This window comes from Coregonus lavaretus, assembly GCF_964263955.1.
Source record: "Coregonus lavaretus genome assembly, chromosome: 6".
Lineage (NCBI taxonomy): Eukaryota > Metazoa > Chordata > Actinopteri > Salmoniformes > Salmonidae > Coregonus > Coregonus lavaretus.
In genome coordinates, this window is record NC_139993.1 from 65,235,471 (window position 1) to 65,307,559 (window position 72,089).

Consider the following 72,089-nt stretch of genomic DNA (forward strand, 5'->3'; position numbering starts at 1 on the left):
GAGAGAGACAGAGAGAGACAGAGAGAGACAGAGAGAGAGAGAGACAGAGTGACAGAGACAGAGACAGAGAGACAGAGACAGAGAGAGAGAGAGAGAGAGAGAGAGAGAGAGAGAGAGAGAGAGAGAGAGAGAGAGAGAGAGCGAGAGAGAGAGAGAGAGACAGAGATAGAGAGAGAGAGAGAGACAGAGACAGAGAGAGAGAGAGAGAATGTCAGGACAGCACAACAGCCCTGTATCCTGTATCCTGTAACCTGCAGTCATCACAAAGCCTGGTGAAACGTCTCTGTTTTTTGGATTGTTGTTATAGAGAAACACTCTGGACCAGAACCACTAACATAGAGAAACACTCTGGACCAGAACCACTAACATAGAGACACACTCTGGACCAGAACCACTAACATAGAGAAACACTCTGGACCAGAACCACTAACATAGAGACACACTCTGGACCAGAACCACTAACATAGAGACACACTCTGGACCAGAACCACTAACATAGAGACATACTCTGGACCAGAACCACTAACATAGAGACACACTCTGGACCAGAACCACTAACATAGAGACACACTCTGGACCAGAACCACTAACATAGAGACACACTCTGGACCAGAACCACTAACATAGAGACACACTCTGGACCAGAACCACTAACATAGAGACACACTCTGGACCAGAACCACTAATATAGAGAAACACTCTGGACCAGAACCACTAACATAGAGACACACTCTGGACCAGAACCACTAACATAGAGACACACTCTGGACCAGAACCACTAACATAGAGACACACTCTGGACCAGAACCACTAACATAGAGACACACTCTGGACCAGAACCACTAACATAGAGACACACTCTGGACCAGAACCACTAACATAGAGACACACTCTGGACCAGAACCACTAACATAGAGACACACTCTGGACCAGAACCACTAACATAGAGACACACTCTGGACCAGAACCACTAACATAGAGACACACTCTGGACCAGAACCACTAACATAGAGACACACTCTGGACCAGAACCACTAACATAGAGAAACACTCTGGACCAGAACCACTAACATAGAGACACACTCTGGACCAGAACCACTAACATAGAGACACACTCTGGACCAGAACCACTAACATAGAGACACACTCTGGACCAGGAGGCATTGGAAACGTCCCTGGTCTTTGTGGTTGAATCTGTGTTTGAAATTCACTGCTTGACTGAGGGATCTTACAGATAATTGTATGTGTGGATTACAGAGATGAGGTAGTAATTCACAAATAATGTTAAATGGGCCTCCCGAGTGGCGCAGCGGTCTAAGGAACTGCATCGCTGTGCTAGAGGCGTCACTACAGACCCAGGTTCGATCCCAGGCTGTATCTCCACATCACATGTTCTCCACATCTCATGTTCTCCACATCACACGTTCTCCACATCACACATTCTCCACATCTCCACATCACATGTTCTCCACATCTCCACATCTCATGTTTTTCCAGAACTCCACATCCGATTTTCTCCACATTTCCACATTTCATGTTCTCCACATTTCCACATCTCATGTTCTCCACATCTCATGTTCTCCACATCTCCACATCATATATTCTCCACATCTCCAAATCACATTCTCCACATCACATGTTCTCCACATCACATATTCTCCACATCACACGTTCTCCACATCACACATTCTCCACATCTCCACATCACATGTTCTCCACATCTCCACATCTCATGTTCTCCACATCTCCACATCTCATGTTTTTCCAGAACTCCACATCTCATTTTCTCCACATTTAATGTTCTCCACATTTCCACATCTCATGTTCTCCACATCTCCACATCTCATGTTCTCCACATCTCCACATCTCATGTTCTCCACATTTCCACATTTCATGTTCTCCACATTTCCACATCTCATGTTCTCCACATCTCCACATCTCATGTTCTCCACATCTCCACATCACATGTTCTCCACATCACATGTTCTCCAGATCTCCACATCTCCACATCACACGTATGACAATGTCTCTGAGTTTTCTGTTATTGAAAGAGACCTTTTCCTTTTATTGACAAAACTGTTGTCTGTGTGTGTTTCAGAACACCCTGGAGTCCTGTAACATCTGCAGTAAACCCATCATGGAGCGGATCCTGCGGGCCACAGGGAAGGCCTACCACCCACACTGCTTCACCTGTGTGGTGTGCCAACGCAGCCTGGACGGCATACCCTTCACTGTGGACGCTGCCAACCACATACACTGCATCGAGGACTTCCACAAGTAAGGGGGGGCGCTGCCGCAAACACAAACTCACACAGAGGGACACACACACACACACCCAAGGATGTTGATTTTATTGGCTAATAAATAGCCTGTACATTAACCCCCAGTTATGAAGAGAAACAGAAGTAAAAACGGCTAACCTCACGTTCAGAAAGTGAATGAGTCTTGTGTTGTGACTGTAAAAAAAAACCTGATGGTTAACTCCTCATGACAAACGCTTCGGTTTTTTCAGGGGAAACGGAAGTTAGGTTGAAAATACTGTATCCCTGAAAACCGGAAATATTCACTTTCTACCAACTCCGCTTAAGGGGGTGACAAGCCTGAATTCAACAAAGCAGTCTTTGTTCGCGTTTCCCTGCTCAGACGTTGCACGCATCAACCAATGGTTATGTGCCACGTCATGGTCTGTGTCATCGACTGACAGATTGCTATAACATATGATGTGGTTAGCTGATAGGTTAAATACCTTTCCAGGTGTTGTAATATTTGGCATACGTCAGCAACGCCTGGGCAGAGGATTGCACCCTTTGTGTTGACGAACAGATGAGGCTGTTTTCACCAACCCACCACCCACCTCACTTCCTGCTTCTGACCAATCACAAAGCCACCACCCGCCTCACTTCCTGGTTCTGAGCCAATCACCAAGCCACCACCCACCTCACTTCCTCCTTCATTTCTTGCTTCTGAGCCATTCATTGGGCCTCACCTCCAATCACCTGATAGGAGCTGTCTTCACTTCCTCATGGGTCTTCTTTTTAGAGAGACCTATTCGTCCTGTAGGTGTTCACTATATTACTTTATTTCAGTGACCTGAAGTTAGAATATCAGTAGTTGAATACACAGTTTTTTTGTATTAAAATGTACATTAAAATGTTGTCTCTCTCTCTCTCTCTCTCTCTCTCTCTCTCTCTCTCTCTCTCTCTCTCTCTCTCTCTCTCACACACTCTCTCTCTCTCTCTCTCACACTCTCTCTCTCCCTCCCCTCTGTCTCTCTCCCCCTCTCCTCTGTCTCTCTTCCCCTCATCTCTCTCTCTCCACCTCCCCCCGTCTCTCTCTCCTCTCTCTCCCCCTCCCCTCTCTCTCTCCACCTCCCCCCGTCTCTCTCTCCTCTCTCTCCCCCTCCCCTGTCTCTCCACCTCCCCCATCTCTCTCTCCTCTCTCTCCCCCTCCCCTCTCTCTCTCCACCTCCCCCGTCTCTCTCTCCTCTCTCTCCCCTTCCCCTCTCTCGCTCCACCTCCCCCCATCTCTCTCTCCTCTCTCTCCCCCTCCCCTCTCTCTCTCCACCTCCCCCCGTCTCTCTCTCCTCTCTCTCTCTCCCCCTCCCCTCTCTCTCTCCCCCTCCCCTCTGTCTCTCCCCTCCTCCCCATTAGGAAGTTTGCCCCTCGTTGCTGTGTGTGTTCTGAGCCCATCATGCCAGCTCCAGGCCAGGAGGAGACTGTTCGTATCGTGGCCTTGGACCGAGACTTCCACGTGCAGTGTTACCGCTGTGAGGTATGTATCTACTTTACAGTGTTACCACTGTGAGGTGTGTATCTACTTTACAGTGTTACCACTGTGAGGTGTGTATCTACTTTACAGTGTTACCGCTGTGAGGTATGTATCTACTTTACAGTGTTACCACTGTGAGGTGTGTCTCTACTTTACACTGTTACCACTGTGAGGTGTGTATCTACTTTACAGTGTTACCACTGTGAGGTGTGTCTCTACTTTACAGTGTTACCACTGTGAGGTGTGTCTCTACTTTACAGTGTTACCACTGTGAGGTATGTATCTACTTTACAGTGTTACCACTGTGAGGTGTGTCTCTACTTTACAGTGTTACCACTGTGAGGTGTGTCTACTTTACAGTGTTACCACTGTGAGGTATGTATCTACTTTACAGTGTTACCACTGTGAGGTGTGTATCTACTTTACAGTGTTACCACTGTGAGGTATGTATCTACTTTACAGTGTTACCACTGTGAGGTGTGTATCTACTTTACAGTGTTACCGCTGTGAGGTATGTATCTACTTTACAGTGTTACCACTGTGAGGTGTGTCTCTACTTTACACTGTTACCACTGTGAGGTGTGTATCTACTTTACAGTGTTACCACTGTGAGGTGTGTCTCTACTTTACAGTGTTACCACTGTGAGGTGTGTCTCTACTTTACAGTGTTACCACTGTGAGGTATGTATCTACTTTACAGTGTTACCACTGTGAGGTGTGTCTCTACTTTACAGTGTTACCACTGTGAGGTGTGTCTACTTTACAGTGTTACCACTGTGAGGTATGTATCTACTTTACAGTGTTACCACTGTGAGGTGTGTATCTACTTTACAGTGTTACCACTGTGAGGTATGTATCTACTTTACAGTGTTACCACTGTGAGGTGTGTATCTACTTTACAGTGTTACCACTGTGAGGTATGTATCTACTTTACAGTGTTACCACTGTGAGGTATGTATCTACTTTACAGTGTTACCACTGTGAGGTGTGTATCTACTTTACAGTGTTACCACTGTGAGGTGTGTCTACTTTACAGTGTTACCACTGTGAGGTATGTATCTACTTTACAGTGTTACCACTGTGAGGTGTGTATCTACTTTACAGTGTTACCACTGTGAGGTGTGTATCTACTTTACAGTGTTACCACTGTGAGGTGTGTATCTACTTTACAGTGTTACCGCTGTGAGGTATGTATCTACTTTACAGTGTTACCACTGTGAGGTGTGTCTCTACTTTACACTGTTACCACTGTGAGGTGTGTATCTACTTTACAGTGTTACCACTGTGAGGTGTGTCTCTACTTTACAGTGTTACCACTGTGAGGTGTGTCTCTACTTTACAGTGTTACCACTGTGAGGTATGTATCTACTTTACAGTGTTACCACTGTGAGGTGTGTCTCTACTTTACAGTGTTACCACTGTGAGGTGTGTCTACTTTACAGTGTTACCACTGTGAGGTATGTATCTACTTTACAGTGTTACCACTGTGAGGTGTGTATCTACTTTACAGTGTTACCACTGTGAGGTATGTATCTACTTTACAGTGTTACCACTGTGAGGTGTGTATCTACTTTACAGTGTTACCGCTGTGAGGTATGTATCTACTTTACAGTGTTACCACTGTGAGGTGTGTATCTACTTTACAGTGTTACCACTGTGAGGTGTGTCTCTACTTTACAGTGTTACCACTGTGAGGTGTGTCTCTACTTTACAGTGTTACCACTGTGAGGTATGTATCTACTTTACAGTGTTACCACTGTGAGGTGTGTCTCTACTTTACAGTGTTACCACTGTGAGGTGTGTCTACTTTACAGTGTTACCACTGTGAGGTATGTATCTACTTTACAGTGTTACCACTGTGAGGTGTGTATCTACTTTACAGTGTTACCACTGTGAGGTATGTATCTACTTTACAGTGTTACCACTGTGAGGTGTGTATCTACTTTACAGTGTTACCACTGTGAGGTATGTATCTACTTTACAGTGTTACCACTGTGAGGTATGTATCTACTTTACAGTGTTACCACTGTGAGGTGTGTATCTACTTTACAGTGTTACCACTGTGAGGTGTGTCTACTTTACAGTGTTACCACTGTGAGGTATGTATCTACTTTACAGTGTTACCACTGTGAGGTGTGTATCTACTTTACAGTGTTACCACTGTGAGGTATGTATCTACTTTACAGTGTTACCACTGTGAGGTGTGTATCTACTTTACAGTGTTACCACTGTGAGGTATGTATCTACTTTACAGTGTTACCACTGTGAGGTATGTATCTACTTTACAGTGTTACCACTGTGAGGTGTGTATCTACTTTACAGTGTTACCACTGTGAGGTGTGTATCTACTTTACATTGTTACCGCTGTGAGGTATGTATCTACTTTACAGTGTTACCACTGTGAGGTATGTATCTACTTTACAGTGTTACCGCTGTGAGGTGTGTATCTACTTTACAGTGTTACCACTGTGAGGTGTGTATCTACTTTACAGTGTTACCGCTGTGAGGTATGTATCTACTTTACAGTGTTACCACTGTGAGGTATGTATCTACTTTACAGTGTTACCGCTGTGAGGTGTGTATCTACTTTACAGTGTTACCACTGTGAGGTGTGTATCTACTTTACAGTGTTACCACTGTGAGGTGTGTATCTACTTTACAGTGTTACCACTGTGAGGTGTGTATCTACTTTACAGTGTTACCGCTGTGAGGTATGTATCTACTTTACAGTGTTACCACTGTGAGGTATGTATCTACTTTACAGTGTTACCACTGTGAGGTGTGTATCTACTTTACAGTGTTACCACTGTGAGGTGTGTCTCTACTTTACAGTGTTACCACTGTGAGGTGTGTATCTACTTTACAGTGTTACCACTGTGAGGTGTGTCTCTACTTTACAGTGTTACCACTGTGAGGTATGTATCTACTTTACAGTGTTACCACTGTGAGGTGTGTATCTACTTTACAGTGTTACCACTGTGAGGTGTGTATCTACTTTACATTGTTACCGCTGTGAGGTATGTATCTACTTTACAGTGTTACCACTGTGAGGTATGTATCTACTTTACAGTGTTACCGCTGTGAGGTGTGTATCTACTTTACAGTGTTACCACTGTGAGGTGTGTATCTACTTTACAGTGTTACCACTGTGAGGTGTGTATCTACTTTACAGTGTTACCACTGTGAGGTATGTATCTACTTTACAGTGTTACCACTGTGAGGTGTGTATCTACTTTACAGTGTTACCACTGTGAGGTGTGTCTCTACTTTACAGTGTTACCACTGTGAGGTGTGTATCTACTTTACAGTGTTACCACTGTGAGGTGTGTCTCTACTTTACAGTGTTACCACTGTGAGGTGTGTCTCTACTTTACAGTGTTACCACTGTGAGGTATGTATCTACTTTACAGTGTTACCACTGTGAGGTGTGTCTCTACTTTACAGTGTTACCACTGTGAGGTGTGTCTACTTTACAGTGTTACCACTGTGAGGTATGTATCTACTTTACAGTGTTACCACTGTGAGGTGTGTATCTACTTTACAGTGTTACCACTGTGAGGTATGTATCTAATTTACAGTGTTACCACTGTGAGGTATGTATCTACTTTACAGTGTTACCACTGTGAGGTGTGTATCTACTTTACAGTGTTACCACTGTGAGGTATGTATCTACTTTACAGTGTTACCACTGTGAGGTATGTATCTACTTTACAGTGTTACCACTGTGAGGTATGTATCTACTTTACAGTGTTACCACTGTGAGGTATGTATCTACTTTACAGTGTTACCACTGTGAGGTGTGTATCTACTTTACAGTGTTACCACTGTGAGGTGTGTATCTACTTTACAGTGTTACCACTGTGAGGTGTGTATCTACTTTACAGTGTTACCACTGTGAGGTGTGTATCTACTTTACAGTGTTACCACTGTGAGGTATGTATCTACTTTACAGTGTTACCACTGTGAGGTGTGTCTCTACTTTACAGTGTTACCACTGTGAGGTGTGTCTACTTTACAGTGTTACCACTGTGAGGTATGTATCTACTTTACAGTGTTACCACTGTGAGGTGTGTATCTACTTTACAGTGTTACCACTGTGAGGTATGTATCTACTTTACAGTGTTACCACTGTGAGGTATGTATCTACTTTACAGTGTTACCACTGTGAGGTGTGTATCTACTTTACAGTGTTACCACTGTAATGTATGATAATGTCCTAACCTCTGTATAATGTATGATAATGTCCTAACCTCTGTATAATGTATGATAATGTCCTAACCTCTGTATAATGTATGATAATGTCCTAACCTCTGTATAATGTATGATAATGTCCTAAGCTCTGTATAATGTATGATAATGTCCTAAGCTCCATGTATAATGTATGATAATGTCTTAACCTCTGTATAATGTATGATAATGTCCTAAGCTCTGTATAATGTATGATAATGTCCTAAGCTCCATGTATAATTTATGATAATGTCCTAAGCTCCATGTATAATGTATGATAATGTCCTAACCTCTGTATAATGTATGATAATGTCCTAAGCTCTGTATAGTGTATGATCATGTCCTAAGCTCCATGTATAATGTATGATAATGTCCTAAGCTCCATGTATAATGTATGATAATGTCCTAACCTCTGTATAATGTATGATAATGTCCTAAGCTCTGTATAGTGTATGATCATGTCCTAAGCTCCATGTATAATGTATGATAATTTCCTAAGCTCCATGTATAATGTATGATAATGTCCTAACCTCCATGTATAATGTATGATCATGTCCTAACCTCTGTATAATGTATGATAATGTCCTAACCTCTGTATAATGTATGATCATGTCCTAAGCTCCATGTATAATGTATGATAATGTCCTAAGCTCCATGTATAATGTATAATAATCTCTTAACCTCTGTATAATGTATGATAATGTCCTAACCTCTGTATAATGTATGATAATGTCCTAACCTCTGTATAATGTGTGATAATGTCCTAACCTCCATGTGTAATGTATGATAATGTCCTAACCTCCATGTATAATGTGTGATAATGTCCTAGCCTCCATATACAGTTCCTTCGGAAAGATCCCTTGACTTTTTCCACATTTTGTTACGTTACAGCCTTATTATAAAATGGATGAAATAAAACTAAATCCTCATCAATCTACACACAATACCCCATAATGACAAAGCGAAAACAGGTTTAAAGAAAACATAAATACCTTATTTACATAAGTATTCAGACCCTTTGCAATGAGACTCGAAATTGAGCTAATGGGGAATCCTGTTTCCATTGGTCATCCTTGAGATGTTTCTACAACTTGATTGGAGTCCACCTGTGGTAAATTCAATTGATTGGACATGATTTGGAAAGTCACACACCTGTCTATATAAGGTCCCACAGTTGACAGAGCATGTCAGAGCAAATACCAAGCCATTAGGTCAAATCGATTTGTCCGTAGAGCTCAGAGACAGGATTGTGTCGAGGTACAGATCTGGGGAAGGGTACCAAAACATTTCTGCAGCATTGAAGGTCCCCAAGAACACAGTGGCCTTCATCTTAAATGGAAGAAGTTTGGAACCACCAAGACTCTTCCTAGAGCTGGCCGCCCGGCCAAACTGAGCAATCGGGGGAGAAGGGTCTTGGTCAGGGAGGTGACCAAGAACCCAATGGTCATTCTGACAGAGCTCCAGAGTTCCTCTGTGGAGATGGGAGAACCTTCCAGAAGGACAACCATCTCTGCAGCACTCCACCAATCAGGCCTTTATGGTAGAGTGGCCAGACAGAAGCCACTCCTCAGTAAAACGCACATTACAGCCGACTTGAAGTTTGCCAAAAGGCACCTAAAGACTCTCAGACCATGAGAAACAAGATTCTCTGGTCTGATGAAACAAAGATTGAACTCTTTGTCCTGAATGCCAAGCGTCACGTCTGGAGGAAACCTGGCACCATCCCTACGATGAAGCTTGGTGGTGGCAGCATCATGCTGTGGGGATGTTTTTCAGCGGCAGGGACTGGGAGACTAGTCAAGATCGAGGGAAAGATGAACGGAGTGAAGTACAGAGAGATCCTTGATGAAAACCTGCTCCAGAGCACTCAGCACCTCAGACTGGGGTGAAGGTTCACCTTCCAACAGGACAACGACCCTAAGCACACAGCCAATACTATGCAGGAGTGGCTTCGGGACAAGTCTCTGAATGTCCTTGAGTGGCCCGGACTTGAACCCGATCGAACATCTCTGGAGAGACCTGAAAATAGCTGTGCAGCGACGCTCCCCATCCAACCTGACAGAGCTTGAAAGGATCTGCAGAGAAGAATGGGAGAAACTCCCTAAATACAGGTGTGCCAAGCTTGTAGGGTCATACAGTGAGGGAAAAAAGTATTTGATCCCCTGCTGATTTTGTACGTTTGCCCACTGACAAAGACATGATCAGTCTATAATTTTAATGGTAGGTTTATTTGAACAGTGAGAGACAGAATAACAACAAAAAAATCCAGAAAAACAAAAATGTTATAAATTGATTGCATTTTAATGAGGGAAATAAGTATTTGACCCCTCTGCAAAACATGACTTAGTACTTGGTGGCAAAACCCTTGTTGGCAATCACAGAGGTCAGACGTTTCTTATAGTTGGCCACCAGGTTTGCACACATCTCAGGAGGGATTTTGTCCCACTCCTCTTTGCAGATCTTCTCCAAGTCATTAAGGTTTCGAGGCTGACGTTTGGCAACTCGAACCTTCAGCTCCCTCCACAGATTTTCTATGGGATTAAGGTCTGGAGACTGGCTAGGCCACTCCAGGACCTTAATGTGCTTCTTCTAGAGCCACTCCTTTACATTTACATTTTAGTCATTTAGCAGACGCTCTTATCCAGAGCGACTTACAGTTAGTGAGTGCATACATTATTTTTCATACTGGCCCCCCGTGGGAATCGAACCCACAACCCTGGCGTTGCAAACGCCATGCTCTACCAACTGAGCTACATCCCTGCCGGCCATTCCCTCCCCTACCCTGGACGACGCTGGGCCAATTGTGCGCCGCACCATGGGTCTCCCGGTCGCGGCCGGCAACGACAGAGCCTGGATACGAACCAGGATCTCTAGTGGCACAGCTAGCACTGCGATGCAGTGCCTTAGACCACTGTGCCACTCGGGAGGCCTTTGTTGCCTTGGCCGTGTGTTTTGGGTCATTGTCATGCTGGAATACCCATCCACGACCCATTTTCAATGCCCTGGCTGAGGGAAGGAGGTTCTCACCCAAGATTTGACGGTACATGGCCCCGTCCATCGTCCCTTTGATGCGGTGAAGTTGTCCTGTCCCCTTAGCAGAAAAACACCCCCAAAGCATAATGTTTCCACCTCCATGTTTGACGGTGGGGATGGTGTTCTTGGGGTCATAGGCAGCATTCCTCCTCCTCCAAACACGGCGAGTTGAGTTGATGCCAAAGAGCTCGATTTTGGTCTCATCTGACCACAACACTTTCACCCAGTTCTCCTCTGAATCATTCAGATGTTCATTGGCAAACTTCAGACGGCCCTGTATATGTGCTTTCTTGAGCAGAGGGACCTTGCGGGCGCTGCAGGATTTCAGTTCTTCACGGCGTAGTGTGTTACCAATTGTTTTCTTGGTGACTATGGTCCCAGCTGCCTTGAGATCATTGACAAGATCCTCCCGTGTAGTTCTGGGCTGATTCCTCACCGTTCTCATGATCATTGCAACTCCACGAGGTGAGATCTTCCATGGAGCCCCAGGCCGAGGGAGATTGACAGTTCTTTTGTATTTCTTCCATTTGCGAATAATCGCACCAACTGTTGTCACCTTCTCACCAAGCTGCTTGGCGATGGTCTTGTAGCCCATTCCAGCCTTGTGTAGGTCCCTGACATCCTTGGAGAGGTCTTTGGTCTTGGCCATGGTGGAGAGTTTGGAATCTGATTGATTGATTGCTTCTGTGGACAGGTGTCTTTTATACAGTTAACAAGCTGAGATTAGGAGTGTGCTCCTAATCTCAACTCGTTACGTGTATAAAAGACACATGGGAGCCAGAAATCTTTCTGATTGAGAGGGGGTCAAATACTTATTTCCCTCATCAAAATGCAAGTCAATTTATATCATTTTTGACATGCGTTTTTCTGGATTTTGTTGTTGTTATTCTGTCTCTCACTGTTCAAATAAACCTACCATTAAAATTATAGACTGATCATGTCTTTGTCAGTGGGCAAACGTACAAAATCAGCAAGGGATCAAATACTTTTTTCCCTCACTGTACCTAAGAAGACTCAACAAAGTACTGAGTAAAGGGTCTGAATACTTATGTAAATGGGATATTTCCGTTTTTTTATTTTTCATACATTTGCAAGAATTTCATAAAAATCTGTTTTTGCTTTGTTATTATGGGGTATTGTGTGTAGATTGATGAGGCGGAAAAAAACAATTTAATCCATTTTAGAATAAGGCTGTAACGTAACAAAATGTGGAAAAAGTCAAGGGGTCTGAATACTTTCCGAAGGCACTGTATAATGTATGATAATGTCCTAACCTCCATGTATAATGTATGATAATGTCCCCACCTCCATGTATAATGTATGATAAAGCATTGTGGCGGGATCTATTCCCAGGCATCCACTCCAAGCCTAGCCAAGCACAGCTTTGTTCCCTGTGTGTATCCAAGCCAAGCACAGCTTTGTTCCCTGTGTGTATCCAAGCCAAGCACAGCTTTGTTCCCTGTGTGTATCCAAGCCAAGCACAGCTTTGTTCCCTGTGTGTATCCAAGCCAAGCACAGCTTTGTTCCCTGTGTGTATCCAAGCCAAGCACAGCTTTGTTCCCTGTGTGTATCCAAGCCAAGCACAGCTTTGTTCCCTGTGTGTATCCAAGCCAAGCACAGCTTTGTTCCCTGTGTGTATCCAAGCCAAGCACAGCTTTGTTCCCTGTGTGTATCCAAGCCAAGCACAGCTTTGTTCCCTGTGTGTTTCCAAGCCAAGCACAGCTTTGTTCCCTGTGTGTTTCCAAGCCAAGCACAGCTTTGTTCCCTGTGTATATCCAAGCCAAGCACAGCTTTGTTCCCTGTGTGTTTCCAAGCCAAGCACAGCTTTGTTCCCTGTGTATATCCAAGCCAAGCACAGCTTTGTTCCCTGTGTATATCCAAGCCAAGCACACAGACTCACAATCTCTGTCTTTGTTCACGTGTTTCAGGACCGTGTGTGTGCGTGCCTGTGTGTAGACATTGTGTGTGTGTGTGTGATGCGCAGGTGTGTGTATCCATATCATGACATTGTGTGTGTGTCTGTGTGTGTGTGTGTGTGTGTGTTTCTGTGTGTCTCTGTGTCTCTGTGTCTGTGTGTCTCTCTGTGTGTCTGTGTGTCTCTCTGTGATTGTGTGTCTGTGTGTGTGTGTGTGTGTGTCTGTGTGTGTGTGTGTGTGTGTATCTCTGTGTGTCTCTCTGTGATTGTGTGTCTCTGTGTGTGTGTGTGTGTGTGTGTGTGTGTATCTCTCTTCAGGACTGTGGCTCTCTGCTGTCTGAAGGGGACAACCAGGGCTGTTACCCTCTGGACGGCCATGTCCTCTGCAAGAGCTGTAACGCCAGCCGTATCCAGGCCCTGACCGCCAAGTCTACCACCGACCTCTGAACCCCAGATACCCTGCTTCTCTGCTAGCTGCTCCCCCAGCCCTGCCTTCTGGCTGTCTGGCTGCCCTTCAGACCCCCACATACCCTGCTACTCTGCTAGCTCTTCAGCCCAACACACACACACACACATACAGAGACATGCATACATTCAGATACACACACACACACATACAGAGACATGCACACATTCAGATACACACGTACACACATACAGAGACATGCACACATTCAGATACACACACACACACACATACAGAGACATACACACATTCAGATACACACATACACACACATACAGAGACATGCACACATACAGAGACATACACACATTCAGATACACACACACACATTCAGAGACATGCACACATTCAGATACACACACACACACACACATACAGAGACATACACACATTCAGATACACACACACATTCAGATACACACACACACACACATATATACACACACACACTAAGCCAGCATATGTCTTGCACCTATGAACATAATGAAATATATGAATATTATTAAATTGCTAATAGGGACAAACAACGATGTGATGTCCCTGAAATGTTGACAGTCTCGGTACAATCAGCACTGAAGAGGTGGCCTGATGTCTTGATGTAATAACCTTATAACTGTATTATCATTATTCATGTATAATCTCTAAATTTACATTTTTTTTTATTGTAGTCATTTAGCAGACATTGTTATTCAGAGAGACTTACAGTCCAAATAACCTATATTCCATGGCTTCAGCCTTGCGCCTTGTAGTTGATGGAGTCTAATAATAAGTCATTTGAGCAGACGCTTTTATCCAGTGCGACTTACAGGAGCAATTAGGGTTAAGTGCCTTGCTCAGGGGCACATCGACAGATTTTTCACCTAGTCGGCTCGGGGATTAGAACCAGCGACCTTTCGGTCACTGGCACAACGCTCTTAACCACTAAGCTACCTGTCTAGCTAGACTGGCAGTCAGTCTGTCTTGGCATGTCATGTTGTCACCTATAGTAGGCCTATGTCAAGATGACCAAGTCATCCATTCCAATATGCCAGAGCAGATTTGGTCGTGACGACTGTTCTAGTCCTCCTTGTACGCGTCACAAATGGTACCCTGTTCCCTATAGAGGCTATAAAGGGCTGATAGTGCTCTGATACAAAGTAGTGCACTGGGTAAGGAATAGGGTGCCATTTGGGACTGACTGCTAGTCTCTGGCCTATTTCACCACAGCATTTAAACCTAGAGTTGATGTCCGCGCCCCAGCGGAAATCAAATGAACTAAATAAAATAAAAAATCCCCCATAGAAATCTGTCAGTTTAAGCTAGAGATATCTGTTGTTTTGCATTGGATGCGTCTCAATCCACCAATGTCGACCCCTTCTGCATCTGTGGTGAAAGGTGGCAGAGCTACAGCGGTGTCTGTCAGACCAGGAGACGTCTGTAGCGTCCGAACGGTTTGGCGAACAAATGAATATGACCCTTTATGGAAAGATGAGACTCTCGCGAACACGATGGTGTTTTCCGATTTGCTCTACGACCTCCACAATCGTCACGGGGCTCGTCTGAAGTCCGTTTTGCTGATATGCCAACTTCTGTCTGTAGCATCCAAACAGTGTGTTTTTTCATGTATGAATCTGTTATTCAATGCGTTTTTTATGGGCTAATAGCAGTAGGTACAAATTCAATGTTTCATCAAATAATTGTTAAATATGATTTTTGTATATTTACAGGGGTCCAACAATTAAAACTCAAATAGCTCAATGATCCTTGGTGTGATCGTCTAAAAAACAATTCCATATGTAGTAGAAACCCAAACCCCGGAGCCTTAGGGGGTTAATTAAAGAGACCCACCACAAGGAGAAGCATTGACGTCGAAATTGGACGTCTATCCATGTCCTGAGGAGGTTGGGAAATGCCTTGAAAACCGGCGACTAGGGGGCAACAGTGAGCGATATTACCATCCAGTAGGCTTGGGTTTTGCTAGGGCGTTGTGGAAGGGGGTGGTGGAGAGGTGTAATCCAAATCCGCCAATGTTTTGTTTTTGTTTTTTTTGGGGGGGGGGATTTAACCCTATCCCAAACCTTAACCCAATACCTTAACCATTCGGAATGAGTGACTAAACTTACCCTTAACTTTGACATTTGACGTTTGGAACAACTCTGAAATTTGAGGTTTGGAGAATGTGGATGAACGTCTAATTCTGCAGTGAGAATGTGAGAGCTTGTTGGGAGAAGAGACTGACTGACTGACTGACTGTCTGACGGCCTGCCTGACTGACTGACTGACTGACTGACTGACTGTCTGACTGACTGACTGACTGACTGTCTGACTGACTGACTGACTGACTGACTGACTGACTGACTGTCTGACTGACTGACTGACTGACTGACTGACTGACTGACGGCCTGCCTGACTGACTGACTGACTGACTGTCTGACTGACTGTCTGACTGACTGACTGACTGACTGACTGACTGACTGACGGCCTGCCTGACTGACTGACTGACTGACTGTCTGACTGACTGTCTGACGGCCTGCCTGACTGACTGACTGACTGACTGACTGACTGACTGTCTGACTGACTGACTGACTGACTGTCTGACTGACTGACTGACTGACTGACTGACTGACTGACTGTCTGACTGACTGACTGACTGACTGACTGACTGACGGCCTGCCTGACTGACTGACTGACTGACTGACTGTCTGACTGACTGACTGACTGACTGTCTGACGGCCTGCCTGACTGACTGACTGACTGACTGACTGACTGACGGCCTGCCTGACTGACTGACTGACTGACTGACTGACTGACTGACTGTCTGACTGCCTGACTGACGGCCTGACTGACTGACTGTCTGACGGCCTGACTGACTGACTGTCTGACGGCCTGACTAACTGTCTGCCTGACTGACTGACTGACTGACTGACTGACTGTCTGACGGCCTGACTGACGGCCTGACGGCCTGACTGACTGACTGTCTGACGGCCTGACTGACTGACTGTCTGACTGACTGACTGACTGACTGACTGTCTGACTGACTGACTGACTGACTGACTGACTGACTGACTGTCTGACTGACTGACTGACTGACTGACTGACTGTCTGACTGTCTGACGGCCTGCCTGACTGACTGTCTGACTGACTGACTGACTGACTGACTGACTGACTGACTGACTGTCTGACTGTCTGACTGACTGACTGACTGACTGACTGACTGTCTGACGGCCTGCCTGACTGACTGTCTGACGGCCTGCCTGACTGACTGACTGACTGACTGACTGACTGACTGACTGTCTGACTGACTGACTGACTGACTGACTGTCTGACTGACTGACTGACTGACTGACTGACTGTCTGACTGACTGACTGACTGACTGACTGACTGACTGACGGCCTGCCTGACTGACTGACTGACTGACTGTCTGACTGACTGTCTGACTGACTGACTGACTGACTGTCTGACGGCCTGCCTGACTGACTGACTGACTGACTGACTGACTGACTGACGGCCTGCCTGACTGACTGACTGACTGACTGACTGACTGACTGACTGACTGACTGCCTGACTGACGGCCTGACTGACTGACTGTCTGACGGCCTGACTGACTGACTGTCTGACGGCCTGACTAACTGTCTGCCTGACTGACTGACTGACTGACTGACTGACTGTCTGACGGCCTGACTGACGGCCTGACGGCCTGACTGACTGACTGTCTGACGGCCTGACTGACTGACTGTCTGACTGACTGACTGACTGACTGACTGTCTGACGGCCTGACTGACTGACTGTCTGACGGCCTGACGGCCTGACTGACTGACTGTCTGACGGCCTGACTGACTGACTGTCTGACTGACTGACTGACTGACTGACTGTCTGACGGCCTGACTGACTGACTGTCTGACTGCCTGACTGACTGACTGACTGACTGACTGTTCAGTAGTGACAAACCTGTTCTATATAGCCTGACTGACAGTCTGTTTGTGCTATCATACCAGCTAATTGTCACTCATTGTCGTGCCAAATAAGGACAGCAGTGGAGTAGGAAATAACACAAACAGATCTGGGGCCAGGCTATCTTCAGTGGGATTTCAATTGACACGCTTTCATCATAGACAGAGAGCCAGCCTCACATAAATTAGCTTTCTAATTAGCAGAATTAGTATAGAAACTTTTTAAAATGCACATTTCTTTTTGGGGATGAGTCGATATAAGAAAATGTATCTCACAGATTGACTTGGTATATTTACAGTGCCTTCAGAAAGTGTTCACACCCCTTTACTTTTTCCAAATTGTGTTGTGGATCAGCCTACATTTAAAATTGAAGTGGAATGATGTTTTTTTTTTAAATATTGACAAATTAATAAACAATGAAAAGCTGAAATGTCTTGAGTCAATAATTATTCAACCCCTTTGTTATGGCAAGCCTAAATAAGTTCAGGACAAAATATGTGCTTAACAAGTCACATAATAAGTTGCATGAACTCTCTCTGTGTGCAATAATAGTGTTTACCATGATTTTTGAATGACTACCTCATCTCTGTACCCCACACATACAATTATCTGTAAGGCATAGCCGCAGGAAGTAGTTGCAGGAGTATGAAAGGACCAGTGCACTACTTTTGTGAAAAACATTAAAAAACATATATAAAATATATATATATATATACAGTACCAGTCAAAAGTTTGGACACACCTACTCATTCAAGGGTCTTTCTTTATTTTTACTATTTTTTACATTGTAGAATAATAGTGAAGACATGAAAACTATGAAATAACACATATGGAATCATGTAGTAAGCAAAAAAGTGTTAAACAAATCAAAATATATTTTATATTTGAGATTCTTCAAAGTAGCCACCCTTTGCCTTGATGACAGCTTTGCACACTCTTGGCATTCTCTCAACCAGCTTCATGAGGAATGCTTTTCCAACAGTCATGAAGGAAGTCCCACATATGCTGAGCACTTGTTGGCTGCTTTTCCTTCACTCTGCGGTCCAACTCATCCCAAACCATCTCAATTGGGTTGAGGTCGAGTGATTGTGGAGGCCAGGTCATCTGATGCAGCACTCCATCATTCCCCTTCTTGGTAAAATAGCCCTTACACAGCCTGGAGGTGTGTTGGGTCATTGTCCTGTTGAAAAACAAATTATTGTCCCACTAAGCCCAAACCAGATGGGATGGCGTATCGCTGCAGAATGCTGTGGTAGCCATGCTGGTTAAGTGTGCCTTGAATTCTAAATAAATCAGAGACAGTGTCACCAGCAAAGCACCCCCACACCATCACACCTTCTCCTCCATGCTTTACGGTGGGAACCACACATGTGGAGATCATCCGTTCACCTACTCTGCGTCTCACAAAGACACGGCTGTTTGAACCAGAAATCTCAAATTTGGACTCATCAGACCAAAGGACAGATTTCCACCGGTCTAATGTCCATTGCTCGTGTTTCTTGGCCCAGGCAAGTCTCTTCTTCTTATTGGTGTCCTTTAGTAGTGGTTTCTTTGCAGCAAATATGACCATGAAGGCCTGATTCACGCAGTCTCCTCTGAACAGTTGATGTTGAGATGTGTCTGTTACTTGAACTCTGTGAAGCATTTATTTGGGCTGCAATCTGAGGTGCAGTTAACTCTAATGAACTTATCCTCTGCAGCAGAGGTAACTCTGGGTCTTCCATTCCTGTAGCGGTCCTCATGAGAGCCAGTTTCATCATAGCGCTTGATGGTTTCTGCGACTGCAGAATGTTCCGGATTGACTGACCTTCATGTCTTAAAGTAATGATGGACTGTCGTTTCGCTTTGCTTATTTGAGCTGTTCTTGCCATAATATGGACTTGGTCTTTTACCAAATAGGGCTATCTTCTGTATACCACCCATACCTTGTCATAACACAACTTATTGGCTCAAACACATTAAGAAGGAAAGAATTTCCACAAATTAACTTTTCACAAGGCACACCTGTTAATTGAAATGCATTCCAGGTGACTACCTCATGAATGTGGATGAACGTCTAATTCTGCAGTGAGAATGTGAGAGCTTGTTGGGAGAAGAGACTGACTGTCTGACGGCCTGCCTGACTGCCTGACTGACTGACTGACTGACTGACTGACTGACTGACTGACTGACTGACTGACTGACTGACTGGCTGTCTGACTGACTGACTGACTGACTGACTGACTGACTGGCTGTCTGACTGACTGACTGACTGTCTGACTGACTGACTGACTGACTGACTGACTGACTGACTGACTGACTGACTGACTGACTGACTGGCTGACTGTCTGACGGCCTGCCTGACTGACTGACTGCCTGTCTGACTGTCTGACTGACTGACTGACTGACTGACTGACTGTCTGACGGCCTGACTGACTGACTGTCTGACGGCCTGCCTGCCTGACAGCCTGCCTGACTGTCTGACTGACTGACTGTCTGACTGACTGTCTGACTGACTGTCTGACTGACTGTCTGACTGACTGACTGACTGACTGACTGACTGTCTGACGGCCTGCCTGCCTGACGGCCTGCCTGACTGTCTGACTGACTGACTGTCTGACTGACTGTCTGACTGACTGTCTGACTGACTGACTGTCTGACTGACTGTCTGACTGACTGACTGACTGACTGACTGACTGACTGACTGACTGACTGTCTGACTGACTGACTGACTGTCTGACGGCCTGCCTGACGGCCTGCCTGACTGTCTGACTGACTGACTGTCTGACTGACTGTCTGACTGACTGTCTGACTGACTGTCTGACTGACTGTCTGACTGACTGACTGACTGACTGACTGACTGACTGACTGACTGACTGTCTGACTGACTGACTGACTGTCTGACGGCCTGACTGACTGACTGACTGACTGACTGACTGACTGACTGACTGACTGACTGACTGACTGACTGACTGACTGACTGTTCAGTAGTTACAAACCTGTTCTATATAGCCTGACTGACAGTCTGTTTGTGCTATCATACCAGCTAATTGTCACTCATTGTCGTGCCAAATAAGGACAGCAGTGGAGTAGGAAATAACACAAACAGATCTGGGGCCAGGCTATCTTCAGTGGGATTTCAATTGACACGCTTTCATCATAGACAGAGAGCCAGCCTCACATAAATTAGCTTTCTAATTAGCAGAATTAGTATAGAAACTTTTTAAAATGCACATTTCTTTTTGGGGATGAGTCGATATAAGAAAATGTATCTCACAGATTGACTTGGTATATTTACAGTGCCTTCAGAAAGTGTTCACACCCCTTGACTTTTTCCAAATTGTGTTGTGGATCAGCCTACATTTAAAATTGAAGTGGAATGATGTTTGTTTTTTAAATATTGACAAATTAATAAACAATGAAAAGCTGAAATGTCTTGAGTCAATAATTATTCAACCCCTTTGTTATGGCAAGCCTAAATAAGTTCAGGACAAAATATGTGCTTAACAAGTCACATAATAAGTTGCATGAACTCTCTCTGTGTGCAATAATAGTGTTTACCATGATTTTTGAATGACTACCTCATCTCTGTACCCCACACATACAATTATCTGTAAGGCATAGCCGCAGGAAGTAGTTACAGGACTATGAAAGGACCAGTGCACTACTTTTGTGAAAAACATTAAAAAACATATATAAAATATATATATATATACAGTACCAGTCAAAAGTTTGGACACACCTACTCATTCAAGGGTCTTTCTTTATTTTTACTATTTTTTACATTGTAGAATAATAGTGAAGACATCAAAACTATGAAATAACACATATGGAATCATGTAGTAAGCAAAAAAGTGTTAAACAAATCAAAATATATTTTATATTTGAGATTCTTCAAAGTAGCCACCCTTTGCCTTGATGACAGCTTTGCACACTCTTGGCATTCTCTCAACCAGCTTCATGAGGAATGCTTTTCCAACAGTCTTGAAGGAAGTCCCACATATGCTGAGCACTTGTTGGCTGCTTTTCCTTCACTCTGCGGTCCAACTCATCCCAAACCATCTCAATTGGGTTGAGGTCGGGTGATTGTGGAGGCCAGGTCATCTGATGCAGCACTCCATCATTCCCCTTCTTGGTAAAATAGCCCTTACACAGCCTGGAGGTGTGTTGGGTCATTGTCCTGTTGAAAAACAAATTATTGTCCCACTAAGCCCAAACCAGATGGGATGGCGTATCGCTGCAGAATGCTGTGGTAGCCATGCTGGTTAAGTGTGCCTTGAATTCTAAATAAATCAGAGACAGTGTCACCAGCAAAGCACCCCCACACCATCACACCTTCTCCTCCATGCTTTACGGTGGGAACCACACATGTGGAGATCATCCGTTCACCTACTCTGCGTCTCACAAAGACACGGCTGTTTGAACCAGAAATCTCAAATTTGGACTCATCAGACCAAAGGACAGATTTCCACCGGTCTAATGTCCATTGCTCGTGTTTCTTGGCCCAGGCAAGTCTCTTCTTCTTATTGGTGTCCTTTAGTAGTGGTTTCTTTGCAGCAATTTGACCATGAAGGCCTGATTCACGCAGTCTCCTCTGAACAGTTGATGTTGAGATGTGTCTGTTACTTGAACTCTGTGAAGCATTTATTTGGGCTGCAATCTGAGGTGCAGTTAACTCTAATGAACTTATTCTCTGCAGCAGAGGTAACTCTGGGTCTTCCATTCCTGTAGCGGTCCTCATGAGAGCCAGTTTCATCATAGCGCTTGATGGTTTCTGCGACTGCAGAATGTTCCGGATTGACTGACCTTCATGTCTTAAAGTAATGATGGACTGTCGTTTCGCTTTGCTTATTTGAGCTGTTCTTGCCATAATATGGACTTGGTCTTTTACCAAATAGGGCTATCTTCTGTATACCACCCATACCTTGTCACAACACAACTGATTGGCTCAAACGCATTAAGAAGGAAAGAATTTCCACAAATTAACTTTTCACAAGGCACACCTGTTAATTGAAATGCATTCCAGGTGACTACCTCATGAATGTGGATGAACGTCTAATTCTGCAGTGAGAATGTGAGAGCTTGTTGGGAGAAGAGACTGACTGACTGACGGCCTGCCTGCCTGCCTGACTGACTGACTGACTGACTGACTGACTGTCTGACTGTCTGACTGACTGACTGACTGACTGACTGACTGACTGACTGACTGACTGATGGCCTGCCTGACTGACTGACTGACTGATGGCCTGCCTGACTGACTGACTGACTGACTGACTGACTGACTGACTGACTGTCTGACCGTTCAGTAGTGACAAACCTGTTCTATATAGCGTGACTGACAGTCTGTTTGTGCTATCATACCAGCTAATTGTCACTCATTGTCGTGCCAAATAAGGACAGCAGTGGAGTAGGAAATAACACAAACAGATCTGGGACCAGGCTATCTTCAGTGGGATTTCAATTGACACGCTTTCATCATAGACAGAGAGCCAGCCTCACATAAATTAGCTTTCTAATTAGCAGAATTAGTATAGAAAATGCATTTTTTTTTTTTTTATCTTTATGAAGAGTCGATACAAACATTTTTTATCTCACAGATTTACTTGATATATTTACTGTACATATTTACATGTATGCACAGCACAGACACATTCAGTTAAGAGAAGCACACACTAATTGCCAATCTTGCACAATGCACTCTGGGGAGGCATTACTCTTGCTGCAGGGTTGGAGTGAATTCCATTTCAATTCCAGTCAACTCAGAAAGTAAAACAAATTCCAATTCAAGATTTTACTCACTGAAAATCATTGAAGAGAATGGTACATTTTATTGTAATTTCAGTATACTTCCTGAATTGACTGGAATTGACCCCGACCCTGGTTTACCCTATACAGAAAGTGGTCCAAGCCTCTCAACTCTAACAACTGGTTCCTAATCCGTGTCCTCTCAACTCTAACAGCTGGTTCCTAATCCATGTCCTCTCAACTCTAACAGCTGGTTCCTAATCCGTGTCCTCTCAACTCTAACAACTGGTTCCTAATCCGTGTCCTCTCAACTCTAACAGCTGGTTCCTAATCCATGTCCTCTCAACTCTAACAGCTGGTTCCTAATCCTTGTCCTCTCAAGGTAGTGGGTTCGATCCCCGGGACCACCCATACACAAAAAATGTATGCACGCATGACTGTAAGTCGCTTTGGATAAAAGCGTCTGCTAAATGGCATATTATTATTATTATTATTAACTCTAACAACTGGTTCCTAATCCGTGTCCTCTCAACTCTAACAGCTGGTTCCTAATCCGTGTCCTCTCAACTCTAACAACTGGTTCCTATTCCGTGTCCTCTCAACTATAACAACTGGTTCCTAATCCGTGTCCTCTCAACTCTAACAACTGGTTCCTAATCCGTGTCCTCTCAACTCTAACAACTGGTTCCTAATCCGTGTCCTCTCAACTCTAACAGCTGGTTCCTAATCCATGTCCTCTCAACTCTAACAGCTGGTTCCTAATCCGTGTCCTCTCAACTCTAACAACTGGTTCCTAATCCGTGTCCTCTCAACTCTAACAGCTGGTTCCTAATCCATGTCCTCTCAACTCTAACAGCTGGTTCCTAATCCGTGTCCTCTCAACTCTAACAACTGGTTCCTAATCCGTGTCCTCTCAACTCTAACAACTGGTTCCTAATCCGTGTCCTCTCAACTCTAACAACTGGTTCCTAATCCATGTCCTCTCAACTCTAACAGCTGGTTCCTAATCCATGTCCTCTCAACTCTAACAGCTGGTTCCTAATCCGTGTCCTCTCAACTCTAACAACTGGTTCCTAATCCGTGTCCTCTCAACTCTAACAGCTGGTTCCTAATCCATGTCCTCTCAACTCTAATAGCTGGTTCCTAATCCTTGTCCTCTCAAGGTAGTGGGTTCGATCCCCGGGACCACCCATACACAAAAAATGTATGCACGCATGACTGTAAGTCGCTTTGGATAAAAGCGTCTGCTAAATGGCATATTATTATTATTATTATTAACTCTAACAACTGGTTCCTAATCCGTGTCCTCTCAACTCTAACAGCTGGTTCCTAATCCGTGTCCTCTCAACTCTAACAACTGGTTCCTATTCCGTGTCCTCTCAACTCTAACAACTGGTTCCTAATCCGTGTCCTCTCAACTCTAACAACTGGTTCCTAATCCGTGTCCTCTCAACTCTAACAACTGGTTCCTAATCTGTGTCCTCTCAACTCTAACAGCTGGTTCCTAAACCGTTCATACTACATCATATATCATGAAGAGTAACTGTCCATTATGATTTAGCAGAATGCCCTGCCGGCCGTAGACATGACATGAGAGTTGAATCAAGTTTTCATCACATCCCTCCTCTATAAGGAGAGATGAATTGTTCTCACTGTTAATAAGAAACATTGTTTTATTTAGGTTGCTACTACTGAAGATGCGTCCAAATGGCACCCTATTCACTTTTAACCAGAGCTACATGGGCCCTGGTCAAAAGTAGTGCTCTATGAAGGGAACATGATGCTATTGGGGACAGATCCTGAGTATTTAATGTAGATCAGCAGCAACACGTCCTACAGTCAATATACAACACATCCTACAGTCAATATACAACACATCCTACAGTCAATATACAACACATCCTACAGTCAATATACAACACGTCCTACAGTCAATATACAACACATACTAAAGTCAATATACAACACATCCTACAGTCAATATACAACACATCCTACAGTCAATATACAACACATCCTACAGTCAATATACAACACATCCTACAGTCAATATACAACACGTCCTACAGTCAATATACAACACATACTAAAGTCAATATACAACACGTCCTACAGTCAATATACAACACATCCTACAGTCAATATACAACACATCCTACAGTCAATATACAACACATCCTACAGTCAATATACAACACATCCTACAGTCAATATACAACACATCCTACAGTCAATATACAACAGATCTATGGACAACACATCCTACAGTCAATATACAACAGATCTATGGACAACACATCCTATAGTCAATATACAACAGATCTATGGACAACACATCCTACAGTCAATATACAACACATCCTACAGTCAATATACAACACATCCTACAGTCAATATACAACACATCCTACAGTCAATATACAACAGATCTATGGACAACACATCCTACAGTCAATATACAACAGATCTATGGACAACACATCCTACAGTCAATATACAACACATCCTACAGTCAATATACAACACGTCCTACAGTCAATATACAACACATCCTACAGTCAATATACAACACGTCCTACAGTCAATATACAACACATCCTACAGTCAATATACAACAGATCTATAGACAACACATCCTACAGTCAATATACAACACATCCTACAGTCAATATACAACACATCCTACAGTCAATATACAACACGTCCTACAGTCAATATACAACACGTCCTACAGTCAATATACAACACGTCCTACAGTCAATATACAACACATCCTACAGTCAATATACAACACATCCTACAGTCAATATACAACACATCCTACAGTCAATATACAACACATCCTACAGTCAATATACAACACATCCTACAGTCAATATACAACAGATCTATGGACAACACATCCTACAGTCAATATACAACACGTCCTACAGTCAATATACAACACATCCTACAGTCAATATACAACACGTCCTACAGTCAATATACAACACGTCCTACAGTCAATATACAACACTTCCTACAGTCAATATACAACACATCCTACAGTCAATATACAACACGTCCTACAGTCAATATACAACACGTCCTACAGTCAATATACAACACATCCTACAGTCAATATACAACACGTCCTACAGTCAATATACAACACGTCCTACAGTCAATATACAACACATCCTACAGTCAATATACAACACATCCTACAGTCAATATACAACACATCCTACAGTCAATATACAACACATCCTATAGTCAATATACAACACGTCCTACAGTCAATATACAACAGATCTATGGACAACACACATCCTATAGTCAATATACAACAGATCTATGGACAACACATCCTATAGTCAATATTCAACAGATCTATGGACAACACATCCTACAGTCAATATACAACACATCCTACAGTCAATATACAACACATCCTACAGTCAATATACAACACATCCTACAGTCAATATACAACAGATCTATGGACAACACATCCTACAGTCAATATACAACACGTCCTACAGTCAATATACAACACATCCTACAGTCAATATACAACACATCCTACAGTCAATATACAACACATCCTACAGTCAATATACAACAGATCTATGGACAACACATCCTACAGTCAATATACAACAGATCTATGGACAACACATCCTACAGTCAATATACAACAGATCTATGGACAACACATCCTATAGTCAATATACAACAGATCTATGGACAACACATCCTACATTCAATATACAACAGTTCTATGGACAACACATCCTATAGTCAATATACAACACATCCTACAGTCAATATACAACACATCCTACAGTCAATATACAACACATCCTATAGTCAATATACAACAGATCTATGGACAACACATCCTACAGTCAATATACAACACATCCTACAGTCAATATACAACATGTCCTACAGTCAATATACAACACGTCCTACAGTCAATATACAACACGTCCTACAGTCAATATACAACACGTCCTACAGTCAATATACAACACATCCTACAGTCAACATACAACACATCCTACAGTCAATATACAACACATCCTACAGTCAATATACAACACATCCTACAGTCAATATACAACACATCCTACAGTCAATATACAACACATCCTACAGTCAATATACAACACATCCTACAGTCAATATACAACAGATCTATGGACAACACATCCTACAGTCAATATACAACAGATCTATGGACAGCACATCCTATAGTCAATATACAACAGATCTATGGACAACACATCCTATAGTCAATATACAACAGATCTATGGACAACACATCCTACAGTCAATATACAACAGATCTATGGACAACACATCCTACAGTCAATATACAACAGATCTATGGACAACACATCCTATATAGGCATCTGTTCTATAGGCATCTGTTCTATAAGCATCTGTTCTATAAGCATCTGTTCTATATGCATCTGTTCTGTAGGCATCTGTTCTATAAGCATCTGTTCTATAGGCATCTGTTCTATAAGCATCTGTTCTATAAGCATCTGTTCTATAAGCATCTGTTCTATAAGCATCTCTTCTATTGACATCTGTTCTATAAGCATCTGTTCTATAAGCATCTGTTCTATAGGCATCTGTTCTATAAACATATGTTCTATAAGCATCTGTTCTATAAGCATCTCTTCTATAAGCATCTGTTCTATAAGCATCTGTTCTATAAGCATATGTTCTATAAGCATCTGTTCTATAAGCATCTGTTCTATAGGCATCTGTTCTATAGGCATCTGTTCTATAGGCATCTGTTCTATAGGCATCTGTTCTATAAGCATCTGTTCTATAAGCATCTGTTCTATAAGCATCTGTTCTATAGGCATCTGTTCTATAAGCATCTGTTCTATAAGCATCTGTTCTATAAGCATCTGTTCTATAAGTATCTGTTCTATAGGCATCTGTTCTATAGGCATCTGTTCTATAAGCATCTGTTCTATAAGCATCTGTTCTATAGGCATCTGTTCTGTAGGCATCTGTTCTATAGGCATCTGTTCTATAAGCATCTGTTCTATAAGCATCTGTTCTATAAGCATCTGTTCTATAGGCATCTGTTCTATAAGCATCTGTTCTATAAGCATCTGTTCTATAAGCATCTGTTCTATAAGCATCTGTTCTATAGGCATCTGTTCTATAAGCATCTGTTCTATAAGCATCTGTTCTATAAGCATCTGTTCTATAAGTATCTGTTCTATAGGCATCTGTTCTGTAGGCATCTGTTCTATAGGCATCTGTTCTATAAGCATCTGTTCTATAAGCATCTGTTCTATAAGCATCTGTTCTATAGGCATCTGTTCTATAAGCTTCTGTTCTATAGGCATCTGTTCTATAAGCTTCTGTTCTATAGGCATCTGTTCTATAAGCATCTGTTCTATAAGCATCTGTTCTATAGGCATCTGTTCTATAAGCTTCTGTTCTATAGGCATCTGTTCTATAAGCATCTGTTCTATAAGCATCTGTTCTATAGGCATCTGTTCTATAAGCATCTGTTCTATAAGCATCTGTTCTATAAGCATATGTTCTATAAGCATCTGTTCTATAAGCATCTGTTCTATAAGCATCTGTTCTATAAGCATCTGTTCTATAGGCATCTGTTCTATAAGCATCTGTTCTATAAGCATCTGTTCTATAGGCATCTGTTCTATAAGCATATGTTCTATAGGCATCTGTTCTATAAGCATCTGTTCTATAGGCATCTGTTCTATAAGCATCTGTTCTATAGGCATCTGTTCTATAAGCATCTGTTCTATAAGCATCTGTTCTATAAGCATATGTTCTATAGGCATCTGTTCTATAAGCATCTGTTCTATAAGCATCTGTTCTATGAGTACATATTACATTTTACATTTTAGTCATTTAGCAGACGCTCTTATCCAGGGCGACTTACAGTTAGTGAGTGCATACATTTTTTTTAAAATACTGGAATCGAACCCACAACCCTGGCATTGCAAATGCCATGCTCTACCAACTGAGCTACATCCCTGCCGGCTATTCCCTACCCTACCCTGGACGACGCTGGGCCCATTCTGCGCCGCCCCATGGGTCTCCCGGTCGCGGCCAAGGCATCTGTTCTATAAGCATCTGTTCTCTAAGCATATGTTCTATAAGTAGGCATCTGTTCTATAAGCTTCTGTTCTATAAGTAGGCATCTGTTCTATAAGTAGGCATCTGTTCTATAAGTAGGCATCTGTTCTATACGCATCTGTTCTCTAAGCATATGTTCTATAAGTAGGCATCTGTTCTATAACATCTGTTCTATTGGCATCTGTTCTATAGACATCTGTTCTATAAGCATCTGTTATATAAGCATCTGTTCTATAGACATCTGTTCTATAAGCATCTGTTATATAAGCATCTGTTCTATAAGCATCTGTTATATAAGCATCTGTTATATAAGCATCTGTTCTATAAGCATCTGTTCTATAAGCATCTGTTCTATAAGCATCTGTTCTATAGGCATCTGTTCTATAACATCTGTTCTATAGGCATCTGTTCTATAGACATCTGTTCTATAAGCATCTGTTATATAAGCATCTGTTCTATAGGCATCTGTTCTATAAGCATCTGTTCTATAGGCATCTGTTCTATAAGCATCTGTTCTATAAGCATCTGTTCTATAGGCATCTGTTCTATAGACATCTGTTCTATAAGCATCTGTTATATAAGCATCTGTTCTATAGGCATCTGTTCTATAAGCATCTGTTCTATAGGCATCTGTTCTATAAGCATCTGTTCTATAAGCATCTGTTCTATAGGCATCTGTTCTATAAGCATCTGTTCTATAGGCATCTGTTCTATAAGCATCTGTTCTATAAGCATCTGTTCTATAAGCATCTGTTCTATAGGCATCTGTTCTTTAAGCATCTGTTCTATAAGCATCTGTTCTATAAGCATCTGTTCTATAAGCATCTGTTCTATAGGCATCTGTTCTGTAAGCATCTGTTCTATAAGCATCTGTTCTATAAGCATCTGTTCTATAGGCATCTGTTCTATAAGCATCTGTTATATAAGCATCTGTTCTATAGGCATCTGATCTATAGGCATCTGTTCTATAAGCATCTGTTCTATAGGCATCTGTTCTATAAGCATATGTTCTATAAGCATCTGTTCTATAAGCATCTGTTCTATAGGCATCTGTTCTTTAAGCATCTGTTCTATAAGCATCTGTTCTATAAGCATCTGTTCTATAAGCATCTCTTCTATTGGCATCTGTTCTATAAGCTTCTGTTCTATAAGCATCTGTTCTATAAGCATCTCTTCTATTGGCATATGTTCTATAAGCATCTGTTCTATAAGCATCTGTTCTATAAGCATCTGTTCTATAGGTATCTGTTTTATAGGTATCTGTTCTATAGGCATCTGTTCTATAAGCATCTGTTCTGTTCTATAAGCATCTGTTCTATAAGCATCTGTTCTATAAGCATCTGTTCTATAGGCATCTGTTCTATAAGCATCTCTTCTATAAGCATCTGTTCTATAAGCATCTGTTCTATAAGCATCTGTTCTATAGGCATCTGTTCTATAAGCATCTGTTCTATAAACATCTGTTCTATAAGCATCTGTTCTATAAGCATCTGTTCTATAGGCATCTGTTCTATAAGCATCTGTTCTATAGGCATATGTTCTATTAGCATCTGTTCTATAAGCATCTGTTCTATAAGCATCTGTTCTATAAGCATATCTTCTATTGGCATCTGTTCTATAAGCATCTGTTCTATAAGCATCTGTTCTGTTCTATAAGCATCTGTTTTATAAGCATCTCTTCTATAAACATCTGTTCTATAAGCATCTTTTCTATAAGCATCTGTTCTATAAGCATCTGTTCTATAAGCATCTGTTCTATAAGCATCTCTTCTATTGGCATATGTTCTATAAGCATCTGTTCTGTTCTATAAGCATCTGTTTTATAAGCATCTCTTCTATAAGCATCTGTTCTATAAGCATCTGTTCTATAAGCATCTCTTCTATTGGCATATGTTCTATAAGCATCTGTTCTATAAGCATCTGTTCTATAAGCATCTCTTCTATTGGCATATGTTCTATAAGCATCTGTTCTGTTCTATAAGCATCTGTTTTATAAGCATCTCTTCTATAAGCTTCTGTTCTATAAGCATCTGTTCTATAAGCATCTCTTCTATTGGCATATGTTCTATAAGCATCTGTTCTGTTCTATAAGCATCTGTTTTATAAGCATCTCTTCTATAAGCATCTGTTCTATAAGCATCTGTTCTATAGGCATCTGTTCTATAAGCATCTGTTCTATAGGCATCTGTTCTATTGGCATCTGTTCTATAAGCATCTGTTCTATAAGCATCTGTTCTGTTCTATAAGCATCTGTTTTATAAGCATCTCTTCTATAAGCATCTGTTCTATAAGCATCTGATCTATAGGCATCTGTTCTATAAGCATCTGTTCTATAGGCATCTGTTCTATTGGCATCTGTTCTATTGGCATCTGTTCTATAAGCATCTGTTCTATAAGCATCTGTTCTATAAGCATCTGTTCTATAAGCATCTGTTCTATAAGCATCTGTTCTATAAGCATCTGTTCTATAGGCATCTGTTCTATAAGCATCTGTTCTATAAGCATCTGTTCTATAGGCATCTGTTCTATAAGCATCTGTTCTATAAGCATCTGTTCTATAAGCATCTGTTCTATAGGCATCTGTTCTATAAGCATCTGTTCTATAAGCATCTGTTCTATATGCATCTGTTCTATAAGCATCTGTTCTATAAGCATCTGTTCTATAAGTAGGCATCTGTTCTATAAGCATCTGTTCTCTAAGCATATGTTCTATAAGTAGGCATCTGTTTTATAAGCATCTGTTCTATAACATCTGTTCTATAGGCATCTGTTCTATAGGCATCTTTTATATAAGCATCTGTTCTATAAGCATCTGTTCTATAAGCATCTGTTCTATAAGCATCTGTTCTGTAAGAATCTGTTCTATAAGCATATGTTCTATAAGCATCTGTTCTATAGGCATCTGTTCTATAGGCATCTGTTCTATAAGCATCTGTTCTATAAGCTTCTGTTCTATAAGCATCTGTCCTATAAGCATCTCTTCTATTGGCATCTGTTCTATAAGCATCTGTTCTATAAGCATCTGTTCTATAAGCATCTGTTCTGTTCTATAAGCATCTGTTTTATAAGCATCTCTTCTATAAGCATCTGTTCTATAAGCATCTGTTCTATAAGCATCTCTTCTATTGGCATATGTTCTATAAGCATCTGTTCTATAAGCATCTGTTCTATAAGCATCTCTTCTATTGGCATATGTTCTATAAGCATCTGTTCTGTTCTATAAGCATCTGTTTTATAAGCATCTCTTCTATAAGCTTCTGTTCTATAAGCATCTGTTCTATAAGCATCTCTTCTATTGGCATATGTTCTATAAGCATCTGTTCTGTTCTATAAGCATCTGTTTTATAAGCATCTCTTCTATAAGCATCTGTTCTATAAGCATCTGTTCTATAGGCATCTGTTCTATAAGCATCTGTTCTATAGGCATCTGTTCTATTGGCATCTGTTCTATAAGCATCTGTTCTATAAGCATCTGTTCTGTTCTATAAGCATCTGTTTTATAAGCATCTCTTCTATAAGCATCTGTTCTATAAGCATCTGATCTATAGGCATCTGTTCTATAAGCATCTGTTCTATAGGCATCTGTTCTATTGGCATCTGTTCTATTGGCATCTGTTCTATATGCATCTGTTCTATAAGCATCTGTTCTATAGGCATCTGTTCTATAGGCATCTGTTCTATAAGCATCTGTTCTATAAGCATCTGTTCTATAAGCATCTGTTCTATAAGCATCTGTTCTATAGGCATCTGTTCTATAAGCATCTGTTCTATAAGCATCTGTTCTATAGGCATCTGTTCTATAAGCATCTGTTCTATAAGCATCTGTTCTATAAGCATCTGTTCTATAGGCATCTGTTCTATAAGCATCTGTTCTATAAGCATCTGTTCTATATGCATCTGTTCTATAAGCATCTGTTCTATAAGCATCTGTTCTATAAGTAGGCATCTGTTCTATAAGCATCTGTTCTCTAAGCATATGTTCTATAAGTAGTCATCTGTTTTATAAGCATCTGTTCTATAACATCTGTTCTATAGACATCTGTTCTATAGGCATCTGTTCTATAGGCATCTTTTATATAAGCATCTGTTCTATAAGCATCTGTTCTATAAGCATCTGTTCTGTAAGAATCTGTTCTATAAGCATATGTTCTATAAGCATCTGTTCTATAGGCATCTGTTCTATAGGCATCTGTTCTATAAGCATATGTTCTATAAGCTTCTGTTCTATAAGCATCTGTCCTATAAGCATCTCTTCTATTGGCATCTGTTCTATAAGCATCTGTTCTATAAGCATCTGTTCTATAAGCATCTGTTCTATAAGCATCTCTTCTATTGGCATCTGTTCTATAAGCTTCTGTTCTATAAGCATCTGTTCTATAAGCATCTGTTCTATAAGCATCTGTTCTATAGGCATCTGTTCTGTAGGCATCTGTTATTTAAGCATCTGTTCTATAGGCATCTGTTCTATAAGCATCTGTTCTATAAGCATCTGTTCTATAAGCATCTGTTCAATAAGCATCTGTTCTATAAGCATCTGTTCTATAAGTAGGCATCTGTTCTATAAGCATCTGTTCTCTAAGCATATGTTCTATAAGTAGGCATCTGTTTTATAAGCATCTGTTCTATAACATCTGTTCTATAGACATCTGTTCTATAGGCATCTGTTATATAAGCATCTGTTCTATAAGCATCTGTTCTATAAGCATCTGTTCTGTAAGCATCTGTTCTATAAGCATCTGTTCTATAGGCATCTGTTCTTTAAGCATCTGTTCTATAAGCATCTCTTCTATTGGCATCTGTTCTATAAGCTTCTGTTCTATAAGCATCTGTTCTATAAGCATCTCTTTTTTTAGCATATGTTCTATAAGCATCTGTTCTATAAGCATCTGTTCTATAAGCATCTGTTTTATAGGCATCTGTTCTATAGGCATCTGTTCTATAAGCATCTCTTCTATAAGCATCTGTTCTATAAGCATCTGTTCTATAGGCATCTGTTCTATAAGCATCTGTTCTATAAGCATCTGTTCTATTGGCATCTGTTCTATAAGCATCTGTTCTATAGGCATCTGTTCTATAAGCATCTGTTCTATAAGCATCTGTTCTATAAGCATATGTTCTATAGGCATCTGTTCTATTGGCATCTGTTCTATAAGCATCTGTTCTATTGGCATCTGTTCTATAAGCATCTGTTCTATAAGCATCTGTTCTATAGGCATCTGTTCTATAAGCATCTGTTCTATAGGCATATGTTCTATAAGCATCTGTTCTATAAGCATCTGTTCTATAAGCATCTGTTCTATAAGCATATCTTCTATTGGCATCTGTTCTATAAGCATCTGTTCTATAAGCATCTGTTCTGTTCTATAAGCATCTGTTTTATAAGCATATGTTCTATAGGCATCTGTTCTATTGGCATCTTTTCTATAGGCATCTGTTCTATAGGCATCTGTTCTATAAGCATCTGTTCTATAAGCATCTGTTCTATAAGCATCTGTTCTATAAGCATCTGTTCTATAAGCATCTGTTCTATAGGCATCTGTTCTATAGGCATCTGTTCTATAAACATCTGTTCTATAAGCATCTGTTCTATAAGCATCTGTTCTATAAGCATCTGTTCTATAGGCATCTGTTCTATAGACATCTGTTCTATAAGCATATCTTCTATTGGCATCTGTTCTATAAGCATCTGTTCTATAAGCATCTGTTCTATATGCATCTGTTCTATAAGCATCTGTTCTATAAGCATCTGTTCTATAAATAGGCATCTGTTCTATAAGCATCTGTTCTCTAAGCATATGTTCTATAAGTAGGCATCTGTTTTATAAGCATATGTTCTATAACATCTGTTCTATAGACATCTGTTCTATAGGCATCTTTTATATAAGCATCTGTTCTATAAGCATCTGTTCTATAAGCATCTGTTCTGTAAGAATCTGTTCTATAAGCATCTGTTCTATAGGCATCTGTTCTATAGGCATCTGTTCTATAGGCATCTGTTCTATAAGCATCTGTTCTATAAGCATCTCTTCTATTGGCATCTGTTCTGTATGTATTTGTTCTATAAGCATCTGTTCTATAGGCATCTGTTCTATAAGCATCTGTTCTATAGGCATCTGTTCTATAGGCATCTGTTCTATAAGCATCTGTTCTATAAGCTTCTGTTCTATAAGCATCTGTCCTATAAGCATCTCTTCTATTGGCATCTGTTCTATAAGCATCTGTTCTATAAGCATCTGTTCTATAAGCATCTCTTCTATTGGCATCTGTTCTATAAGCTTCTGTTCTATAAGCATCTGTTCTATAAGCATCTGTTCTATAAGCTTCTGTTCTATAGGCATCTGTTCTATAAGCATCTGTTCTATAAGCATCTGTTCTATAGGCATCTGTTCTGTAAGCATCTGTTCTATAAGCATCTGTTCTATAGGCATCTGTTCTATAGGCATCTGTTCTATAAACATCTGTTCTATAAGCATCTGTTCTATAAGCATCTGTTCTATAAGCATCTGTTCTATAGGCATCTGTTCTATAGGCATCTGTTCTATAAACATCTGTTCTATAGGCATCTGTTCTATAAGCATCTGTTCTATAAGCATCTGTTATTTAAGCATCTGTTCTATAGGCATCTGTTCTATAAGCATCTGTTCTATAAGCATCTGTTCTATAAGCATCTGTTCTATAAGCATCTGTTCTATAAGTAGGCATCTGTTCTATAAGCATCTGTTCTATAAGCATCTGTTCTATAAGCATCTGTTCTATATAGGCATCTGTTCTATAAGCATCTGTTCTATAGGCATCTGTTCTATAAGCATCTGTTCTATAAGCATCTGTTCTATTGGCATCTGTTCTATAAGCATCTGTTCTATAGGCATCTGTTCTATAAGCATCTGTTCTATAAGCATCTGTTCTATAAGCATATGTTCTATAGGCATCTGTTCTATTGGCATCTGTTCTATAAGCATCTGTTCTATTGGCATCTGTTCTATAAGCATCTGTTCTATAAGCATCTGTTCTATAGGCATCTGTTCTATAAGCATCTGTTCTATAGGCATATGTTCTATAAGCATCTGTTCTATAAGCATCTGTTCTATAAGCATCTGTTCTATAAGCATATCTTCTATTGGCATCTGTTCTATAAGCATCTGTTCTATAAGCATCTGTTCTGTTCTATAAGCATCTGTTTTATAAGCATATGTTCTATAAGCATCTCTTCTATTGGCATCTGTTCTATAAGCTTCTGTTCTATAAGCATCTGTTCTATAAGCATCTGTTCTATAAGCTTCTGTTCTATAGGCATCTGTTCTATAAGCATCTGTTCTATAAGCTTCTGTTCTATAAGCATCTGTTCTATAGGCATCTGTTCTATAGGCATCTGTTCTATAAACATCTGTTCTATAAGCATCTGTTCTATAAGCATCTGTTCTATAAGCATCTGTTCTATAGGCATCTGTTCTATAGGCATCTGTTCTATAAACATCTGTTCTATAGGCATCTGTTCTATAAGCATCTGTTCTATAAGCATCTGTTATTTAAGCATCTGTTCTATAGGCATCTGTTCTATAAGCATCTGTTCTATAAGCATCTGTTCTATAAGCATCTGTTCTATAAGCATCTGTTCTATAAGTAGGCATCTGTTCTATAAGCATCTGTTCTATAAGCATCTGTTCTATAAGCATCTGTTCTATAAGCATCTGTTCTATAAGCATCTGTTCTATAGGCATCTGTTCTATAAGCATCTGTTCTATAAGCATCTGTTCTATTGGCATCTGTTCTATAAGCATCTGTTCTATAGGCATCTGTTCTATAAGCATCTGTTCTATAAGCATCTGTTCTATAAGCATATGTTCTATAGGCATCTGTTCTATTGGCATCTGTTCTATAAGCATCTGTTCTATTGGCATCTGTTCTATAAGCATCTGTTCTATAAGCATCTGTTCTATAGGCATCTGTTCTATAAGCATCTGTTCTATAGGCATATGTTCTATAAGCATCTGTTCTATAAGCATCTGTTCTATAAGCATCTGTTCTATAAGCATATCTTCTATTGGCATCTGTTCTATAAGCATCTGTTCTATAAGCATCTGTTCTGTTCTATAAGCATCTGTTTTATAAGCATATGTTCTATAGGCATCTGTTCTATTGGCATCTTTTCTATAGGCATCTGTTCTATAGGCATCTGTTCTATAAGCATCTGTTCTATAAGCATCTGTTCTATAAGCATCTGTTCTATAAGCATCTGTTCTATAAGCATCTGTTCTATAGGCATCTGTTCTATAGGCATCTGTTCTATAAACATCTGTTCTATAAGCATCTGTTCTATAAGCATCTGTTCTATAAGCATCTGTTCTATAGGCATCTGTTCTATAGACATCTGTTCTATAAGCATATCTTCTATTGGCATCTGTTCTATAAGCATCTGTTCTATATGCATCTGTTCTATATGCATCTGTTCTATAAGCATCTGTTCTATAAGCATCTGTTCTATAAGTAGGCATCTGTTCTATAAGCATCTGTTCTCTAAGCATATGTTCTATAAGTAGGCATCTGTTTTATAAGCATATGTTCTATAACATCTGTTCTATAGACATCTGTTCTATAGGCATCTTTTATATAAGCATCTGTTCTATAAGCATCTGTTCTATAAGCATCTGTTCTGTAAGAATCTGTTCTATAAGCATCTGTTCTATAGGCATCTGTTCTATAGGCATCTGTTCTATAGGCATCTGTTCTATAAGCATCTGTTCTATAAGCATCTCTTCTATTGGCATCTGTTCTGTATGTATTTGTTCTATAAGCATCTGTTCTATAGGCATCTGTTCTATAAGCATCTGTTCTATAGGCATCTGTTCTATAGGCATCTGTTCTATAAGCATCTGTTCTATAAGCTTCTGTTCTATAAGCATCTGTCCTATAAGCATCTCTTCTATTGGCATCTGTTCTATAAGCATCTGTTCTATAAGCATCTGTTCTATAAGCATCTGTTCTATAAGCATCTCTTCTATTGGCATCTGTTCTATAAGCATCTTTTCTATAAGCATCTGTTCTATAGGCATCTGTTCTGTAAGCATCTGTTCTATAAGCATCTGTTCTATAGGCATCTGTTCTATAGGCATCTGTTCTATAAACATCTGTTCTATAAGCATCTGTTCTATAAGCATCTGTTCTATAAGCATCTGTTCTATAGGCATCTGTTCTATAGGCATCTGTTCTATAAACATCTGTTCTATAGGCATCTGTTCTATAAGCATCTGTTCTATAAGCATCTGTTATTTAAGCATCTGTTCTATAGGCATCTGTTCTATAAGCATCTGTTCTATAAGCATCTGTTCTATAAGCATCTGTTCTATAAGCATCTGTTCTATAAGTAGGCATCTGTTCTATAAGCATCTGTTCTCTAAGCATCTGTTCTATAAGCATCTGTTCTATAAGCATCTGTTCTATAAGCATCTGTTCTATAAGCATCTGTTCTATAAGCATCTGTTCTATAGGCATCTGTTCTTTAAGCATCTGTTCTATAAGCATCTGTTCTATAAGCATCTGTTCTATAAGCATCTCTTCTATTGGCATCTGTTCTATAAGCTTCTGTTCTATAAGCATCTGTTCTATAAGCATCTGTTCTATAAGAATCTCTTCTATTGGCATATGTTCTATAAGCATCTGTTCTATAAGCATCTGTTCTATAGGCATCTGTTCTATAAGCATCTGTTCTATAGGCATCTGTTCTATAAGCATCTGTTCTATAAGCATCTGTTCTATAAGCATCTGTTCTATAGGCATCTGTTCTATAAGCATCTGTTCTATTAGCATCTGTTCTATAAGCATTTGTTCTATAAGCATCTGTTCTATAGGCATCTGTTCTATTGGCATCTGTTCTATAAGCATCTGTTCTATTGGCATCTGTTCTATAAGCATCTGTTCTAAAAGCATCTGTTCTATAAGCATCTGTTCTATAAGCATCTGTTCTATAAGCATCTGTTCTATAGGCATCTGTTCTATAAGCATCTGTTCTATAGGCATCTGTTCTATTAGCATCTGTTCTATAAGCATCTGTTCTATAAGCATATCTTCTATTGGCATCTGTTCTATAAGCATCTGTTCTATAAGCATCTGTTCTGTTCTATAAGCATCTGTTCTATAAGCATCTCTTCTATTGGCATCTGTTCTATAAGCATCTGATCTATAGGCATCTGTTCTATAAGCATCTGTTCTATAAGCATCTGTTCTATAGGCATCTGTTCTTTAAGCATCTGTTCTATAGGCATCTGTTCTATAAGCATCTGTTCTATAAGCATCTGTTCTATAGGCATCTGTTCTATAAGCATCTGTTCTGTAAGCATCTGTTCTATAAGCATCTGTTCTATAAGCATCTGTTCTATAAGCTTCTGTTCTATAAGCATCTGTTCTATAAGCATCTCTTCTATTGGCATCTGTTCTATAAGCATCTGTTCTATAAGCATCTGTTCTATAAGCATCTGTTCTATAAGCATCTCTTCTATTGGCATCTGTTCTATAAGCTTCTGTTCTATAAGCATCTGTTCTATAAGCATCTGTTCTATAAGCTTCTGTTCTATAAGCATCTGTTCTATAAGCATCTCTTCTATTGGCATCTGTTCTATAAGCATCTGTTCTATAACCATCTTTTCTGTAAGCATCTGTTCTATAGACATCTGTTCTATAGGCATCTGATCTATAGGCATCTGTTCTATAAGCATCTGTTCTATAAGCATCTGTTCTATAAGCATCTTTTCTGTAAGCATCTGTTCTATAGACATCTGTTCTATAGGCATCTGATCTATAGGCATCTGTTCTATAAGCATCTGTTCTATAAGCATCTGTTCTATAGGCATCTGTTCTGTAAGCATCTGTTCTATAAGCATCTGTTCTATAGGCATCTGTTCTTTAAGCATCTGTTCTATAAGCATCTGTTCTATAAGTATCTGTTCTATAAGCATCTCTTCTATTGGCATCTGTTCTATAAGCTTCTGTTCTATAAGCATCTGTTCTGTTCTATAAGCATCTGTTCTATAGGCATCTGTTCTATAAGCATCTGTTCTATAAGAATCTCTTCTATTGGCATATGTTCTATAAGCATCTGTTCTATAAGCATCTGTTCTATAGGCATCTGTTCTATAAGCATCTGTTCTATAGGCATCTGTTCTATAAGCATCTGTTCTATAAGCATATGTTCTATAAGCATCTGTTCTATAGGCATCTGTTCTATAGGCATCTGTTCTATAAGCATCTCTTCTATAAGCATCTGTTCTATAAGCATCTGTTCTATAAGCATCTGTTCTATACACATCTGTTCTATAAGCATCTGTTCTATAGGCATCTGTTCTATAGGCATCTGTTCTATAGGCATCTGTTCTATAAGCATCTCTTCTATAAGCATCTGTTCTATAAGCATCTGTTCTATAAGCATCTGTTCTATAGGCATCTGTTCTATAAGCATCTGTTCTATAAGCATCTGTTCTATAGGCATCTGTTCTATAAGCATCTGTTCTATAAGCATCTGTTCTATAGGCATCTGTTCTATAAGCATCTGTTCTATAAGCATCTGTTCTATAAGCATCTGTTCTATAAGCATCTGTTCTATAAGCATCTGTTCTATAGGCATCTGTTCTATAGGCATCTGTTCTATATGCATCTGTTCTATAAGCATCTGTTCTATAAGCATCTGTTCTATAAGCATCTGTTCTATAAGCATCTGTTCTATAAGCATCTGTTCTTTAGGCATCTGTTCTGTAGGCATCTGTTCTATAAGCATCTGTTCTATAAGCATCTGTTCTATAAGCATCTGTTCTATAAGCATCTGTTCTATAGGCATCTGTTCTATAAGCATCTGTTCTATAGGCATCTGTTCTATAAGCATCTGTTCTATAGGCATCTGTTCTATAGGCATCTGTTCTGTAGGCATCTGTTCTATAAGCATCTGTTCTATAAGCATCTGTTCTATAAGCATCTGTTCTATAAGCATCTGTTCTATAAGCATCTGTTCTATAAGCATATGTTCTATTGGCATCTGTTCTATAAGCATCTGTTCTATAAGCATCTGTTCTATAATCATCTGTTCTATAAGCATCTGTTCTATAAGCATCTGTTCTATAGGCATCTGTTCTATAAGCATCTGTTCTATAGGCATCTGTTCTATAAGCATCTGTTCTATAAGCATCTGTTCTATAAACATCTGTTCTATAAGCATCTGTTCTGTTCTATAAGCATCTGTTCTATAAGCATCTGTTCTATAGGCATCTGTTCTATAAGCATCTGTTCTATTGGCATCTGTTCTATAAGCATCTGTTCTATAGGCATCTGTTCTATAAGCATCTGTTCTATAAGCATCTGTTCTATAAGCATCTGTTCTATAAGCATATCTTCTATAAGCATCTGTTCTATAAGCATCTGTTCTATAAGCATCTGTTCTATAGGCATCTGTTCTATAAGCATCTGTTCTATAGGCATCTGTTCTATAAGCATCTGTTCTATAAGCATCTGTTCTATAAGCATCTGTTCTATAGGCATCTGTTCTATAAGCATCTGTTCTATAAGCATATCTTCTATTGGCATCTGTTCTATAAGCATCTGTTCTATAAGCATCTGTTCTGTTCTATAAGCATCTGTTCTATAAGCATCTCTTCTATTGGCATCTGTTCTATAAGCATCTGTTCTATAAGCATCTGTTCTATAAGCATCTGTTCTATAAGCATCTGTTCTATAGGCATCTGTTCTATAGGCATCTGTTCTATAAGCATCTGTTCTATAGGCATCTGTTCTGTAGGCATCTGTTCTATAAGCATCTGTTCTATAAGCATCTGTTCTATAAGCATCTGTTCTATAAGCATCTGTTCTATAAGCATCTGTTCTATAAGTAGGCATCTGTTCTATAAGCATCTGTTCTATAGGCATCTGTTCTATAAGCATCTGTTCTATAAGCATCTGTTCTATAAGCATCTGTTCTATAAGTAGGCATCTGTTCTATAAGCATCTGTTCTATAAGCATCTGTTCTATAAGTAGGCATCTGTTCTATAAGCATCTGTTCTATAAGCATCTGTTCTATAAGCATCTGTTCTATAAGCATCTGTTCTATAAGCATCTGTTCTATAAGCATCTGTTCTATAAGCATCTGTTCTATAAGCATCTGTTCTATAAGTAGGCATCTGTTCTATAAGCATCTGTTCTATAAGTAGGCATCTGTTTTATAAGCATCTGTTCTATAACATCTGTTCTATAGACATCTGTTCTATAGGCATCTGTTCTATAAGCATCTGTTCTATAGGCATCTGTTCTATAGGCATCTGTTATATAAGCATCTGTTCTATAAGCATCTGTTCTATAAGCATCTGTTCTGTAAGCATCTGTTCTATAAGCATCTGTTCTATAAGCATCTGTTCTATAAGCATCTGTTCTATAAGCATATGTTCTATAAGCATCTGTTCTGTAAGCATCTGTTCTATAAGCATCTGTTCTATAAGCATCTGTTCTATAAGCATCTGTTCTATAAGCATATGTTCTATACGCATCTGTTCTATAAGCATCTGTTCTATAGGCATCTGTTCTATAAGCATCTGTTCTATAAGCATCTGTTCTATAAACATATGTTCTATAAGCATCTGTTCTATAAGCATCTGTTCTATAGGCATCTGTTCTATAAGCATCTGTTCTATAAGCATCTGTTCTATAGGCATCTGTTCTATAGGCATCTGTTCTATAGGCATCTGTTCTATAAGCATCTGTTCTATAAGCATCTGTTCTATAAGCATCTGTTCTATAGGCATCTGTTCTATAGGCATCTGTTCTATAGGCATCTGTTCTATAAGCATCTGTTCTATAAGCTTCTGTTCTATAAGCATATGTTCTATACGCATCTGTTCTATAAGCATCTGTTCTATAAGCATCTGTTCTATAAGCATCTGTTCTATAAGCATCTGTTCTATAAGCATCTGTTCTATAGGCATCTGTTCTATAAGCATCTGTTCTATAAGCATCTGTTCTATAAGCATCTGTTCTATAAGCATCTGTTCTATAAGCATATGTTCTATAGGCATCTGTTCTATAAGCATCTGTTCTATAAGCATCTGTTCTATAAGCATCTGTTCTATAGGCATCTGTTCTATAGGCATCTGTTCTATAAACATCTGTTCTATAAGCATCTGTTCTATAAGCATCTGTTCTATAAGCATCTGTTCTATAAGCATCTGTTCTATACGCATCTGTTCTATAGGCATCTGTTCTATAAACATCTGTTCTATAAGCATCTGTTCTATAAGCATCTGTTCTATAAGCATCTGTTCTATAAGCATCTGTTCTATAAGCATCTGTTCTATACGCATCTGTTCTATAGGCATCTGTTCTATAAGCATCTGTTCTATAAACATCTGTTCTATAAGCATCTGTTCTATAAGCATCTGTTCTATAAGCATCTGTTCTATAAGCATATGTTCTATACGCATCTGTTCTATAAGCTTCTGTTCTATAAGCATCTGTTCTATAGGCATCTGTTCTATAAGCATCTGTTCTATAAGCTTCTGTTCTATAAGCATCTGTTCTATAGGCATCTGTTCTATAAACATCTGTTCTATAAGCATCTGTTCTATAAGCATATGTTCTATACGCATCTGTTCTATAAGCTTCTGTTCTATAAGCATCTGTTCTATAGGCATCTGTTCTATAAGCATCTGTTCTATAAGCTTCTGTTCTATAAGCATCTGTTCTATAGGCATCTGTTCTATAAACATCTGTTCTATAAGCATCTGTTCTATAAGCATCTGTTCTATAAGCATCTGTTCTATAAGCATCTGTTCTATAAGCATCTGTTCTATAAGCATCTGTTCTATACGCATCTGTTCTATAGGCATCTGTTCTATAAGCATCTGTTATATAAACATCTGTTCTATAAGCATCTGTTCTATAAGCATCTGTTCTATAAGCATCTGTTCTATAAGCATATGTTCTATACGCATCTGTTCTATAAGCTTCTGTTCTATAAGCATCTGTTCTATAGGCATCTGTTCTATAAGCATCTGTTCTATAAGCTTCTGTTCTATAAGCATCTGTTCTATAGGCATCTGTTCTATAAGCATCTGTTCTATAAGCATCTGTTCTATAAGCTTCTGTTCTATAAGCATCTGTTCTATAGGCATCTGTTCTATAAGCATCTGTTCTATAAGCATCTGTCCTATAACATCTGTTCTATAGGCATCTCTTCTATAAGCATCTGTTCTATAAGCATCTGTTCTATAAGCATCTGTTCTATAGGCATCTGTTCTATAGACATCTGTTCTATAGGCATCTGTTCTATAAGCATCTGTTCTATAAGCATCTGTTCTATAAGCATCTGTTCTATAAGCATATGTTCTATACGCATCTGTTCTATAAGCATCTGTTCTATAGGCATCTGTTCTATAAACATCTGTTCTATAAGCATCTGTTCTATAAGCATCTGTTCTATAAGCATCTGTTCTATAAACATATGTTCTATAAGCATCTGTTCTATAAGCATCTGTTCTATAGGCATCTGTTCTATAAGCATCTGTTCTATAAGCATCTGTTCTATAGGCATCTGTTCTATAAGCATCTGTTCTATAAGCATCTGTTCTATAGGCATCTGTTATATAAGCATCTGTTCTATAGGCATCTGTTCTATAGGCATCTGTTCTATAAGCATCTGTTCTATAAGCATCTGTTCTATAGGCATCTGTTCTATAAGCATCTGTTCTATAGGCATCTGTTCTATAAGCATCTGTTCTATAAGCATCTGTTCTATAAGCATCTGTTCTATAAGCATCTGTTCTATAAGCATCTGTTCTATAAGCATCTGTTCTATAAGTAGGCATCTGTTCTATAAGCATCTGTTCTATAAGTAGGCATCTGTTTTATAAGCATCTGTTCTATAACATCTGTTCTATAGACATCTGTTCTATAGGCATCTGTTCTATAAGCATCTGTTCTATAGGCATCTGTTCTATAGGCATCTGTTATATAAGCATCTGTTCTATAAGCATCTGTTCTATAAGCATCTGTTCTGTAAGCATCTGTTCTATAAGCATCTGTTCTATAAGCATCTGTTCTATAAGCATCTGTTCTATAAGCATATGTTCTATAAGCATCTGTTCTGTAAGCATCTGTTCTATAAGCATCTGTTCTATAAGCATCTGTTCTATAGACATCTGTTCTATAGGCATCTGTTCTATAAGCATCTGTTCTATAAGCATCTGTTCTATAAGCATCTGTTCTATAAGCATATGTTCTATACGCATCTGTTCTATAAGCATCTGTTCTATAGGCATCTGTTCTATAAACATCTGTTCTATAAGCATCTGTTCTATAAGCATCTGTTCTATAAGCATCTGTTCTATAAACATATGTTCTATAAGCATCTGTTCTATAAGCATCTGTTCTATAGGCATCTGTTCTATAAGCATCTGTTCTATAAGCATCTGTTCTATAAGCATCTGTTCTATAGGCATCTGTTCTATAAGCATCTGTTCTATAAGCATCTGTTCTATAGGCATCTGTTATATAAGCATCTGTTCTATAGGCATCTGTTCTATAGGCATCTGTTCTATAAGCATCTGTTCTATAAGCATCTGTTCTATAGGCATCTGTTCTATAAGCATCTGTTCTATAAGCATCTGTTCTATAAGCATCTGTTCTATAGGCATCTGTTCTATTGGCATCTGTTCTATAAGCATCTGTTCTATAAGCATCTGTTCTATAAGCATCTGTTCTATAAGCATCTGTTCTATAAGCATCTGTTCTATAAGCATCTGTTCTATAAGCATCTGTTCTATAGGCATCTGTTCTATAAGCATCTGTTCTATAAGCATCTGTTCTATAGGCATCTGTTCTATAAGCATCTGTTCTATAAGCATCTGTTCTATAAGCATCTGTTCTATAAGCATCTGTTCTGTATGTATTTGTTCTTTAGGCAATACAGTTGAATATAGAGCCTGAATAAGCATCTCTACAATACTTCTCACATTCATAATAAAATGATGGACTTCTTCAAGCCAAGTGGAAGGATGCTCTGCCGACCTGACACACATCACAGTTCAGTTATACCCAGTTCCATACATAAGGTTAACACTCTGCCGACCTGACACACATCACAGTTCAGGTTATACCCAGTTCCATACATAAGGTTAACACTCTTAAAGTATTATAATGGATAGAATCTCTATGAATCATTTTTTATGGAAAAGAGAGAAAGGTTATGTGAGGAAACCTCTGTCAGCTTGAGATACATCTCTGGCATTTTTTTCGTTAAATTAAACGGTTCAGCCTTCGTTGACTGTAGGCCACGGTGGTACAAACCTGGAGAGCAGGGTTCTTCAATTCCAGTCCTGGAGGGCCGAAACACTTCTGTTTTTTATTTCTACCTGGTAGTTAATTGCACTCACCTGGTGTCCCGGGTCTGAATTAGCCCCTGATTAGAAGGAGAGGATGAAAAACAGAGGTGTTTTTAGAACCCTGCTGTATAGGGTTAATTTTGTTCGATTTCTTAGCCCATGATGTATTTTCTTTCTTTACAAATAAGTAAACAAGTTTTTGCTGAACTGTAAACAAATGTTTATGTTGTCTAGGGTTTCTGAACCTTTGATAAAAAAATAGAAAAATATTAATATCAGTATGCATTTTTTAAAATATAATCGATTGCATTGACACTTTATTAATAAAGATATGCAGACTTTTTACCATTAAGGAGAAACTATTTAAACTGTACAGATTCAACCATACATGTTCTTTATCGTTAAGAGCCTTTGTGAGAACAACCCTCATGCTGGTCTTCCTGTTGGACTTAACTATTTAGTTTTTCATCAAATCAAATCAAATTTGATTTGTCACATGGGCCGAATACAACAGGTGTAGACCTTACAGTGAAATGCTTACAAGCCCTTAACCAACAATGCAGTTTTAAGAAAGAATACCTTTAAAAAAATAAATAATAATAATTAAAGAGCAGCAGTAAAATAACAGTAGCGAGGCGATATACAGGGGGTACCGGTACCGAGTCAATGTGTAATAACAGTAGGGAGGCTATATACAGGGGGTACCGGTACAGAGTCAATGTGAAATAACAGTAGGGAGGCTATATACAGGGGGTACTGGTACAGAGTCAATGGGAAATAACAGTAGAGAGGCTATATACAGGGGGTACCGGTACAGAGTCAATGGGAAATAACAGTAGAGAGGCTATATACAGGGGGTACCGGTACCGAGTCAATGGGAAATAACAGTAGCGAGGCGATATACAGGGGGTACCGGTACCGAGGCGATATACAGGGGGTACCGGTACCGAGTCAATGTGTGGTACTGTATGTATCGCAGGATCCTGTTCAGCCCAGTTCAAGCTCTTCTCTGTCCTGGCACCGCAATGGTGGAACCAGCTTCCCCCTGCAGCTAGGACAGCAGAGTCCTTGCCCATCTTCCGAGAGAACCTGATATCCTACGTCTTCAAAGAGCATCTTAAATAATCCCCCTTCTCACCTCGACCAGAACCAACACTTGCATGTGTAATGTAATGTAATGTAAATGTAAATGTAATGTCATGTAAATGTCATGTCATGTCATGTCATGTCATGTAAATGTAATGTCATGTAATGTCATGTAATGTCATGTAAATGTCATGTAAATGTAATGTAATGTAATGTAATGTAATGTAATGTAATGTAAATGTCATGTCATGTCATGTCATGTCATGTAAATGTAATGTAAAGTAAATGTAATGTAAATGTAATGTAATGTAATTGCCATGTCATGTAAATGTAAATGTAATGTAATGTAAATGTAAATGTAAATGTAATGTAAATGTGTTTGATTCCAGACATTTCTATTAGCCCCTCCTCTGATTTATAGTGACACCAGCCACCATTAGAAACAGAAACTCTGGCTAGCCAATGATAAGATGTAAGTCATTAATATAATGTAACCTAATGAACATGACGTGACCCTCTGCTGCTAAAGTTAGGTACGCCACAGCTTATTGGCTGTACACATTGTACGCCACAGCTTATTGGCTGTACACATTGTACGCCACAGCTTATTGGCTGTACACATAGGACATGTTGTCATGTTAATTCCCCTTCCTTCAATAAAAGCTTTGCAACAGCCTCATGATGTGTCTATCTTTGTGTGTGTGTGTGTGTGTGTGTGTGTGTGTGTGTGTGTGTGTGTGTGTGTGTGTGTGTGTGTGTGTGTGTGTGTGTGTGTGAGACTGACTTCAATTTGAAAACATCTGTTGCACACCTGTGCTGCCTGTGAAGTGGAATGTTTGGATTAGGTTTTGCCCATAAGTTTAATTTTTTGTTTTTAATAAAATGGGGGTGCAGATAGATTGTAGCTTCCATCAATGTAATTGTCTGCATCATTTACAATCCACCATATATATTTTTGTAAATATATACTACCGTTCAAAAGTTTGGGGTCACTTAGAAATGTCCTTGTTTTCGAAAGAAAAGCAATTTTTTTGTCCATTAAAATAACATCAAATTGATCAGAAATACAGTGTAGACATTGTTAATGTTGTAAATGGCTATTGTAGCTGGAAACGGCTGATTTTTTATGGAATATCTACATAGGCGTACATAGGCCCATTATCAGCAACCATCAGTCCTGTGTTCCAATGGCACGTTGTGTTTGCTAATCCAAGTTTATCATTTTAAAAGGCTAATAATCATTAGAAAACCCTGTTGTAATGATGTTAGCACAGCTGAAAACTGTTGTGCTGATTAAAGAAGCAATAAAACTGGCCTTCTTGAGACTAGTTGAGTATCTGGAGCATCAGCAATTGTGAGTTCGATTACAGGCTCAAAATGGCCAGAAACAAAGAACCCGGTGCACCACTGAGTGTCTAGTTTGAGAAACAGACGCCTCACAGGTCCTGAACTGGCATATTAATTAAAGAGTAATCGCAAAACACCAGTCTCAACGTCAACAGTGAAGAGGCGACTCCGGGATGTTGACCTCTAATGAGTTTCTCTCACTGCATCCCAAATGCCACCTTAATACCTTTAGACACATTTCTAGTCAGATATGGAACAGGGTGCAAACAGTCTGCTTTCCTCCCTCTCTGCTCTGCTCTGCTCTGTACCTAACCTGACAAGCTCCTCCCTCTCTGCTCTGCTCTGCTCTGTACCTAACCTGACAAGCTCCTCCCTCTCCGCTCTGCTCTGTACCTTATCTGACAAGCTCCTCCCTCTGCTCTGCTCTGTACCTTATCTGACAAGCTCCTCCCTCTCTGCTCTGCTCTGGACCTAACCTGACAAGCTCCTCCCTCTCTGCTCTGCTCTGTACCTAACCTGACAAGCTCCTCCCTCTCTGCTCTGCTCTGCTCTGTACCTAACATGACAAGCTCCTCCCTCTCTGCTCTGTACCTTATCTGACAAGCTCCTCCCTCTGCTCTGCTCTGGACCTAACCTGACAAGCTCCTCCCTCTCTGTCTGGACCTAACCTGACAAGCTCCTCCCTCTCTGCTCTGCTCTGGACCTAACCTGATAAGCTCCTCCCTCTCTGCTCTGTACCTAACCTGATAAGCTCCTCCCTCTCTGTGCTCACCTAACCTGACAAGCTCCTCCCTCTCTGTTGTGTACCTAACCTGACAAGCTCCTCCCTCTCTGTCCTCACCTAACCTGACAAGCTCCTCCCTCTCTGTCCTCACCTAACCTGACAAGCTCCTCCCTCTCTGTCATGTACCTAACTTGACAAGCTCCTCCCTCTCTGTCGTGTCCCCCCCGTCTCCTCTTTCTGTTCCCCCCTCCACCTCCGTTGTTCTCTCTCTCTCTCTCTCTCTCTCTCTCTCTCTCTCTCTCTCTCTCTCTCTCTCTCTCTCTCCCTCCCTCTGTCTCTCTCTGTTTCTCTCCCTCCCTCTCTCTCTCTCTCTCTCTCTCTCTCTCTCTCTCTCTCTCTCTCTCTCTCTCTCTCTCTCTCTCTCTCTCTCTCTCTCTCTCTCTCTCTCTCGCTCTCTCTCTCTCTCTCTCTCTCTCTCTCTCTCTCTCTCTCTCTCTCTCTCTCTCTCTCTCTCTCTCTCTCTCTGTCTCTCTCTCTCTCTCTGTTTCTTGCTGGCGTACAGACAGGTCTGCTCAGCAAATGTAATAAACTATGAAGTATGCTTACTGCTGGAATCAGCTTGATGGAGTTGTTAAAATAATTTAGAGGCCTCCTGAAAGTCATTTTCACTGTCGCCTTCCCAGACTTGATTTAATCCTTTCGATGTGTCATCTTAACTTGTGCTCTGCAATTGAGCAGTAAGTCATTGAGCATTTCGTTTTACTTCCGCAGATTGCTAAATTGAAACAGCAATCTGAAATGTAAGAGATGGGAGGAAGTGATCCCAATGGATAAAACTTTAAAATTCCACATGTATATTTCATTAGAGGAATTAAGGATTCGGATGCTTGGGGTTAGTAGAAGGCTTGTCCCTCACGATTGCTTTTGGCAGCTTTATGATGACCTGCATCTGAATGTTACGTTAAAAGATGTGTCCATGTTGTAATGGCTCCCCAAACCCCTTTCCAATCTGTGAGTACCACTTCACATGTCTTCTTTAATCAGATTGACCTTGTAGTATGTTACAGTGAGGGAAAAAAGTATTTGATCCCCTGCTGATTTTGTACTTTTGCCCACTGACAAAGAAATGACCAGTCTATAATTTTAATGTTAGGTTTATTTGAACCGTGAGAGACAGAATAACAACAACAAAATCCAGAAAAACGCATGTAAAAAATGTTATGAATTGATTTGCATTTTAATGAGGGAAATAAGTATTTGACCCCTCCGCAAAACATGACTTAGTACTTGGTGGCAAAACCCTTGTTGGCAATCACAGAGGTCAGACGTTTCTTGTAGTTGGCCACCAGGTTTGCACACATCTCAGGAGGGATTTTGTCTCACTCCTCTTTGCAGATCTTCTCCATGTCATTAAGATTTTGAGGCTGACATTTGGCAACTCGAACCTTCAGCTCCCCCGACAGATTTTCTATGGGATTAAGGTCTGGAGACTGGCTAGGCCACTCCAGGACCTTAATGTGCTTCTTCTTGAGCCACTCCTTTGTTGCCTTGGCCGTACGTTTTGGGTCATTGTCATGCTGGAATAACCATCCACGACCCATTTCCAATGCCCTGGCTGAGGGAAGGAGGTTCTCACCCAAGATTTGACGGTACAAGGCCCCGTCCATCGTCCCTTTGATGCGGTGAAGTTGTCCTGTCCACTTAGCAGAAAAACACCCCCAAAGCATAATGTTTCCACCTCCATGTTTGACGGTGGGGATGGTGTTCTTGGGGTCATAGGCAACATTCCTCCTCCTCCAAACACGCCGAGTTGAGTTGATGCCAAAAAGCTCGATTTTGGTCTCATCTGACCAAAACACTTTCACCCAGTTCTCCTCTGAATCATTTAGATGTTCATTGGCAAACTTCAGACGGGCCTGTATATGTGCTTTCTTGAGCAGGGGAACCTTGCGAGCGCTGCAGGATTTCAGTCCTTCACGGCATAGTGTGTTACCAATTGTTTTCTTGGTGACTATGGTCCCAGCTGCCTTGAGATCATTGACAAGATCCTCCCGTGTAGTTCTGGGCTGATTCCTCACCGTTCTCATGATCATTGCAACTCCACGATGTGAGATCTTGCATGGAGCCCCAGGCCGAGGGAGATTGACAGTTATTTTGTGTTTCTTCCATTTGCGAATAATCGCAACAACTGTTGTCACCTTCTCACCAAGCTGCTTGGCAAAGGTCTTGTAGCCCATTCCAGCATTTTGTAGGTCTACAATCTTGTCCCTGACATCCTTGGAGAGCTCTTTGGTCTTGGCCATGGTGGAGAGTTTGGAATCTGATTTATTTATTGCTTCTGTGGACAGGTGTCTTTTATACAGGTAACAAGCTGAGATTAGGAGCACTCCCTTTAAGAGTGTGCTCCTAATCTCAGCTCGTTACCTGTATAAAAGACACCTGGGAGCCAGAAATCTTTCTGAATGAGAGGGGGTTAAATACTTATTTCCCTCATTAAAATGCAAATCAATTTATAACATTTTTGACATGCGTTTTTCTGGATTTTGTTGTTGTTATTCTGTCTCTCACTGTTCAAATAAAGCCACCATTAAAATTATAGACTGATAATTTCTTTGTCAGTGGGCAAACATACAAAATCAGCAGGGGATCAAATATTTTTTTCCCTCACTGTATAGGAAGGAAGGACATTGTCTACATAGGAACTGTAGTAGAAGGGAGTATTGCATCAACATTTCCAGATAAGACTTGTTTGTTTCGGTTAATACAGATGGTGACCTCTTCACATTTCTTTCATTCATCAGATTTCCATTGTGGTATGTTATAGACCACCCATACACAAAAATTTATGCACGCATGACTGTAAGTCGCTTTGGATAAAAGCGTCTGCTAAATGGCATATTATTATTATTATTACATATTATATTATATGTAGGAAAGACATGTTCTGCATTGGAACGGTAATATAAAGGTTTCCAGATAAGACTGGCTTGTTTTGGTTAAAAAATAAACATATATTTTCACTTTATTCAGTTGACCAGTTCTGTGTCATCACAACTCCCATCAGTCTGCAGTGTTTGAACAATAGAGAGCGGTAATCAGCTGAGTGGAAGTGCTGCTCATGGTCTCAGCTGAGTGGAAGTGCTGCTCATGGTCTGATTAACATTTAACTGCTGTAGGGGTGGGAGCTCCGAGCAACACACTCATGACCCTGAACACAATTCCCTACACTGCTTACTGCAACCACAGATGGGAACTGCTGTAAAATGGTACACACACACACCAGCATATACACACACACACACACACACACACACACACACACACACACACAAACACACACACACACACACACACACACACATTTACTTTTCCACATTTATCTTCCCGGTTTTATAAAGAGAAGATATGCCAGTGTAATCTGAAATGCAATTTGGTGTCTGAGAAATGTTGTGTGTATCTGACTGTGTATCTGACTGTGTGTATCTGACTGTGTGTCTGACTGTGTGTATCTGACTGTGTGTCTCTGACTGTGTGTCTGACTGTGTGTCTGACTGTGTGTCTGACTGTGTGTCTGACTGTGTGTATCTGACTGTGTGTGTCTGACTGTGTGTCTGACTGTGTGTCTGACTGTGTGTATCTGACTGTGTGTCTCTGACTGTGTGTATCTGACTGTGTGTCTCTGACTGTGTGTCTGACTGTGTGTCTGACTGTGTGTCTGACTGTGTGTGTCTGACTGTGTCTCTGACTGTGTCTCTGACTGTGTCTCTGACTGTGTGTCTCTGACTGTGTGTATCTGACTGTGTATCTGACTGTGTATCTGACTGTGTCTCTGACTGTGTGTGTCTGACTGTGTATCTGACTGTGTGTATCTGACTGTGTGTATCTGACTGTGTATCTGACTGTGTGTCTGACTGTGTCTCTGACTGTGTCTCTGACTGTGTCTCTGACTGTGTGTCTCTGACTGTGTGTATCTGACTGTGTGTATCTGACTGTGTATCTGACTGTGTATCTGACTGTGTATCTGACTGTGTATCTGACTGTGTGTCTGACTGTGTGTGTCTGACTGTGTGTATCTGACTGTGTGTGTCTGACTGTGTGTGTCTGACTGTGTGTCTCTGACTGTGTATCTGACTGTGTGTCTGACTGTGTGTATCTGACTGTGTATCTGACTGTGTGTCTGACTGTGTGTATTTGACTTTATGTGTCTGACTGTGTGTCTGACTGTGTATCTGACTGTGTGTCTGACTGTGTGTATCTGACTGTGTGTATCTGACTGTGTGTCTGACTGTGTGTATCTGACTGTGTGTCTGACTGTGTGTGTCTGACTGTGTGTATCTGACTGTGTGTATCTGACTGTGTGTCTGACTGTGTGTATCTGACTGTGTGTGTCTGACTGTGTGTCTGACTGTGTGTATCTGACTGTGTGTATCTGACTGTGTGTATCTGACTGTGTGTGTCTGACTGTGTGTGTCTGACTGTGTGTATCTGACTGTGTGTCTGACTGTGTGTGTCTGACTGTGTGTCTCTGACTGTGTCTCTGACTGTGTCTCTGACTGTGTCTCTGACTGTGTGTCTCTGACTGTGTGTCTCTGACTGTGTGTATCTGACTGTGTATCTGACTGTGTGTCTGACTGTGTGTCTCTGACTGTGTATCTGACTGTGTGTATCTGACTGTGTATCTGACTGTGTCTCTGACTGTGTGTATCTGACTGTGTATCTGACTGTGTCTCTGACTGTGTGTCTCTGACTGTGTATCTGACTGTGTGTATCTGACTGTGTATCTGACTGTGTATCTGACTGTGTGTCTGACTGTGTGTCTCTGACTGTGTGTATCTGACTGTGTGTATCTGACTGTGTCTCTGACTGTGTCTCTGACTGTGTCTCTGACTGTGTCTCTGACTGTGTGTCTGACTGTGTGTCTGACTGTGTGTCTGACTGTGTGTCTCTGACTGTGTGTATCTGACTGTGTGTATCTGACTGTGTATCTGAATGTGTCTCTGACTGTGTCTCTGACTGTGTCTCTGACTGTGTCTCTGACTGTGTGTCTCTGACTGTGTGTCTGACTGTGTGTCTGACTGTGTCTCTGACTGTGTATCTGACTGTGTGTCTGACTGTGTATCTGACTGTGTGTCTGACTGTGTGTGTCTGACTGTGTGTCTGACTGTGTGTCTGACTGTGTGTGTCTGACTGTGTGTGTCTGACTGTGTGTCTGACTGTGTGTATCTGACTGTGTGTCTGACTGTGTGTGTCTGACTGTGTGTATCTGACTGTGTGTCTGACTGTGTGTCTCTGACTGTGTGTCTGACTGTGTGTCTGACTGTGTGTATCTGACTGTGTGTATCTGACTGTGTGTCTCTGACTGTGTGTCTGACTGTGTGTGTCTGACTGTGTGTGTCTGACTGTGTGTGTCTGACTGTGTGTATCTGACTGTGTGTCTGACTGTGTGTATCTGACTGTGTGTGTCTGACTGTGTGTGTCTGACTGTGAGTCTGACTGTGTCTCTGACTGTGTCTCTGACTGTGTGTATCTGACTGTGTGTCTGACTGTGTGTATCTGACTGTGTGTCTGACTGTGTGTCTCTGACTGTGTATCTGACTGTGTATCTGACTGTGTATCTGACTGTGTGTATCTGACTGTGTGTCTGACTGTGTGTGTCTGACTGTGTGTATCTGACTGTGTGTCTGACTGTGTCTCTGACTGTGTATCTGACTGTGTGTCTCTGACTGTGTGTATCTGACTGTGTATCTGACTGTGTGTCTGACTGTGTATCTGACTGTGTATCTGACTGTGTATCTGACTGTGTGTATCTGACTGTGTATCTGACTGTGTGTCTGACTGTGTATCTGACTGTGTATCTGACTGTGTATCTGACTGTGTCTCTGACTGTGTGTCTGGCTGTGTGTGTCTGACTGTGTGTATCTGACTGTGTGTCTGACTGTGTGTATCTGACTGTGTGGGTCTGACTGTGTGTGTCTGACTGTGTGTATCTGACTGTGTGTGTCTGACTGTGTATCTGACTGTGTGTATCCGACTGTGTGTATCTGACTGTGTGTGTCTGACTGTGTGTCTGACTGTGTATCTGACTGTGTGTATCTGACTGTGTGTCTGACTGTGTGTCTGACTGTGTGTGTCTGACTGTGTGTCTGACTGTGTGTATCTGACTGTGTCTCTGACTGTGTCTCTGACTGTGTCTCTGACTGTGTGTCTCTGACTGTGTCTCTGACTGTGTGTGTCTGACTGTGTGTGTCTGACTGTGTGTCTGACTGTGTGTGTCTGACTGTGTGTCTGACTGTGTGGGTCTGACTGTGTGTCTGACTGTGTGTCTCTGACTGTGTCTCTGACTGTGTCTCTGACTGTGTCTCTGACTCTGTGTGTCTGACTGTGTGTGTCTGACTGTGTGTCTGACTGTGTGTGTCTGACTGTGTGTGTCTGACTGTGTGTATCTGACTGTGTATCTGACTGTGTGTGTCTGACTGTGTGTCTGACTGTGTGTGTCTGACTGTGTGTGTCTGACTGTGTATCTGACTGTGTATCTGACTGTGTCTCTGACTGTGTCTCTGACTGTGTGTCTGACTGTGTCTGACTGTGTGTCTGACTGTGTATCTGACTGTGTATCTGACTGTGTGTCTGACTGTGTGTGTCTGACTGTGTATCTGACTGTGTGTTTCTGACTGTGTGTTTCTGACTGTGTCTCTGACTGTGTATCTGACTGTGTGTCTGACTGTGTATCTGACTGTGTGTCTGGCTGTGTGTGTCTGACTGTGTGTCTGACTGTGTGTCTGACTGTGTGTGTCTGACTGTGTGTGTCTGACTGTGTGTGTCTGACTGTGTGTCTGACTGTGTGTGTCTGACTGTGTATCTGACTGTGTGTATCTGACTGTGTGTATCTGACTGTGTGTCTGACTGTGTATCTGACTGTGTGTGTCTGACTGTGTGTATCTGACTGTGTGTATCTGACTGTGTGTGTCTGACTGTGTGTGTCTGACTGTGTGTCTGACTGTGTGTATCTGACTGTGTGTATCTGACTGTGTGTCTGACTGTGTCTCTGACTGTGTGTCTCTGACTGTGTATCTGACTGTGTGTATCTGACTGTGTGTATCTGACTGTGTGTCTCTGACTGTGTATCTGACTGTGTATCTGACTGTGTGTATCTGACTGTGTATCTGACTGTGTGTCTGACTGTGTGTATCTGACTGTGTGTGTCTGACTGTGTGTCTGACTGTGTGTATCTGACTGTGTGTGTCTGACTGTGTGTCTGACTGTGTATCTGACTGTGTGTATCTGACTGTGTGTATCTGACTGTGTGTCTGACTGTGTATCTGACTGTGTGTGTCTGACTGTGTGTATCTGACTGTGTATCTGACTGTGTGTCTGACTGTGTGTATCTGACTGTGTGTGTCTGACTGTGTGTCTGACTGTGTGTATCTGACTGTGTGTATCTGACTGTGTGTGTCTGACTGTGTGTGTCTGACTGTGTGTATCTGACTGTGTATCTGACTGTGTGTATCTGACTGTGTATCTGACTGTGTCTCTGACTGTGTCTCTGACTGTGTGTCTCTGACTGTGTGTATCTGACTGTGTGTATCTGACTGTGTATCTGACTGTGTATCTGACTGTGTCTCTGACTGTGTGTCTCTGACTGTGTATCTGACTGTGTGTATCTGACTGTGTGTATCTGACTGTGTGTCTGACTGTGTGTCTCTGACTGTGTGTCTCTGACTGTGTGTCTGACTGTGTGTGTCTGACTGTGTGTCTGACTGTGTGTCTGACTGTGTGTCTGACTGTGTGTCTCTGACTGTGTGTATCTGACTGTGTGTATCTGACTGTGTATCTGAATGTGTCTCTGACTGTGTCTCTGACTGTGTCTCTGACTGTGTATCTCTGACTGTGTGTCTCTGACTGTGTGTCTGACTGTGTGTGTCTGACTGTGTGTCTGACTGTGTGTCTGACTGTGTCTCTGACTGTGTATCTGACTGTGTGTCTGACTGTGTATCTGACTGTGTGTCTGACTGTGTGTGTCTGACTGTGTGTCTGACTGTGTGTCTGACTGTGTGTGTCTGACTGTGTGTGTCTGACTGTGTGTCTGACTGTGTGTATCTGACTGTGTGTCTGACTGTGTGTGTCTGACTGTGTGTATCTGACTGTGTGTCTGACTGTGTGTCTCTGACTGTGTGTCTGACTGTGTGTCTGACTGTGTATCTGACTGTGTGTCTCTGACTGTGTGTCTGACTGTGTGTGTCTGACTGTGTGTATCTGACTGTGTGTATCTGACTGTGTGTCTCTGACTGTGTGTCTGACTGTGTGTGTCTGACTGTGTGTGTCTGACTGTGTGTGTCTGACTGTGTGTATCTGACTGTGTGTCTGACTGTGTGTATCTGACTGTGTGTATCTGACTGTGTGTCTGACTGTGTGTCTCTGACTGTGTATCTGACTGTGTATCTGACTGTGTATCTGACTGTGTGTATCTGACTGTGTGTCTGACTGTGTGTGTCTGACTGTGTGTATCTGACTGTGTGTCTGACTGTGTCTCTGACTGTGTATCTGACTGTGTGTCTCTGACTGTGTGTATCTGACTGTGTATCTGACTGTGTGTCTGACTGTGTATCTGACTGTGTATCTGACTGTGTATCTGACTGTGTGTATCTGACTGTGTATCTGACTGTGTGTCTGACTGTGTATCTGACTGTGTATCTGACTGTGTATCTGACTGTGTCTCTGACTGTGTGTCTGACTGTGTGTCTGACTGTGTGTATCTGACTGTGTGTCTGACTGTGTGTATCTGACTGTGTGTGTCTGACTGTGTGTGTCTGACTGTGTGTATCTGACTGTGTGTGTCTGACTGTGTATCTGACTGTGTGTATCTGACTGTGTGTATCTGACTGTGTGTGTCTGACTGTGTGTCTGACTGTGTGTCTGACTGTGTGTATCTGACTGTGTGTCTGACTGTGTGTCTGACTGTGTGTGTCTGACTGTGTGTCTGACTGTGTGTATCTGACTGTGTCTCTGACTGTGTCTCAGACTGTGTCTCTGACTGTGTGTCTCTGACTGTGTCTCTGACTGTGTGTGTCTGACTGTGTGTGTCTGACTGTGTGTATCTGACTGTGTATCTGACTGTGTGTGTCTGACTGTGTGTCTGACTGTGTGGGTCTGACTGTGTGTCTGACTGTGTGTCTCTGACTGTGTCTCTGACTGTGTCTCTGACTGTGTCTCTGACTGTGTGTCTCTGACTGTGTCTCTGACTGTGTGTGTCTGACTGTGTGTGTCTGACTGTGTGTCTGACTGTGTGTGTCTGACTGTGTGTGTCTGACTGTGTGTATCTGACTGTGTATCTGACTGTGTGTGTCTGACTGTGTGTCTGACTGTGTGTGTCTGACTGTGTATCTGACTGTGTATCTGACTGTGTCTCTGACTGTGTCTCTGACTGTGTGTCTGACTGTGTGTGTCTGACTGTGTGTCTGACTGTGTATCTGACTGTGTATCTGACTGTGTATCTGACTGTGTGTCTGACTGTGTGTGTCTGACTGTGTATCTGACTGTGTGTTTCTGAGTGTGTGTATCTGACTGTGTCTCTGACTGTGTATCTGACTGTGTGTCTGACTGTGTATCTGACTGTGTGTCTGGCTGTGTGTGTCTGACTGTGTGTCTGACTGTGTGTCTGACTGTGTGTGTCTGACTGTGTGTGTCTGACTGTGTGTGTCTGACTGTGTGTCTGACTGTGTGTGTCTGACTGTGTGTATCTGACTGTGTGTCTGACTGTGTTTCTGACTGTGTGTATCTGACTGTGTGTCTGACTGTGTGTCTGACTGTGTGTCTCTGACTGTGTGTCTGACTGTGTGTCCGACTGTGTATCTGACTGTGTGTCTCTGACTGTGTGTCTGACTGTGTGTGTCTGACTGTGTGTATCTGACTGTGTGTCTGACTGTGTGTGTCTGACTGTGTGTATCTGACTGTGTGTGTCTGACTGTGTGTGTCTGACTGTGTGTGTCTGACTGTGTGTGTCTGACTGTGTGTCTGACTGTGTGTATCTGACTGTGTGTGTCTGACTGTGTGTGTCTGACTGTGTGTCTGACTGTGTCTCTGACTGTGTCTCTGACTGTGTCTCTGACTGTGTGTATCTGACTGTGTATCTGACTGTGTGTATCTGACTGTGTATCTGACTGTGTGTCTGACTGTGTGTATCTGACTGTGTGTCGCTGACTGTGTGTCTCTGACTGTGTGTCTCTGACTGTGTGTATCTGACTGTGTATCTGACTGTGTGTCTGACTGTGTGTATCTGACTGTGTGTGTCTGACTGTGTCTCTGACTGTGTCTCTGACTGTGTCTCTGACTGTGTGTCTCTGACTGTGTGTATCTGACTGTGTATCTGACTGTGTGTCTGACTGTGTATCTGACTGTGTATCTGACTGTGTCTCTGACTGTGTGTATCTGACTGTGTATCTGACTGTGTATCTGACTGTGTGTCTGACTGTGTATCTGACTGTGTATCTGACTGTGTATCTGACTGTGTGTCTGACTGTGTATCTGACTGTGTGTGTCTGACTGTGTATCTGACTGTGTCTCTGACTGTGTGTATCTGACTGTGTGTATCTGACTGTGTCTCTGACTGTGTCTCTGACTGTGTCTCTGACTGTGTCTCTGACTGTGTGTCTCTGACTGTGTGTCTCTGACTGTGTGTCTGACTGTGTGTGTCTGACTGTGTGTCTGACTGTGTGTCTGACTGTGTGTCTGACTGTGTGTCTCTGTCTGTGTGTATCTGACTGTGTGTATCTGACTGTGTATCTGAATGTGTCTCTGACTGTGTCTCTGACTGTGTCTCTGACTGTGTCTCTGACTGTGTGTCTCTGACTGTGTGTCTCTGACTGTGTGTCTGACTGTGTGTGTCTGACTGTGTGTCTGACTGTGTGTCTGACTGTGTCTCTGACTGTGTATCTGACTGTGTGTCTGACTGTGTATCTGACTGTGTGTCTGACTGTGTGTGTCTGACTGTGTGTCTGACTGTGTGTCTGACTGTGTGTGTCTGACTGTGTGTGTCTGACTGTGTGTCTGACTGTGTGTATCTGACTGTGTGTCTGACTGTGTGTGTCTGACTGTGTGTATCTGACTGTGTGTCTGACTGTGTGTCTCTGACTGTGTGTCTGACTGTGTGTCTGACTGTGTATCTGACTGTGTGTCTCTGACTGTGTGTCTGACTGTGTGTGTCTGACTGTGTGTATCTGACTGTGTGTATCTGACTGTGTGTCTCTGACTGTGTGTCTGACTGTGTGTGTCTGACTGTGTGTGTCTGACTGTGTGTGTCTGACTGTGTGTATCTGACTGTGTGTCTGACTGTGTGTATCTGACTGTGTGTGTCTGACTGTGTGTGTCTGACTGTGAGTCTGACTGTGTCTCTGACTGTGTCTCTGACTGTGTGTATCTGACTGTGTGTCTGACTGTGTGTATCTGACTGTGTGTCTGACTGTGTGTCTCTGACTGTGTATCTGACTGTGTATCTGACTGTGTATCTGACTGTGTGTATCTGACTGTGTGTCTGACTGTGTGTGTCTGACTGTGTGTATCTGACTGTGTGTCTGACTGTGTCTCTGACTGTGTATCTGACTGTGTGTCTCTGACTGTGTGTATCTGACTGTGTATCTGACTGTGTGTCTGACTGTGTATCTGACTGTGTATCTGACTGTGTATCTGACTGTGTGTATCTGACTGTGTATCTGACTGTGTGTCTGACTGTGTATCTGACTGTGTATCTGACTGTGTATCTGACTGTGTCTCTGACTGTGTGTCTGACTGTGTGTCTGACTGTGTGTATCTGACTGTGTGTCTGACTGTGTGTATCTGACTGTGTGTGTCTGACTGTGTGTGTCTGACTGTGTGTATCTGACTGTGTGTGTCTGACTGTGTATCTGACTGTGTGTATCTGACTGTGTGTATCTGACTGTGTGTGTCTGACTGTGTGTCTGACTGTGTATCTGACTGTGTGTATCTGACTGTGTGTCTGACTGTGTGTCTGACTGTGTGTGTCTGACTGTGTGTCTGACTGTGTGTATCTGACTGTGTCTCTGACTGTGTCTCAGACTGTGTCTCTGACTGTGTGTCTCTGACTGTGTCTCTGACTGTGTGTGTCTGACTGTGTGTGTCTGACTGTGTGTATCTGACTGTGTATCTGACTGTGTGTGTCTGACTGTGTGTCTGACTGTGTGGGTCTGACTGTGTGTCTGACTGTGTGTCTCTGACTGTGTCTCTGACTGTGTCTCTGACTGTGTCTCTGACTGTGTGTCTCTGACTGTGTCTCTGACTGTGTGTGTCTGACTGTGTGTGTCTGACTGTGTGTCTGACTGTGTGTGTCTGACTGTGTGTGTCTGACTGTGTGTATCTGACTGTGTATCTGACTGTGTGTGTCTGACTGTGTGTCTGACTGTATGTGTCTGACTGTGTGTGTCTGACTGTGTATCTGACTGTGTATCTGACTGTGTCTCTGACTGTGTCTCTGACTGTGTGTCTGACTGTGTGTGTCTGACTGTGTGTCTGACTGTGTATCTGACTGTGTATCTGACTGTGTATCTGACTGTGTGTCTGACTGTGTGTGTCTGACTGTGTATCTGACTGTGTGTTTCTGACTGTGTGTTTCTGACTGTGTCTCTGACTGTGTATCTGACTGTGTGTCTGACTGTGTATCTGACTGTGTGTCTGGCTGTGTGTGTCTGACTGTGTGTCTGACTGTGTGTCTGACTGTGTGTCTCTGACTGTGTGTCTCTGACTGTGTGTCTGACTGTGTGTGTCTGACTGTGTGTCTGACTGTGTGTCTGACTGTGTGTCTGACTGTGTGTCTCTGACTGTGTGTATCTGACTGTGTGTATCTGACTGTGTATCTGAATGTGTCTCTGACTGTGTCTCTGACTGTGTCTCTGACTGTGTCTCTGACTGTGTATCTCTGACTGTGTGTCTCTGACTGTGTGTCTGACTGTGTGTGTCTGACTGTGTGTCTGACTGTGTGTCTGACTGTGTCTCTGACTGTGTATCTGACTGTGTGTCTGACTGTGTATCTGACTGTGTGTCTGACTGTGTGTGTCTGACTGTGTGTCTGACTGTGTGTCTGACTGTGTGTGTCTGACTGTGTGTGTCTGACTCTGTGTCTGACTGTGTGTATCTGACTGTGTGTCTGACTGTGTGTGTCTGACTGTGTGTATCTGACTGTGTGTCTGACTGTGTGTCTCTGACTGTGTGTCTGACTGTGTGTCTGACTGTGTATCTGACTGTGTGTCTCTGACTGTGTGTCTGACTGTGTGTGTCTGACTGTGTGTATCTGACTGTGTGTATCTGACTGTGTGTCTCTGACTGTGTGTCTGACTGTGTGTGTCTGACTGTGTGTGTCTGACTGTGTGTGTCTGACTGTGTGTATCTGACTGTGTGTCTGACTGTGTGTATCTGACTGTGTGTGTCTGACTGTGTGTGTCTGACTGTGAGTCTGACTGTGTCTCTGACTGTGTCTCTGACTGTGTGTATCTGACTGTGTGTCTGACTGTGTGTATCTGACTGTGTGTCTGACTGTGTGTCTCTGACTGTGTATCTGACTGTGTATCTGACTGTGTATCTGACTGTGTGTATCTGACTGTGTGTCTGACTGTGTGTGTCTGACTGTGTGTATCTGACTGTGTGTCTGACTGTGTCTCTGACTGTGTATCTGACTGTGTGTCTCTGACTGTGTGTATCTGACTGTGTATCTGACTGTGTGTCTGACTGTGTATCTGACTGTGTATCTGACTGTGTATCTGACTGTGTGTATCTGACTGTGTATCTGACTGTGTGTCTGACTGTGTATCTGACTGTGTATCTGACTGTGTATCTGACTGTGTCTCTGACTGTGTGTCTGACTGTGTGTCTGACTGTGTGTATCTGACTGTGTGTCTGACTGTGTGTATCTGACTGTGTGTGTCTGACTGTGTGTGTCTGACTGTGTGTATCTGACTGTGTGTGTCTGACTGTGTATCTGACTGTGTGTATCTGACTGTGTGTATCTGACTGTGTGTGTCTGACTGTGTGTCTGACTGTGTGTCTGACTGTGTGTATCTGACTGTGTGTCTGACTGTGTGTCTGACTGTGTGTGTCTGACTGTGTGTCTGACTGTGTGTATCTGACTGTGTCTCTGACTGTGTCTCAGACTGTGTCTCTGACTGTGTGTCTCTGACTGTGTCTCTGACTGTGTGTGTCTGACTGTGTGTGTCTGACTGTGTGTATCTGACTGTGTATCTGACTGTGTGTGTCTGACTGTGTGTCTGACTGTGTGGGTCTGACTGTGTGTCTGACTGTGTGTCTCTGACTGTGTCTCTGACTGTGTCTCTGACTGTGTCTCTGACTGTGTGTCTCTGACTGTGTCTCTGACTGTGTGTGTCTGACTGTGTGTGTCTGACTGTGTGTCTGACTGTGTGTGTCTGACTGTGTGTGTCTGACTGTGTGTATCTGACTGTGTATCTGACTGTGTGTGTCTGACTGTGTGTCTGACTGTGTGTGTCTGACTGTGTATCTGACTGTGTATCTGACTGTGTCTCTGACTGTGTCTCTGACTGTGTGTCTGACTGTGTGTGTCTGACTGTGTGTCTGACTGTGTATCTGACTGTGTATCTGACTGTGTATCTGACTGTGTGTCTGACTGTGTGTGTCTGACTGTGTATCTGACTGTGTGTTTCTGAGTGTGTGTATCTGACTGTGTCTCTGACTGTGTATCTGACTGTGTGTCTGACTGTGTATCTGACTGTGTGTCTGGCTGTGTGTGTCTGACTGTGTGTCTGACTGTGTGTCTGACTGTGTGTGTCTGACTGTGTGTGTCTGACTGTGTGTGTCTGACTGTGTGTCTGACTGTGTGTGTCTGACTGTGTGTATCTGACTGTGTGTCTGACTGTGTTTCTGACTGTGTGTATCTGACTGTGTGTCTGACTGTGTGTCTGACTGTGTGTCTCTGACTGTGTGTCTGACTGTGTGTCCGACTGTGTATCTGACTGTGTGTCTCTGACTGTGTGTCTGACTGTGTGTGTCTGACTGTGTGTATCTGACTGTGTGTCTGACTGTGTGTGTCTGACTGTGTGTATCTGACTGTGTGTGTCTGACTGTGTGTGTCTGACTGTGTGTGTCTGACTGTGTGTGTCTGACTGTGTGTCTGACTGTGTGTATCTGACTGTGTGTGTCTGGCTGTGTGTGTCTGACTGTGTGTCTGACTGTGTCTCTGACTGTGTCTCTGACTGTGTCTCTGACTGTGTGTATCTGACTGTGTATCTGACTGTGTGTATCTGACTGTGTATCTGACTGTGTGTCTGACTGTGTGTATCTGACTGTGTGTCGCTGACTGTGTGTCTCTGACTGTGTGTCTCTGACTGTGTGTATCTGACTGTGTATCTGACTGTGTGTCTGACTGTGTGTATCTGACTGTGTGTGTCTGACTGTGTCTCTGACTGTGTCTCTGACTGTGTCTCTGACTGTGTGTCTCTGACTGTGTGTATCTGACTGTGTATCTGACTGTGTGTCTGACTGTGTATCTGACTGTGTATCTGACTGTGTCTCTGACTGTGTGTATCTGACTGTGTATCTGACTGTGTATCTGACTGTGTGTCTGACTGTGTATCTGACTGTGTATCTGACTGTGTATCTGACTGTGTGTCTGACTGTGTATCTGACTGTGTGTGTCTGACTGTGTATCTGACTGTGTCTCTGACTGTGTGTATCTGACTGTGTGTATCTGACTGTGTCTCTGACTGTGTCTCTGACTGTGTCTCTGACTGTGTCTCTGACTGTGTGTCTCTGACTGTGTGTCTCTGACTGTGTGTCTGACTGTGTGTGTCTGACTGTGTGTCTGACTGTGTGTCTGACTGTGTGTCTGACTGTGTGTCTCTGACTGTGTGTATCTGACTGTGTGTATCTGACTGTGTATCTGAATGTGTCTCTGACTGTGTCTCTGACTGTGTCTCTGACTGTGTCTCTGACTGTGTGTCTCTGACTGTGTGTCTCTGACTGTGTGTCTGACTGTGTGTGTCTGACTGTGTGTCTGACTGTGTCTCTGACTGTGTATCTGACTGTGTGTCTGACTGTGTATCTGACTGTGTGTCTGACTGTGTGTGTCTGACTGTGTGTCTGACTGTGTGTCTGACTGTGTGTGTCTGACTGTGTGTGTCTGACTGTGTGTCTGACTGTGTGTATCTGACTGTGTGTCTGACTGTGTGTGTCTGACTGTGTGTATCTGACTGTGTGTCTGACTGTGTGTCTCTGACTGTGTGTCTGACTGTGTGTCTGACTGTGTATCTGACTGTGTGTCTCTGACTGTGTGTCTGACTGTGTGTGTCTGACTGTGTGTATCTGACTGTGTGTATCTGACTGTGTGTCTCTGACTGTGTGTCTGACTGTGTGTGTCTGACTGTGTGTGTCTGACTGTGTGTGTCTGACTGTGTGTATCTGACTGTGTGTCTGACTGTGTGTATCTGACTGTGTGTGTCTGACTGTGTGTGTCTGACTGTGAGTCTGACTGTGTCTCTGACTGTGTCTCTGACTGTGTGTATCTGACTGTGTGTCTGACTGTGTGTATCTGACTGTGTGTCTGACTGTGTGTCTCTGACTGTGTATCTGACTGTGTATCTGACTGTGTATCTGACTGTGTGTATCTGACTGTGTGTCTGACTGTGTGTGTCTGACTGTGTGTATCTGACTGTGTGTCTGACTGTGTCTCTGACTGTGTATCTGACTGTGTGTCTCTGACTGTGTGTATCTGACTGTGTATCTGACTGTGTGTCTGACTGTGTATCTGACTGTGTATCTGACTGTGTATCTGACTGTGTGTATCTGACTGTGTATCTGACTGTGTGTCTGACTGTGTATCTGACTGTGTATCTGACTGTGTATCTGACTGTGTCTCTGACTGTGTGTCTGACTGTGTGTCTGACTGTGTGTATCTGACTGTGTGTCTGACTGTGTGTATCTGACTGTGTGTGTCTGACTGTGTGTGTCTGACTGTGTGTATCTGACTGTGTGTGTCTGACTGTGTATCTGACTGTGTGTATCTGACTGTGTGTATCTGACTGTGTGTGTCTGACTGTGTGTCTGACTGTGTATCTGACTGTGTGTATCTGACTGTGTGTCTGACTGTGTGTCTGACTGTGTGTGTCTGACTGTGTGTCTGACTGTGTGTATCTGACTGTGTCTCTGACTGTGTCTCAGACTGTGTCTCTGACTGTGTGTCTCTGACTGTGTCTCTGACTGTGTGTGTCTGACTGTGTGTGTCTGACTGTGTGTATCTGACTGTGTATCTGACTGTGTGTGTCTGACTGTGTGTCTGACTGTGTGGGTCTGACTGTGTGTCTGACTGTGTGTCTCTGACTGTGTCTCTGACTGTGTCTCTGACTGTGTCTCTGACTGTGTGTCTCTGACTGTGTCTCTGACTGTGTGTGTCTGACTGTGTGTGTCTGACTGTGTGTCTGACTGTGTGTGTCTGACTGTGTGTGTCTGACTGTGTGTATCTGACTGTGTATCTGACTGTGTGTGTCTGACTGTGTGTCTGACTGTATGTGTCTGACTGTGTGTGTCTGACTGTGTATCTGACTGTGTATCTGACTGTGTCTCTGACTGTGTCTCTGACTGTGTGTCTGACTGTGTGTGTCTGACTGTGTGTCTGACTGTGTATCTGACTGTGTATCTGACTGTGTATCTGACTGTGTGTCTGACTGTGTGTGTCTGACTGTGTATCTGACTGTGTGTTTCTGACTGTGTGTTTCTGACTGTGTCTCTGACTGTGTATCTGACTGTGTGTCTGACTGTGTATCTGACTGTGTGTCTGGCTGTGTGTGTCTGACTGTGTGTCTGACTGTGTGTCTGACTGTGTGTCTCTGACTGTGTGTCTCTGACTGTGTGTCTGACTGTGTGTGTCTGACTGTGTGTCTGACTGTGTGTCTGACTGTGTGTCTGACTGTGTGTCTCTGACTGTGTGTATCTGACTGTGTGTATCTGATTGTGTATCTGAATGTGTCTCTGACTGTGTCTCTGACTGTGTCTCTGACTGTGTCTCTGACTGTGTATCTCTGACTGTGTGTCTCTGACTGTGTGTCTGACTGTGTGTGTCTGACTGTGTGTCTGACTGTGTGTCTGACTGTGTCTCTGACTGTGTATCTGACTGTGTGTCTGACTGTGTATCTGACTGTGTGTCTGACTGTGTGTGTCTGACTGTGTGTCTGACTGTGTGTCTGACTGTGTGTGTCTGACTGTGTGTGTCTGACTGTGTGTCTGACTGTGTGTATCTGACTGTGTGTCTGACTGTGTGTGTCTGACTGTGTGTATCTGACTGTGTGTCTGACTGTGTGTCTGACTGTGTGTCTGACTGTGTATCTGACTGTGTGTATCTGACTGTGTGTCTGACTGTGTGTGTCTGACTGTGTGTATCTGACTGTGTGTATCTGACTGTGTGTCTCTGACTGTGTGTCTGACTGTGTGTCTGACTGTGTGTGTCTGACTGTGTGTGTCTGACTGTGTGTATCTGACTGTGTGTCTGACTGTGTGTATCTGACTGTGTGTGTCTGACTGTGTGTGTCTGACTGTGAGTCTGACTGTGTCTCTGACTGTGTCTCTGACTGTGTGTATCTGACTGTGTGTCTGACTGTGTGTATCTGACTGTGTGTCTGACTGTGTGTCTCTGACTGTGTATCTGACTGTTTATCTGACTGTGTATCTGACTGTGTGTATCTGACTGTGTGTCTGACTGTGTGTGTCTGACTGTGTGTATCTGACTGTGTGTCTGACTGTGTCTCTGACTGTGTATCTGACTGTGTGTCTCTGACTGTGTGTATCTGACTGTGTATCTGACTGTGTGTCTGACTGTGTATCTGACTGTGTATCTGACTGTGTATCTGACTGTGTATCTGACTGTGTGTCTGACTGTGTATCTGACTGTGTATCTGACTGTGTATCTGACTGTGTCTCTGACTGTGTGTCTGACTGTGTGTCTGACTGTGTGTATCTGACTGTGTGTCTGACTGTGTGTATCTGACTGTGTGTGTCTGACTGTGTGTGTCTGACTGTGTGTATCTGACTGTGTGTGTCTGACTGTGTATCTGACTGTGTGTATCTGACTGTGTGTATCTGACTGTGTGTGTCTGACTGTGTGTCTGACTGTGTGTCTGACTGTGTGTATCTGACTGTGTGTCTGACTGTGTGTCTGACTGTGTGTGTCTGACTGTGTGTCTGACTGTGTGTATCTGACTGTGTCTCTGACTGTGTCTCTGACTGTGTGTCTCTGACTGTGTGTCTCTGACTGTGTCTCTGACTGTGTGTGTCTGACTGTGTGTGTCTGACTGTGTGTATCTGACTGTGTATCTGACTGTGTGTGTCTGACTGTGTGTCTGACTGTGTGGGTCTGACTGTGTGTCTGACTGTGTGTCTCTGACTGTGTCTCTGACTGTGTCTCTGACTGTGTCTCTGACTGTGTGTCTCTGACTGTGTCTCTGACTGTGTGTGTCTGACTGTGTGTGTCTGACTGTGTGTCTGACTGTGTGTGTCTGACTGTGTGTGTCTGACTGTGTGTATCTGACTGTGTATCTGACTGTGTGTGTCTGACTGTGTGTCTGACTGTGTGTGTCTGACTGTGTATCTGACTGTGTATCTGACTGTGTCTCTGACTGTGTCTCTGACTGTGTGTCTGACTGTGTGTGTCTGACTGTGTGTCTGACTGTGTATCTGACTGTGTATCTGACTGTGTATCTGACTGTGTGTCTGACTGTGTGTGTCTGACTGTGTATCTGACTGTGTGTTTCTGAGTGTGTGTATCTGACTGTGTCTCTGACTGTGTATCTGACTGTGTGTCTGACTGTGTATCTGACTGTGTGTCTGGCTGTGTGTGTCTGACTGTGTGTCTGACTGTGTGTCTGACTGTGTGTGTCTGACTGTGTGTGTCTGACTGTGTGTGTCTGACTGTGTGTCTGACTGTGTGTGTCTGACTGTGTGTATCTGACTGTGTGTCTGACTGTGTTTCTGACTGTGTGTATCTGACTGTGTGTCTGACTGTGTGTCTGACTGTGTGTCTCTGACTGTGTGTCTGACTGTGTGTCCGACTGTGTATCTGACTGTGTGTCTCTGACTGTGTGTCTGACTGTGTGTGTCTGACTGTGTGTATCTGACTGTGTGTCTGACTGTGTGTGTCTGACTGTGTGTATCTGACTGTGTGTGTCTGACTGTGTGTGTCTGACTGTGTGTGTCTGACTGTGTGTGTCTGACTGTGTGTCTGACTGTGTGTATCTGACTGTGTGTGTCTGGCTGTGTGTGTCTGACTGTGTGTCTGACTGTGTCTCTGACTGTGTCTCTGACTGTGTCTCTGACTGTGTGTATCTGACTGTGTATCTGACTGTGTGTATCTGACTGTGTATCTGACTGTGTGTCTGACTGTGTGTATCTGACTGTGTGTCGCTGACTGTGTGTCTCTGACTGTGTGTCTCTGACTGTGTGTATCTGACTGTGTATCTGACTGTGTGTCTGACTGTGTGTATCTGACTGTGTGTGTCTGACTGTGTCTCTGACTGTGTCTCTGACTGTGTCTCTGACTGTGTGTCTCTGACTGTGTGTATCTGACTGTGTATCTGACTGTGTGTCTGACTGTGTATCTGACTGTGTATCTGACTGTGTCTCTGACTGTGTGTATCTGACTGTGTATCTGACTGTGTATCTGACTGTGTGTCTGACTGTGTATCTGACTGTGTATCTGACTGTGTATCTGACTGTGTGTCTGACTGTGTATCTGACTGTGTGTGTCTGACTGTGTATCTGACTGTGTGTCTGACTGTGTGTGTCTGACTGTGTATCTGACTGTGTATCTGACTGTGTGTCTCTGACTGTGTATCTGACTGTGTGTGTCTGACTGTGTATCTGACTGTGTATCTGACTGTGTGTCTGACTGTGTGTCTGACTGTGTGTCTGACTGTGTGTGTCTGACTGTGTATCTGACTGTGTATCTGACTGTGTATCTGACTGTGTGTCTCTGACTGTGTATCTGACTGTGTGTCTCTGACTGTGTATCTGACTGTGTGTATCTGACTGTGTGTGTCTGACTGTGTATCTGACTGTGTTTCTGACTGGGTATCTGACTGTGTATCTGACTGTGTGTCTCTGACTGTGTATCTGACTGTGTGTTTCTGACTGTGTATCTGACTGTGTATCTGACTGTGTGTCTCTGACTGTGTATCTGACTGTGTGTGTCTGACTGTGTATCTGACTGTGTATCTGACTGTGTGTCTGACTGTGTATCTGACTGTGTATCTGACTGTGTCTCTGACTGTGTGTCTGACTGTGTGTGTCTGACTGTGTGTCTGACTGTGTGTCTGACTGTGTGTGTCTGACTGTGTGTCTGACTGTGTGTGTCTGACTGTGTGTGTCTGACTGTGTGTCTGACTGTGTGTGTCTGACTGTGTATCTGACTGTGTGTGTCTGACTGTGTGTCTGACTGTGTGTGTCTGACTGTGTGTCTGACTGTGTGTGTCTGACTGTGTGTGTCTGACTGTGTGTGTCTGACTGTGTATCTGACTGTGTGTGTCTGACTGTGTGTATCTGACTGTGTATCTGACTGTGTGTCTGACTGTGTGTCTGACTGTGTGTGTCTGACTGTGTGTCTGACTGTGTGTCTGACTGTGTATCTGACTGTGTGTCTCTACTGTGTGTCTGACTGTGTGTGTCTGACTGTGTGTGTCTGACTGTGTGTGTCTGACTGTGTGTCTGACTGTGTGTCTGACTGTGTGTGTCTGACTGTGTGTGTCTGACTGTGTGTCTGACTGTGTATCTGACTGTGTCTCTGACTGTGTGTCTCTGACTGTGTGTATCTGACTGTGTATCTGACTGTGTATCTGACTGTGTATCTGACTGTGTGTCTGACTGTGTGTATCTGACTGTGTGTCTGACTGTGTGTATCTGACTGTGTGTATCTGACTGTGTCTCTGACTGTGTCTCTGACTGTGTCTCTGACTGTGTCTCTGACTGTGTGTATCTGACTGTGTATCTGACTGTGTGTATCTGACTGTGTATCTGACTGTGTGTCTGACTGTGTGTCTCTGACTGTGTGTATCTGGCTGTGTATCTGACTGTGTGTATCTGACTGTGTTTCTGACTGTGTGTATCTGACTGTGTGTCTGACTGTGTCTCTGACTGTGTATCTGACTGTGTGTCTGACTGTGTGTATCTGACTGTGTGTCTGACTGTGTGTCTGACTGTGTATCTGACTGTGTATCTGACTGTGTCTCTGACTGTGTCTCTGACTGTGTCTCTGACTGTGTGTCTCTGACTGTGTGTATCTGACTGTGTATCTGACTGTGTGTCTGACTGTGTGTCTGACTGTGTATCTGACTGTGTGTCTGACTGTGTGTCTGACTGTGTATCTGACTGTGTATCCGACTGTGTC

At 42.1% G+C, this 72,089-nt stretch overlaps 1 protein-coding gene across 1 annotated transcript; it reads left to right on the forward strand.

The window, feature by feature from the left end:
- Positions 1-2,104: 2,104 nt before the first annotated feature.
- LOC311131303 (lipoma-preferred partner homolog) lies at positions 2,105-17,728 on the forward strand. Its single transcript, XM_084164201.1, has 3 exons — positions 2,105-2,277; positions 3,651-3,771; positions 13,262-17,728. Exons 1-3 carry the CDS (start codon positions 2,138-2,140, stop codon positions 13,388-13,390), a joined length of 390 nt encoding a protein of 129 aa, XP_084020327.1. The 5' UTR covers positions 2,105-2,137; the 3' UTR covers positions 13,391-17,728.
- The last annotated feature ends 54,361 nt before the right edge of the window (positions 17,729-72,089 follow it).

What these genes read in the sequence shown, in the direction of transcription:
- LOC311131303 (XM_084164201.1), top strand. Translation starts at nt 2,138, where the DNA reads ATGGAGCGGATCCTGCGGGCCACAGGGAAGGCCTACCACCCACACTGC. An exon ending in TGCATCGAGGACTTCCACAA is followed by an intron (nt 2,278 to 3,650) that starts GTAAGGGGGGGC and finishes CCTCCCCATTAG; the next exon opens with GAAGTTTGCCCCTCGTTGCT. An exon ending in TGCAGTGTTACCGCTGTGAG is followed by an intron (nt 3,772 to 13,261) that starts GTATGTATCTAC and finishes ATCTCTCTTCAG; the next exon opens with GACTGTGGCTCTCTGCTGTC.